The sequence below is a fragment of the Heptranchias perlo genome, unplaced genomic scaffold, assembly GCF_035084215.1.
Source record: "Heptranchias perlo isolate sHepPer1 unplaced genomic scaffold, sHepPer1.hap1 HAP1_SCAFFOLD_50, whole genome shotgun sequence".
Taxonomy (NCBI): domain Eukaryota; kingdom Metazoa; phylum Chordata; class Chondrichthyes; order Hexanchiformes; family Hexanchidae; genus Heptranchias; species Heptranchias perlo.
In genome coordinates, this window is record NW_027139516.1 from 62,213 (window position 1) to 134,301 (window position 72,089).

Genomic DNA, 72,089 nt, shown 5'->3' on the forward strand with positions numbered 1-72,089 from the left:
TATTGTACAGAATGTAATATAAGATATGGACTGAGTCCAACCCACTGTGCATTGTACAGAATGTAATATAAGATATGGGCTGAGTCCACCCCACTGTGCATTGTACAGAATGTAATATAAGATATGGACTGAGTCCACCCCACTGTGTATTGTACAGAATGTAATATAAGATATGGACTGAGTCCACCCCACTGTGTATTGTACAGAATGTAATATAAGATATGGACTGAGTCCACGCCACTGTGTATTGTACAGAATGTAATATAAGATATGGGCTGAGTCCAACCCACTGTGTATTGGACAGAATGTAATATAAGATATGGACTGAGTCCAACCCACTGTGTATTGTGCAGAATGTAATATAAGATATGGACTGAGTCCAACCCACTGTGTATTGTACAGAATGTAATACAAGACATGGACTGAGTCCAACCCACTGTGCATTGTACAGAATATGACAGAAGATATGGACTGAGTCCAACCCACTGTGTATTGTACAGAATGTAAGATAAGATATGGACTGAGTCCACCCCACTGTGTATTGTACAGAATGTAATATAAGATATGGGCTGAGTCCACCCCACTGTGTGTTGTACAGAATATGACATAAGATATGGACTGAGTCCACCCCACTGTGTATTGTACAGAATGTAATATAAGATATGGACTGAGTTCACCCCACTGTGTATTGTACAGAATGTAATATAAGATATGGGCTGAGTCCACCCCACTGTGTGTTGTACAGAATATGACATAAGATATGGACTGAGTCCAACCAACTGTGTATTGTACAGAATGTAATATAAGATATGGACTGAGTCCAACCCACCGTGTCTTGTACAGAATGTAATACAAGACATGGACTGAGTCCAACCCATTGTGTATTGTACAGAATGTAATATAACATATGGGCTGAGTCCAACCCACTGTGCATTGTACAGAATGTAATATAAGATATGGGCTGAGTCCACCCCACTGTGCATTGTACAGAATGTAATATAAGATATGGACTGAGTCCACCCCACTGTGTATTGTACAGAATGTAATATAAGATATGGACTGAGTCCACGCCACTGTGTATTGTACAGAATGTAATATAAGATATGGGCTGAGTCCAACCCACTGTGTATTGGACAGAATGTAATATAAGATATGGACTGAGTCCAACCCACTGTGTATTGTGCAGAATGTAATATAAGATATGGACTGAGTCCAACCCATTGTGCATTGTACAGAATGTAATACAAGACATGGACTGAGTCCAACCCACTGTGCATTGTACAGAATATGACAGAAGATATGGACTGAGTCCAACCCACTGTGTGTTGTACAGAATGTAATATAAGATATGGACTGAGTCCAACCCACTGTGCATTGTACAGAATGTAATATAAGATATGGGCTGAGTCCACCCCACTGTGTATTGTACAGAATGTAATATAAGATATGGGCTGAGTCCACCCCACTGTGTGTTGTACAGAATGTAAGATAAGATATGGACTGAGTCCACCCCACTGTGTATTGTACAGAATGTAATATAAGATATGGGCTGAGTCCACCCCACTGTGTGTTGTACAGAATATGACATAAGATATGGACTGAGTCCAACCAACTGTGTATTGTACAGAATGTAATATAAGATATGGACTGAGTCCAACCCACCGTGTATTGTACAGAATGTAATATAAGATATGGACTGAGTGCAACCCATTGTGTATTGTACAGAATGTAATATAACATATGGGCTCAGTCCACCCCACTGTGTATTGTACAGAATGTAATATAAGATATGGGCTGAGTCCAACCCACTGTGTATTGTGCAGAATGTAATATAAGATATGGACTGAGTCCAACCCACTGTGTATTGTACAAAATGTAATATAAGACATGGACTGACTCCAACCCACTGTGCATTGTCCAGAATGTAATATAAGATATGGACTGAGTCCAACCCACTGTGTATTGTGCAGAATGTAATATAAGATATGGACTGAGTCCAACCCACTGTGTATTGTACAAAATGTAATATAAGACATGGACTGAGTCCAACCCACTGTGCATTGTACAGAATATGACAGAAGATATGGACTGAGTCCAACCCACTGTGTATTGTACAGAATGTAATATAAGATATGGACTGGGTCCACCCCACTGTGTATTGTACAGAATGTAATATAAGATATGGACTGAGTCCAACCCCCCTTGTAATGTGCAGAATGTAATATAAGATATGGACTGAGTCCAACCCCCCTTGTAATGTGCAGAATGTAATATAAGATATGGAGTGAGTTCAACCCAACTTGTATTGTGTAGACTGTAATATAAGATATGGACTGAGTCCAACCCACTGTGTATTGTACAGAATATGACATAAGATATGGACTGAGTCCAACCCACTGTGTATTGTACAGAATGTAATATAAGATATGGACTGAGTCCAACCCACTGTGCATTGTACAGAATGTAATATAAGATATGGGCTGAGTCCACCCCACTGTGCATTGTACAGAATGTAATATAAGATATGGACTGAGTCCACCCCACTGTGTATTGTACAGAATGTAATATAAGATATGGACTGAGTCCACCCCACTGTGTATTGTACAGAATGTAATATAAGATATGGACTGAGTCCACGCCACTGTGTATTGTACAGAATGTAATATAAGATATGGGCTGAGTCCAACCCACTGTGTATTGGACAGAATGTAATATAAGATATGGACTGAGTCCAACCCACTGTGTATTGTGCAGAATGTAATATAAGATATGGACTGAGTCCAACCCACTGTGTATTGTACAGAATGTAATACAAGACATGGACTGAGTCCAACCCACTGTGCATTGTACAGAATATGACAGAAGATATGGACTGAGTCCAACCCACTGTGTATTGTACAGAATGTAAGATAAGATATGGACTGAGTCCACCCCACTGTGTATTGTACAGAATGTAATATAAGATATGGGCTGAGTCCACCCCACTGTGTGTTGTACAGAATATGACATAAGATATGGACTGAGTCCACCCCACTGTGTATTGTACAGAATGTAATATAAGATATGGACTGAGTTCACCCCACTGTGTATTGTACAGAATGTAATATAAGATATGGGCTGAGTCCACCCCACTGTGTGTTGTACAGAATATGACATAAGATATGGACTGAGTCCAACCAACTGTGTATTGTACAGAATGTAATATAAGATATGGACTGAGTCCAACCCACCGTGTCTTGTACAGAATGTAATACAAGACATGGACTGAGTCCAACCCATTGTGTATTGTACAGAATGTAATATAACATATGGGCTGAGTCCAACCCACTGTGCATTGTACAGAATGTAATATAAGATATGGGCTGAGTCCACCCCACTGTGCATTGTACAGAATGTAATATAAGATATGGACTGAGTCCACCCCACTGTGTATTGTACAGAATGTAATATAAGATATGGACTGAGTCCACGCCGCTGTGTATTGTACAGAATGTAATGTAAGATATGGGCTGAGTCCAACCCACTGTGTATTGGACAGAATGTAATATAAGATATGGACTGAGTCCAACCCACTGTGTATTGTGCAGAATGTAATATAAGATATGGACTGAGTCCAACCCATTGTGTATTGTACAGAATGTAATACAAGACATGGACTGAGTCCAACCCACTGTGCATTGTACAGAATATGACAGAAGATATGGACTGAGTCCAACCCACTGTGTGTTGTACAGAATGTAATATAAGATATGGACTGAGTCCAACCCACTGTGCATTGTACAGAATGTAATATAAGATATGGGCTGAGTCCACCCCACTGTGTATTGTACAGAATGTAATATAAGATATGGGCTGAGTCCACCCCACTGTGTGTTGTACAGAATGTAAGATAAGATATGGACTGAGTCCACCCCACTGTGTATTGTACAGAATGTAATATAAGATATGGGCTGAGTCCACCCCACTGTGTGTTGTACAGAATATGACATAAGATATGGACTGAGTCCAACCAACTGTGTATTGTACAGAATGTAATATAAGATATGGACTGAGTCCAACCCACCGTGTATTGTACAGAATGTAATATAAGATATGGACTGAGTCCAACCCACCGTGTATTGTACAGAATGTAATATAAGATATGGGCTGAGTCCAACCCACTGTGTAATGTACAGAATGTAATATAAGATATGGACAGAGTCCAATCCACTGTATAATGTGCAGAATGCAATATAAGATATGGACTGAGTCCAACCCACTGTGTATTGTACAGAATGTAAAATAAGATATGGGCTGAATCCAACCCATTGTGTATTGTACCAACTGTAATATGAGATATGGACTGGGTCCACCCCACTGTGTATTGTACAGAATGTAATATAAGATATGGACTGAGTCCAACCCACTGTGTAATGTGCAGAATGTAATATAAGATATGGACTGAGTCCAACCCCCCTTGTAATGTGCAGAATGTAATATAAGATATGGGCTGAGTCCACCCCACTGTGTGATGTGCAGAATGTAAAATAAGATATGGACTGAGTCCAACCCCCCTTGTAATGTGCAGAATGTAATATAAGATATGGGCTGAGTCCACCCCACTGTGTGATGTGCAGAATGTAATATAAGATATGGACTGAGTCCACCCCACTGTGTATTGTACAGAATGTAATATAAGATATGGGCTGAGTCCAACCCACTGTGTAATGTACAGAATGTAATATAAGATATGGACTGAGTCCAACCCACTGTGTATTGTACAGAATGTAATATAAGATATGGACTGAGTCCACCCCACTGTGTATTGTACAGAATGTAATATAAGATATGTACTGGGTCCACCCAACCTTGTAATGTGCAGAATGTAATATAAGATATGGAGTGAGTCCAACCCACTGTGTATTGTACAGAATGTAATATAAGATATGGACTGAGTCCAACCCACTGTGTATTGTACAGAATGTAATATAAGATATGGACTGAGTCCAACCCACTGTATATTGTACAGAATGTAATATAAGATATGGGCTGAGTCCAACCCATTGTGTATTGTGCCAACTGTAATATAAGATATGGACTGGGTCCACCCCACTGTGTATTGAACAGAATGTAATATAAGATATGGACTGAGTCCAACCCACTGTGTATTGTCCAGAATGTAAAATAAGATATGGACTGAGTCCAACCCACTGCGTAATGTGCAGAATGTAATATAAGATATGGACTGAGTCCAACCCACTGTGTATTGTCCAGAATGTAATATAAGATATGTAATGAGAACACCAGATATTTAATGAGTAGCCAACAGAGTGTCCCCAGTGATCCCGCAGTCAACCCAGAATGATGCCAGGGTGCAGCCAGGGTTCCCAGCTTGCACCCAGTCATGCCAGAGTGGTGGTCTTTATCATCAGACCACCACAACCACCAACAACAACTTGTGTTTATAATATATATATATATATTACCTGTATATTTATGATGTATTTATATATTTTGAAGTGTATTTGCACAGGGGCAGCACGGCTGCAGGTACGGCAGCCGGGCTTGGATCAAATGGAGGCCAGCGGGGAGTCCGTCCCGGACAAAATGGGGGCGAGCGCGACCACCATTTTAAAAAAAGTCGCCGCTGGCGCGTCTCCCATGCCGTACAAAATGAGGCCCGCGTCGCCACCACCTTGGACAAAATGGAGGCCAGCTTGGCCACCACCTTGGACAAAATGGAAGACAGCCAGGCCAACATTTTGGAAAAATGGCGGCTGCGCCAGCCGCCATCTTGGTCAGATGGCGGCAAGTAGCCAACCGAGTGTCCCCAGTGATCCCGCAGTCAACCCACAATGATGCCAGGGTGCAGCCAGGGTTCCCAGCTTGCAACCATTCATGCCAGAGTGATGCCAGAGTGGCGGTCTTGATGTTCAGACCACCACCACAACAATAAGAACTACCACAACAATGTCCCAGTGACCCCCCCCCCCAGTGTCCTCTGAATGTCCCAGTGACCACCCCAAGTGTCCCCTGAATGTCCCAGTGACCCCCCCAATGTCCCCAGAATATCCCAGTGATTCCAGTGTGCACCCAGTGACCCCAGAGTAACCCAGACATTACTCACGTGCTCCCCATCGGGTCCAGGCTGTGGTGAAGGTCTCAGTCAGTCAGTCCCCAGCGGAGAGAACGATGCTTGGCCCAGGATTTCTCCCACTCCTCCTCCTCCTCACAAAATGTCTCTTTCTGGATCATCTCCTTGCAGCATTTCATCAAAAAGATTCCTGAGGGGAGAGAGAGGGAATTGATTAAAATACAAAAGCAAGGGATTAAAAAGGCACAGCAAGAGGCAAGAACTCCATCCCTCCCACTCCCTCTCTCACTCTCTCTTTTTCTCCCCCCTCTCTCTCCCTCTCCCTCTCTCTCTCTCCCTCCCTCCCACTCTCCCTCTCTCTCTCTCTCCCTCTCCCTCTCTCCCTCCCTCTCGCTCTCCCTCTCGCTCTCCCTCTCTCACACTCCCCCAGTTGCACAGAATCTCTCCCTAATCCAAGTCTGCAGCTTGTTTCTCCCCTGCCTTTCCTCTGAATGCCTCTAACCGGTGCCGCACTGCCTGTCTGAGCTGCTCAGTGTTTGCTGCAGGGTCCAACCCTCCCCCTGGGTGTGTTTTCTCTTCTGTCCCTGGGCCTCGCCCACACCTGCTCTGGACATTGTTGCAACTTTAATTCTGGTAGTTGCTGTCAGCGAAAGGTCAACAGCTTTTCCCTCAACTGTTTTCTCCTGTTTGAATTAGAATCTCGCCCCTCCCCGTTCAATCTCTACCTTGTATTGTCCAGAATGTAATATAAGATATGGACTGAGTCCACCTCACCTTGTAATATACAGAATGTAATATAAGATATTTACTGGGTCCACCCAACCTTGTAATGTGCAGAATGTAATATAAGATATGGACTGAGTACAACCCATCTTGTATTGTCCAGAATGTAATATAAGATATGGGCTGAGTCCAACCCACTGTGTATTGTCCAGAATGTAATATAAGATGTGGACTGAGTCCAACCCACTGTGTAATGTGCAGAATGTAATATAAGATATGGACTGAGTCCACCCCACTGTGTATTGTGCAGAATTCAATATAAGATATGGACTGAGTCCACCTTGTATTATACAGAATGTAATATAAGATATGGACTGAGTCCAACCCACTGTGTAATGTGCAGAATGTAATATAAGATATGGACTGAGTCCAACCCACTGTGTATTGTCCAGAATGTAATATAAGATATGGACTGAGTCCAACCCACTGTGCAATGTGCAGAATGTAATATAAGATATGGACTGAGTCCAACCCACTGTGTAATGTGCAGAATGTAATATAAGATATGGACTGAGTCCAACCCACTGTGTATTGTACAGAATGTAATATAAGATATGGACTGAGTCCAACCCACTGTGTAATGTGCAGAATGTAATATAAGATATGGACTGAGTCCAACCCACTGTGTAATGTGCAGAATGTAATATAAGATATGGACTGAGTCCAACCCACTGTGTATTGTACAGAATGTAATATAAGATATGGACTGAGTCCAACCCACTGTGTAATGTGCAGAATGTAATATGAGATATGGACTGAGTCCAACCCACTGTGTATTGTACAGAATGTAATATAAGATATGGGCTGAGTCCACCGCACTGTGTATTGTACAGAATGTAATATAAGATATGGACTGAGTCCAACCCACTGTGTGATGTGCAGAATGTAATGTAAGATATGGACTGAGTCCAACCCACTGTGTATTGTACAGAATGTAATATAAGATATGGACTGAGTCCAACCCACTGTGTATTGTACAGAATGTAATATAAGATATGGACTGAGTCCACCGCACTGTGTATTGTACAGAATGTAATATAAGATATGGACTGAGTCCAACCCACTGTGTATTGTACAGAATGTAATATAAGATATGGACTGAGTCCACCGCACTGTGTATTGTACAGAATGTAATATAAGATATGGACTGAGTCCACCCCACTGTGTGATGTGCAGAATGTAATATAAGATATGGACTGAGTCCAACCCACTGTGTAATGTGCAGAATGTAAAATAAGATATGCACTGAGTCCACCCCACTGTGTATTGTCCAGAATGTAATATAAGATATGGACTGAGAACACCAGATATTTAATGAGTAGCAAACAGAGTGTCCCCAGTGATCCCGCAGTCAACCCACAATGATGCCAGGGTGCAGCCAGGGTTCCCAGCTTGCAACCATTCATGCCAGAGTGATGCCAGAGTGGCGGTCTTGATGTTCAGACCACCACCACAACAATAAGAACTACCACAACAATGTCCCAGTGACCCCCCCCCCAGTGTCCCCTGAATGTCCCAGTGACCACCCCAAGTGTCCCCTGAATGTCCCAGTGACCCCCCCAGTGTCCCCAGAATATCCCAGTGATTCCAGTGTGCACCCAGTGACCCCAGAGTAACCCAGACATTACTCACGTGCTCCCCATCGGGTCCAGGCTGTGGTGAAGGTCTCAGTCAGTCCGTCCCCAGCGGAGAGAACGATGTTTGGCCCAGGATTTCTCCCACTCCTCCTCCTCCTCACAAAATGTCTCTTTCTGGATCATCTCCTTGCAGCATTTCATCAAAAAGATTCCTGAGGGGAGAGAGAGGGAATTGATTAAAATACAAAAGCAAGGGATTAAAAAGGCACAGCAAGAGGCCAGAACTCCCTCCCTCCCACTCCCTCTCTCACTCTCTCTTTTTCTCCCCCCTCTCTCTCTCTCCCACTCCCTCTCTCACTCTCTCTCACTCTCCCTCCCTCCCACTCTCCCTCTCCCTCCCTCTCCCTCTCATTCTCTCACTCTCTCCCACTCTCCCTCTCTCTCTCCCTCCCTCTCCCTCTCTCTACCCATCTCCCTCTCCCTCTCTCACACTCCCCCAGTTGCACAGAATCTCTCCCTAATCCAAGTCTGCAGCTTGTTTCTCCCCTGCCTTTCCTCTGAATGCCTCTAACCGGTGCCGCACTGCCTGTCTGAGCTGCTCAGTGTTTGCTGCAGGGTCCAACCCTCCCCCTGGGTGTGTTTTCTCTTCTGTCCCTGGGCCTCGCCCACACCTGCTCTGGACATTGTTGCAACTTTAATTCTGGTAGTTGCTGTCAGCGAAAGGTCAACAGCTTTTCCTTCAACTGTTTTCTCCTGTTTGAATTAGAAGCTCGCCCCTCCCTGTTCAATCTCGACCTCTACCTCACCTTGTATTGTCCAGAATGTAATATAAGATATAGACTGAGTCCACCTCACCTTGTAATATAGAGAATGTAATATAACATATTTACTGGGTCCACCCAACCTTGTAATGTGCAGAATGTAATGTAAGATGCACGGTGCTCTCACTGTTTAAAATGCACGGTGCTCTCACAGTTTAAAATGCACGGTGCTCTCACTGTTTAAAATACAAGGTGCTCTCACTGTTTAAAATGCACGGTGCTCTCACTGTTTAAAATGCACGGTGCTCTCACTGTTTAAAATGCACGGTGCTCTCACTGTTTAAAATGCATGGTGCTCTCACTGTTTAAAATACAAGGTGCTCTCACTGTTTAAAATACAAGGTGCTCTCACTGTTTAAAATGCACGGTGCTCTCACAGTTTAAAATGCACGGTGCTCTCACAGTTTAAAATACAAGGTGCTCTCACTGTTTAAAATACAAGGTGCTCTCACTGTTTAAAATACAAGGTGCTCTCACTGTTTAAAATGCACGGTGCTCTCACTGTTTAAAATACAAGGTGCTCTCACAGTTTAAAATACAAGGTGCTCTCACTGTTTAAAATACAAGGTGCTCTCACTGTTTAAAATGCACGGTGCTCTCACAGTTTAAAATGCACGGTGCTCTCACTGTTTAAAATACAAGGTGCTCTCACAGTTTAAAATACAAGGTGCACTCACTGTTAAAAATACAAGGTGCTCTCTCCCCCTATCCCTCCTCTCTCTCTCCCTCCCTCTCACTCTCTCCCTCACACTCCCCCAGTTGCACAGAATCTCGCCCGAATCCAAGTCTGCAGCTTGTTTCTCCCCTGCCTTTCCTCTGAATGCCTCCAACCGGTTCCGCACTGCCTGTCTGAGCTGCTCAGTGTTTGCTGCAGGGTCCAACCCTCCCCCTGGGTGTGTTTTCTCTTCTCTCCCTGGGCTTCACACACACCTGCTCTGGACATTGTTGCAACTTTATAATGCACGGTGCACTCACTGTTTAAAATACAAGGTGCTCTCACTGTTTAAAATACAAGGTGCACTCACTGTTTAAAATACAAGGTGCTCTCACTGTTTAAAATGCACGGTGCACTCAATGTTTATAATGAACGGTGCTCTCACTGTTTAAAATGCACGGTGCACTTACTGAAAAAAATGCACGTTGCTCTCACTGTTTATAATGCACGGTGCTCTCAGTTTAAAATACAAGGTGCTCTCATTGTTTACAATGCATGGTGCTCTCACTGTTTAAAATGCACGGTGCTCTCACTGATCAAAATACAAGGTGCAATTGCTGTTTAAAATACAAGGTGCTCTCATTGTTTAAAATACAAGGTGCTCTCATTGTTTAAAATGCACGGCGCTCTCACTGTTTATAATGCACGGCGCTCTCACTGTTTATAATGCACGGTGCTCTGACAGTTTAAAATGCACGGTGCTCTCACAGTTTAAAACACAAGGCGCACTCACAGTTTAAAATGCACGGTGCACTCACAGTTTAAAATACAAGGTGCTCTCACTGTTTAAAATACAAGGTGCTCTCACTGTTTAAAATGCACGGTGCACTTACTGATAAAAATGCACGTTGCTCTCACTGTTTAAAATGCACGGTGCTCTCACTGTTTAAAATACAAGGTGCACTCACAGTTTAAAATACAAGGTGCACTCACAGTTTAAAATACAAGGTGCTCTCACTGTTTAAAATGCACGGTGCACTCAATGTTTATAATGAACGGTGCTCTCACTGTTTAAAATGCACGGTGCTCTCACTGTTTAAAATGCACGGTGCTCTCATTGTTTAAAATGCACGGTGCTCTCCTTGTTTAAAATGCACGGTGCTCTCACTGTTTAAAATACAAGGTGCTCTCACAGTTTAAAATAGAAGGTGCTCTCACAGTTTAAAATACAAGGTGCTCTCACTGTTTAAAATGCACGGTGCACTCAATGTTTATAATGCACGGTGCTCTCATTGTTTAAAATGCACGGTGCTCTCATTGTTTAAAATGCACGGTGCTCTCACTGTTAAAAATGCACGGTGCTCTCACAGTTTAAAATGCATGGTGCTCTCCAGTTTAAAATACAAGGTGCACTCACTGTTTAAAATGCACGGTGCTCTCACTGTTTAAAATACAAGGTGCTCTCACTGTTTAAAATGCACGGTGCTCTCACAGTTTAAAATACAAGGTGCACTCACGGTTTAAAATACAAGGTGCTCTCACTGTTTAAAATGTACAGTGCACTCAATGTTTATAATGCACGGTGCTCTCACTGTTTAAAATGCACGGTGCTCTCATTGTTTAAAATGCACGGTGCTCTCACTGTTTAAAATGCACGGTGCTCTCACTGTTTAAAATGCACGGTGCTCTCACTGTTCAAAATACAAGGTGCAATTGCTGTTTAAAATGCTCGGTGCTCTCACTGTTTTAAATGCACGGTGCTCTCACTGTTCATAATGCATGGTGCTCTCACTGTTTAAAATGCACGGTGCTCTCACTGTTTAAAATGCACGGTGCACTTACTGATAAAAATGCACGTTGCTCTCACTGTTTAAAATACAAGGTGCTCTCACTGTTTAAAATGCACGGTGCTCTCACTGTTTTAAATGCACGGTGCTCTCACTGTTTATAATGCACGGTGCTCTCACTGTTTAAAATGCATGGTGCTCTCACTGTTTAAAATGCATGGTGCTCTCTCTGCCCATAATGCATGGTGCTCTCTCTGTTTAAAATGCACGGTGCTCTCACTTTTTTAAATGCATGGTGCTCTCACGGTTTATAATGCATGGTGCTCTCACTGCTTATAAAGCATGGTGCTCCCACAGTTTGTCATGCAGTGTGCTCTCATTGTTTAAAATGCATGGTGCTCTCACTGTATATAATGCTTGGTATCTCACTGTTTACAATGCATGGTGCTCTCACTGTTTTTAATGCATGGTGCTCTCACAATTTATAATGCATGGTGCTCTCACAGTTTAAAATACAAGGTGCACTGTTTAAAATGCACGGTGCTCTCAGTTCAAAATACAAGGTGCACTCACAGTTTAAAATACAAGGTGCACTCACAGTTTAAAATACAAGGTGCTCTCACTGTTTAAAATGCACGGTGCTCTCACTGTTTATAATGCACGGTGCTCTCACTGTTTAAAATGCACGGTGCTCTCACTGTTTAAAATGCATGGGGCTCTCACTCTTTATAATGCATGGTGCTCACACTGTTTTAAATGCATGGTGTTCTCACTGCTTACAATGCATGGTGCTCTCAATGTTTATAATGCATGTTGCTCTCACTCTTTATAATGCATGGTGCTCCCACTGTTTCTAATGCAAGGTGCTCTCACTGTTTATAATGCATATTGGTCTCACTGTTCATAATCAATGCTCCTCTCACTGTTTGTAATGCATGGTGCTCTCACTGTTTAAAATGCATGGTGCTCTCACTGCTTATAATGCATGGCGCTCTCACTGTTTATAATGCATGGCGCTCTCACTGTTTATAATGCATGGCGCTCTCACTGTTTATAATGCATGGCGCTCTCACTGTTTATAATGCATGGTGCTCTCACTGGTTGAAATGCATGGTCCTCTCACTGTTTATAATGCATCGTGCTCTCACTGTCTATAATGCTTGGTATCTCACTGTTTATAATGCATGGTGCTCTCACTGTTAAATGTGCATAGTGCTCTCACTGCTTATAAGGCATGGTGCACTCACTGTATATAATGCATGGTGCTCTCACTGTTTATAATGCATGGTGCTCTCACTGTTTATAATGCACGTTGCTCTCACTGTTTATAATGCATGGTGCTCTCACTGTTTATAATACACGTTGCTCTCACTGTTTATCATGCATGTTGCTCTCACTGCATTCAATGCATTGTGCTCTCACTGTTTATCATGCATGTTGATCTCACTGCTTAAAATGCATGGTGCTCTCAATGTTTATAATGCATGGTGCTCTCACTGTTTATAATGCATTGTGCTCCTACTGTTTATAATGCATGGTGTTCTGACAGTTTATAATGCATGGTGCTCTCACTGTTTAATGTGCATAGTGCTCTCACTGCTTGTAATGCATGGTGCACTCACTGTATATAATGCATCGTGCTCTCACTGTTTATAATGCATGGTGCGCTCACTGTTTATCATGCATGGTGCTTTCACTGTTTATAATGCATCGTGCTCTCACTGTATATAATGCTTGGTATCTCTCTGTGTATAATGCATGGTTCTCTCACTGTTTATAATGCATGGTGCTCTTACTGTTTATAAGGCATGGTGCTCTCACTGTTTATAATGCATATTGGTCTCACGGTTCATAATCAATGCTGCTCTCACTGATTATAATGCATGGTGCTCTCACTGGTTATAATGCATGGTGCTCTCACTGTTTATAATGCATGTTGCTCTCACTGTTTATAATGCATGGTGCTCTCACTGTTTATAATGCATGGTGCTCTCACTGTTTATAATGCACGTTGCTCTCATTGTTTATAATGCATGGTGCTCTCACTGTTTATAATACACGTTGCTCTCACTGTTTATCATGCATGTTGCTCTCACTGCATTCAATGCATTGTGCTCTCACTGTTTATAATGCTTTGTGCTCTCACTGCTTATAATGCACAGTGCTCTCACTGTTTATAATGCATGGTGCTCTCACTGTTTATAATGCATTGTGCTCCTACTGTTTATAATGCATGGTGTTCTGACAGTTTATAATGCATGGTGCTCTCACTGTTTAATGTGCATGGTGCTCTCACTGTTTATAATGCACGTTGCTCTCATTGTTTATAATGCATGGTGCTCTCACTGTTTATAATACACGTTGCTCTCACTGTTTATCATGCATGTTGCTCTCACTGCATTCAATGCATTGTGCTCTCACTGTTTATAATGCTTTGTGCTCTCACTGCTTATAATGCACAGTGCTCTCACTGTTTATAATGCATGGTGCTCTCACTGTTTATAATGCATTGTGCTCCTACTGTTTATAATGCATGGTGTTCTGACAGTTTATAATGCATGGTGCTCTCACTGTTTAATGTGCATAGTGCTCTCACTGCTTGTAATGCATGGTGCACTCACTGTATATAATGCATGGTGCTCTCACTGTTTATCGTGCACGGTGCTCTCACTGTTTATCGTGCACGGTGCTCTCACTGTTTATCATGCGTGGTGCTCTCACTGTTTAAAATGCATGGTGCTCTCACTGTTTACAATGCATGGTGCTCTCTCTGCTTATAATGCACGGTGCTCTCACTGTTTTAAATGCATCGTGGTCTCACTGTTCATAATCAATGCTGCTCTCACTGTTTGCAATGCATGGTTCTCTCACTGTTTATAGTGCATGGTGCTCTCACTGTTTATAATGCACGGTGCTCTTACTGTTTATAATGCATGGTGCTCTCACTGTTTATAATGCATATTGGTCTCACTGTTCATAATCAATGCTGCTCTCACTGATTATAATGCATGGTGCTCTCACTGGTTATAATGCATGGTGCTCTCACTGTTTATAATGCATGGTGCTCTCACTGTTTATAATGCATGTTGCTCTCACTGTTTATAATGCACGGTGCTCTCACTGTTTATAATGCACGGTGCTCTAACTGTTTAAAATGCATATTGGTCTCACTGTTCATAATCAATGCTGCTCTCACTGTTTGTCATGCATGGTGCTCTCACTTTTTTAAATGCATGGTGCTCTCACTGATAACAATCCATGGTGCTCTCACTTTTATAATGCATGGTGCTCTCACTGTTTATAATGCATGGTCGTCCAACTCTTTATAATGCATGTTGCTCTCTTAAAATCTATCGATCTCAGCTTTGAATATAACTCAACGACTGAGCATCCACAGCCCTCTGGGGTGCAGAGAATTCCAAAGATTCACAATCCTTTGAGTGAAGAAATGTTTCCTCATGTCGGTCCTAAATGGCCGACCCCTTATCTTGAGACGATGAGCTCGAGTTCTTGACTCTCCAGTCAGGGGAATCAGACTCTCAGCATCTGCCCTGTCAAGCCGTCTAAGAATTTTATACATTTCAATGCGATCTCCTCTCATTCTTCTAAACTCCACCGAATATTGGCCAGTTTTACACAATATTTCCTCATACTACAATTGCAGCAAGTCCTCCTTACTCTTATATTCCAACACCCTGACAATAAAGGCTAACATATCATTTCCTTTCCTCACTCTCATTAGACCCTTGGTATCTCAGTATTTCCAGCATGTTTTTCCTCTTTTCCTTCCAGAGGCAAAACAAATGAAGGTTGAAAATATTTTACTATAATTACACGCGATTACTTTTTGGAAACAATATCCAACTGAACTGCATCAAATTCGGCTGTAAACTTATTAGTTTATTTCCATCAGGAACTCTTAAGAACACTTAACTGCGATGACCGGGAATCGAACCCGGGTCAACTGCTTGGAAGGCAGCTATGCTCACCACTATACCACCATCGCTGAAAATAACCGATAATAAAATAGTTCCCAAACATCAGACCCTGACCAGACACTGCAGGCTGTTGGATTTTGTTCTTCATTTTCACTGGTTTCTGACGGATCCTTTCTCGCTCTGTTGCAGTTCCTGTTTCCGCCCAGTCGATTTCGCCAACCCCCAATCAATGGAAATTCCACACCAGCCAGTAATTCTTCACCTGATATCGGACTGAAGAGACAGTCGATCCCTGCAATACTTGACCAGCTGGAAATACATTTTACCACAGCTCACATCAGACATTGAGTAAAGTTAAATAATTCCATTAAATCATTACAGAGACCTGACTACCAACTGGACAGGAATGGCAGCTTAATATTCAAGTCTATAAGATCTTGAGAAAGGACAGGGAAATAGGGAAAGGAGGAGGAGCAGCAATATTACTAACGGACAATATTACAGCAGTTCAAAGATAGAATATCAGTGAGGGTGAGCGGGCAGTGTAAACACTCTGAGAGAGACCCATCACAACTGCCCCCACTGTACTCCTCCAGAAGGTATAATAAGGGCGAGTGCGGGAGGATTTCTTCATTCTTTGTGAAAGTGTTTGTGAGATTGTGGAAATGTCTGGAAGAGGAAAAACCGGCGGTAAAGCTCTGTCCAAGGCCAAGTCTCGCTCCTCCCGGGGCGGACTGCAGTTCCCTGTTACCCGTGTTCACATGCTCCTGCGAAAGGGGAACTATGCTGAACGTGTGGGTGCCGGAGCCCCGGTCTATCTGGCTGCTGTGCATCGAGTATCTGACGGCTGAAATCCTCGAGCTGCCCGGCAACGCGGCCCTGGACAAACAAGAAGACCCGCATCATCCCCAGACACCTGCAGCTGGCCATCCGCAACGACGAGGAGCTCAACAAGCTGCTGGGACGTGTGACCATCGCTCATGGTGTTGTCTGATATCCAGGCCGTGCTGATGCCGAAGAAAACCAGCATTGTGAGCTCCAAGAGCAAGTAAACCGGCCAAGGCTTAATCTGATAACCCAAAGGACAGGACCAACCTTATTGAAATCTTTGAAGAAGGAACAGAAAGTGCAGACAAGTTTAATGCAGTAGATGTGATATATTTGGATTTTCCGAAGGCCTTCTGTAATGTACCACATTGTAGACTCATGGCTAAGTTCAGAGCAAGTGGAGTCAGGTCAGGTGGCAGAATGGATAGTAAGTTGGCTACAAAACTGAAAGCCGAGAATAGAGGTTAACGGTCGCTACTCAGACTGGCAAAAGGTGGGAAGTGGAGTTCCATTTGATGGGACCACTGTTCTTCACAATTTACATCAACGATTTGGATTCGGGAATCGGAAGGACAATTCCAAAATTTGTGGACGACACCAAATTGGGGGATTAAGTTAATACAAAGGAAGAATGCATCAAAATGCAAGAGGACATTAACAAACTTGCAGAATGAAGAATCAGGAGGTCACACACTGCTTGGATAATAAGAGCCTAAACGGGATAGAGGAGCAAAGGGATCTAGCGGGACAGATACACAAATTACTAAAAGTAGCGACCCACGTTAATCAGGTCATAAAAAGACAAATCAAACACTGGGATTCATTTCTGGAGGGATAGAGTTGAAAAGCAAAGAAGTTATGTTAAACTTGTACAGAACCTTGTTTAGACCAGACTTGGAATACTGCGAACAGGTCTCGTCTCCATATTATAGACACCGGGGCACTGGAGAAGGTGCAAACAAGATTCACAAGGATGATACCAGAAATTAGAGGATATTCTTATCAGGAAAGGCTGCACAGACTGGGTCTCGTTTCACTCGAAAAGAGAAGGCTGAGGGTTGATCTGATCGAGATTTTGAAGATAATGACAGGGTGTGTTCTGATAGATGGAGAGAAAATGTTTCCACTTGTGGGGAGTCCAAAACTTCAGGTAATAAATATAAAATAGTCGCTAATAAATCAAATAGGGAATTCAGGAGAAATTGCTTTACCCAGAGAGTGGTTGGAATGTGGAACTTACAACTACGAGGAGTAGCTGAGGCAAATAACAGAGAGGCATTTAAGGGGAAGATAGATCAGCACATGAGGGAGAAAGGAATAGAAGGATATGCCGATAGGGTGAGATGAAGTAAGGAAGGAGGAGGCTCATGAGCAGCATAAACGCCGGCATAGACTAGTTGGGCCGAATGGCCTGTTTCTGTGCTGTAATTTCAATGTAACTCGATGTAAAGGCTCTTTTCAGAGCCACCCTCTGTATCTGTGAAAGGACTGGTTACTGTGTGAAGGGAGACGCTGATATCATGCTACCAGTGTGGCTTTGAGCTGCTTTTGTCTCGTTGTGGACGAGATGAGGTATTAATGGGACTGGAGTCGGGGCAGTGACCACAGTCCGGTACTTTAAACGGTGACTTATAGACCCCAGCCCACACATCACCAGGTTTCTTGTATTTATTTAAACTACTTGCCATATTGGGCTCGTAAAGAATCACCAGAACTGCTCGACTAACCTTTCTACATCTGTGGAATTCAGCGCTTCGCTCCGTTTCTGTTCTATTTTGTTGGATTATTTACATAACGCATCAAACTCACTGGGGAATCACTGAAATGTAACTCTGTACAGAAACAAAGAACAGTGAATTGCCTGGTCCCAGGAGATCAGGAACATTACTCGCCTTTCGTCCTGTTAACGAGTAAACCGTGTTTAGAGTCTACCGACCCGCTTTGGTTCCATAATGGAGATTAAACAGAGAAATCGGGAGGGGAGGAGACAGTCAGAGTGACAGAGCGGAGAGCGGCCTCTGATCTTCCAGCTCCATTTCCAGTTCTCTCCATCCGACAGTTTCAAACCGTTTATCGATAATAGAACCGAACCTCAGCGCTCCGCACAGACCCTGACAGACCCGGGCTTCATATTCAAGGATTCCCAAAACCCGAAGCTTTCAAATAAGCCCCGTTACAATGAGAAATCGTTAATATTCCTGCCTCAATACAGTCCATTCAATAACAAGTCAACTCGGCTCCTCCATTTCAGTCTGTTTCCTTGTTCTATCTCCCCACACATCCCCTCCCAGACGGGTTCAGCGTTTTACAAACACCTTATTCCAGCTTATTTGGAGAATCTCACGTGTTGGGGTTTGAGTTATGACGCGGAGTTACTCCGCCAGTGTTCCCGTCTCACAGAGACTCTCGCCCTGAATCTGTGAAAAGATTATGACCATGAACTGGGACTGGAGCCGAACACATCTCCAGTTACAGTGAGGCCCGGCCCGGACATCTCATTCTCTCTATTTTATATCAGACAGTATCCCACTTTCATGTCCAGCAATAGAGAGAGAGAGAGAGAGACAGTATCAATCTTACACTTCCTATCTGTGTCCAAATCACGCTCAATAGCAGTATCCACCTTCATATACAGCACCAGAGAGAGAGAGAGGGAGGCAGACACGGTGAGAGAGACAGAGAGAGCGGTGAGACACAGTGACAGACAGACGTTAACAGTATTAGTTCCAGACTGACCGGTAAAGTGCCGTTTTATCCAGAAAGATCGCGTTGGAGAGACAGAAGATGCAATCTCATCTCTCACTGATATTGTACAAGGGTCAGAAACACTATTGATCCCACACTCAGGGACAGTACAGAGAGGGACAGAAACAATGGGCCACATTTAACCCTCTAATGCCTGTTGTACTATCTGCAGTTTTACAGCTCGGGGGTTTTCGATATTACTCTCAGTGACCGACAGTTTCACTCCGGTTAAATTAATCTGCGACTGTTGCTGCCTGATATTAACCCTACACGGTCCCAGCAAATACACCGACTCCCACTTTCCTCCCATGTTTCTCCAGGATTAGTTTGAGAAATCCTCTCTCAGTCACACATAATAGGGGCCATTAATGAAGAGAATCCATTGGCTGATTTCACAGCCGCTCACTTTATCTCTGAAAGGCTCTGTACCATCAAAAGACCCCGAGAGAAACAGCAGGGATGGAAACATCTAGTTTAATAGTTGGAGATTGTAAAGTCAGTCTGGATTCCAGCGTTAGGCACTGGTGGAATCCCATCTGATTCCCATTCTGATGCCTGTTCCTGAACTGCCTGTGGACCCCATTCCCTCTGACCTTTCCCCCAGACCCACTTCCTTTGCTCAGACTCGGAAAAATTCCAATTGGGGAAAGTTTCCATCGATTTTTGGATTGGGAATTGTGGGCGCCATTCCCTCAGTGAGCGGAAGAAGATGGTTTAAAACAGCCGGGAATGGAGAGATCACGGCCCCCCGCGGGAAGGGAGCAAAGAGCAGCCTCGTTACAGCAGATCATCGCTTCGGGACCGTGTCCGCAGATGGGCTCAGACATCGGCATTGAGTCCGGGGGAAGGTCAGGGGGAGTCCGGGGGCTGTTTGTAAGAGGTGGAGTGGATCAGGAACTGGTCCCGGAACACGGAGTGAGAGGGGGGAAGGGAGAGGTCATTCTCGGACTGTGTGTGTACAGGGTGTGTCCAGGGGAAGGGAGAGAGAATGGGAAGAACCTGCTATTAAAATCATTGCTGCTTTCTCTCCCCAAACCAGGAGTGAATGTTCCTGGTTTAGTTCCAGCCTCACCCTGTTTATTGTGATTGGATAGTGAAGAGTGGAAACAGAGCCGGACAGTAAGGATGTGGGGAGTTATACAAAGAGCATCTATTGCAGGCATCAGGTGAGAAGTGTCAAGGACACATTTTAAACAGCGGCTGTTTGGTTTCCGTTGAACGGTTAGTCCCATGGGAGAGGAGATTAGAAACCTGACCTGTACAAAGGTCCCTGCTACATCGGGTCGTCCCATTCATGGATCGGTGCAGGGGTTGGGCCGTGTCTGGATGTTATTAAATTGTTGTAAAACAGCCCAACACACCTGGTATGCAGAAGCGGAGTGCTGCAGTACTGCAGTGGAGTCAGACACTGACACTGTTTGTATCACTGGATTTCATTTGTGGATATTCAAAATGATCATCAACAGAGATATTAAACTGATCACTTCTGTCTTTTCGACCTCACCTGTTCCTGAGTAACAAGAGATCATTTTCTTTCTCCAGGCAAACCCTTGAACGATCCAGAATAAATGTGATGCTTCCTCCACCCGAGGCAGAAGGAACAGTACAGCCAGCTCCTTCTCACACACAGTAAGTATATTATCACTCACAGAGCACAGAGACACAGACAGCTCATCAGTTCCACTGTCTCAGACAGCAGGAGTAGTCAGTCCCACAATGATCACAATTTCCAGAGACACATTTTCAATCCAACAGTCAAGCAGAGTAGGTGAGGCAGACAATGTTCCATTTCCCCCTAACTCAGTCCCGCTGACAGGTAGATACAAAAATCCCAGTCCAAAATCACACTCTCAGAGTGAAAGGCACTGTGTCAATCTCACAATAGAGCAACATTAGCTACGAATTAAATACCAGATAGAAATCACACATGGTACCCGATTCAAAGGTACAGAATGAATCCCAATAATGTACCCCGAGATTCAAATTGAATACTAGCCCAGAACTCTCACACACATGACTTTAATCCATGGAATATCCATTCGAAATGTGTATCATATGATACAAATTGCACACAAGTCCAAAACTCAGGCAGAGTATCAGATTGAGAAATATTGAAAGATAGTAAACCTTAGAGACAAATTAGATACCTGTTCAGAATGAACTCGTAGAATGAGATTTAAAGATAGAGTATCAATTCTATTAGTGCAGACTGAGATACACATTACATACCAGTCCAAAAATCTCATACAATATTAGACTGAAAGATACGGTATCAATTCCATTTCTACAGACTGATCTACACATTACATACCAATTCAAAAATGTCACCTTATCAGTTTTAAAGATACATTATCATCCACAACAGTACTCACAGAGATAGAGATTTAATAGTACTCCAAAAAGCGCACAAATAATCTGGTTAAAACCTCCAGCATCAAATCCGAAAGTATGTCCATATTTACCAATTAAACAAGGAGTAAAACTATTTAAACATTGAGATATAAAAGCTGCAATATTGAACACCATAATTTAATCTGAGAGAATAATTACGTACAGATACAGAATGAATCTCACATTCAGAGACAGTACCAGAGACACAGAGACACAGAATGACTCCAACTCTCACAGATGCAGAACGAATCCCAAACTCACATACAGTACAAGAGACTGACAGACACACAGTTAATCCCACACTCACACACAGTGCCAGAGACTGACAGGTACAGTATGAATCCCACACTAACATGCAGTATGAGTAACTGCATATATAGGATGAATTCAACTCCCACATACAGAACTGGAGACTGTATATACAGAATGAATCCCACAATCACATGCAGTATGAGTAACTGCATATATAGGATGAATTCAACTCCCACATACAGTACTTGAGACTGTATATACAGAATGAGTCCCACAGTCACATGGAGTACCAGAGACTGACAGATACCGAAAGAATCCCACACTAACACACAGTTTTATATAAAGAATTAATCACAAACTCTCACACACACACTGCTGACAAGATACAGAATCAATTCCAAACTCACACACAGTATCAGAGAGTGACAAGATACAGAATGAATCCCACATTCACACACAGTACCAGAGACTGACAGATACAGAATAAATCCCACACTCACACACAGTACCAGAGACTGACAGATACAGAATGAATCCCACACTCACACACAGTACCAGAGACTGACAGATACAGAATGAATCCCACACTCACACACAGTGCCAGAGACTGACAGATACAGAATGAATCCCACACTCACACACAGTACCAGAGACTGACAGATACAGAATGAATCCCACACTCACACACAGTGCCAGAGACTGTCGCAGCATGAAATGGTCCTTATCAAAGTCACAAATGATACCCTAAGTGACTACCACCATGATAAACTATCCCTCCTCATCCTTCTCAAATACAATATCTCAACGTGCTGTTATGCTGTTAGACTAGTTTCCTCTCTCTGCTCTTATTTGGAATGTGTTGCTTTTCTGTCTGACAACACTTGGTATCATCGTATTATGTTAGTCCACAAGAGGAGATCATTCGGCCCATCGTGCCTGTGCTGGGTCAAACACACGTATTCGTTCAAAATTCATTCAGAGATAGATTGAGTGCTTTGTTATCAGAAAATTGCCTGAACCCCCACAGTCTACAGTTTTCCTCCTCGCTATCAACGACACGGTCAATTTTTGTGTCACCGGCAAATTTCTTAATCATGCCCCCGACGTTTAAGTCCAAATTGTTAATGTATACCACAAAAAGCATAGGACCAAGTACGGAGCCCTGCAGCACCCAACTGGAAACAGTCTTCCAGCCACAAAAAACACCCGTCGACCATTACCCTTTGCTTCCTGCCACTGAGCCAATTTTGGCTCCAATAAGCCACATTCCCTTGGATCCTATGGGCCTTTACTTTTTTGACCAATCTGCCATGTGGGAATTTTTCAAAAGCCTTGCGAAAATCCATGTCGACTGCATCAATTGCGCTACCCTCATCGATCCTCCTTGTCACCTCCTCGAAAAATTCAATCACGTTAGTCAGACACGACCTCCACTTAAAAAATCCATGCTGACTGTCCTTGATTCGTCCGTGCCTTTCGGAGTGACAGTTGATCCTGTCACTCAGAATTGATTCCAATAATTTGAAATGGAGTCTTTCTCCTGCTTGCTGCAATAATAGATAAGGCGGTGATGTACCATCAGGCCCGCCTAGCTCAGTCGGTAGAGCATGAGACTCTTAATCTCAGGGTCGTGGGTTCGAGCCCCACGTTGGGCGAGTGTCATTTAAAACTTTTATGTTGCGTTCACTGGCCAACGGTGCAGAATTGATGCATAATGAAACGTTAAATTTGTAGTCAGGATGGCCGAGCGGTCTAAGGCGCTGCGTTCAGGTCGAGTGTGGGTTCGAATCCCTCTTCTGACATTGCTTATTTTTACGAAGTCGTGAAAATATTTTATTTGTGGATTGGGCTGCAGCTGATTTTTAGACCAAGTTGATTTGCTCCTCCCACAAAAGCAACTGGCTTTTTCATGGAAATGTGACTTGAGAAGTTTCAAACGGTGATATGTTTGACATATTAATGACCTGGACAAAGAAATAGAACAGCAGTGGGAAACATTTAAAACGGTGATAAATAGAGTCCAGGAGAAATATATCCCACTAAAAAGCAAGAACAAACTAGCCAGAAATGACACACCAGGGATGAATAAAGAAACAAGGGCAAAATTTAAACTGAAGAAAAGGGCACACACTAGCCAATAAAGGAGAGAGGGGAATGTGATAAGACTGGGAAAGAAGTCTGAAGATCTATTGGAAAGGCAAAAAAGGAATATCAAAAAAGCAAAGTATTCGAGACACATCAACAGCCAAAGAAAATTTAGGATAGGAATATTTGCACGAAGTGATTTTTAGGTAGTCGCCTTTAAATGTTTCAAAGGCGACTGCGAATTTATGATCGTCTGGCCATTTCACCAGCCGTGTTGAAAACAAAACATGTCTCTTAAGGGGAGTCTATAACGAGGGGGCATAGATTTAAGGTGAGAGGGGAGAGATACAAAAGGGTCCAGAGGGGCAATTTTTTCACTCAAAGGGTGGTGAGTGTCTGGAACGAGCTGCCAGAGGCAGTAGTAGAGGCGGGTACAATTTTGTCTTTTAAAAAGCATTTGGACAGTTACATGGGTAAGATGGGTATAGAGGGATATGGGCCAAGTGCAGGCAATTGGGACTAGCTTAGTGGTATAAACTGGGCGACATGGACATGTTGGGCCGAAGAGCCTGTTTCCATGTTGTAACTTCTATGATTCTATGATTCTATGATTCTATGATAATAGGGCCACTAAGGGAGACACACGACAAACTCACAGGCAATGACAGCGAAATGGCAGAAATATTAAATAATCACTTTGCTTCAGTATTTACCAGGGAGACTCGTATTGTTGGGCATGACAGTAGAAGAAGAGATCAAAAAGATATGTAAAGACATTTAAGATCGAAAGGGGGGAGATAATTGATAAACTAATCAATCTTAGAGAGGAAATTTCCTGTTAGGTGCCTAACCAGAGTTTCAAACCGCTCAGCCACGCTAATTTCCGTATTACTGTTCAGGAGCTTATTTCACAGGGACACGATTACTGCGCTCCATTTAGGGAGGCTCAGTGAAAGGCGGAAATTGATCTATTAATAGAATCATAGAATAAGATAGCGCCATTCAGCCCATCGTGCCAGTGCCAGCTCTCTGAAAGAGCTGTCCAGTTCGTCCCACTCGCCTGCTGTTTCCCCATAACCCTGAAAAAGTTTGATCCAAGCGTTTATCCAATTCCCTTTTGAAAACTGTGAGTTGAGAAAAACAATATTGAAAGGGGTGCTGGGGCCTCTGCAGCGTCGATGTAGAGTGTGTGATGATTGAAGTTATCAAGATGGTTGCTTTTCACATGGTATGTTGTGCAATCATCCTGAAATATCTTCAATATCCAATACAAATTGAATTGCAAACCTGACGGACAAACACTGGAAAACAAGTCACGAGTGAACGCAAATCATCTCGGACCCGTTTTTAGCCTCACGGCACTTCAAATAAAGTGAAATAACTTTGCATTGAAAAGATTTGGAACTTGCATCTATGCCTTTATCTGTTCCATTTCTTAAAGTTGCTGGCGTCTGATGATGGACACGCCTCTGCTCCCTCCATTGAACAAGAAAGGAGGTGTTTGACGTTGACGGGACCTGTTGGTTATGAGCTCATCCTTTACATTGAGTGGGTTCGCGTCCTTTAAACGGTGTCAACTTTAGCCCAGCGGTGAACTTCGCAGCAAACAAGTTCATCACCGTCTCACCGCGGGCACTGACTGACACGTTTATCGTTATTTCTTTCAGACCGAAATAAATAGGAACCGTGATTTTAAATTTGCACGAAGTGATTTTTAGGTAGTCGCCTTTAAATGTTTCAAAGGCGACTGCGAATTTATGATCGTCTGGCCATTTCTCCAGCCGTGTTGAAAACAAAACATGTCTCTAACTTTCGCGTCTTTTTTCGAAAGGCAAAAAACATATTTCCCATGACCTCTGAAGGATGGACAAGTACATTTCAGAAAGCAGAAGCAAGTTCACCAGCCTTTTAATCCGGAGTCAGACCTTTGCGCCGCGCACTCTGAAGACAGGCTCCTGGATGTTATTATATTTTTTGAATGTTTCTCAAACACCGTTTCATATATTGGTTGAATGGATGAGGCTTATCAAATCTCCGCCAGATCCCACCGGTAATGAAACAGCATTGGAAGCAGCCTTCACCCCCAATATCACGCTGGCATTCATCGCCTGCTCTCAGCGGACTGCATTAACAGGGCTTGGAGATATGGACTTTGTTCACATTTAATCAGCAATGTGAATCGTTCAATATTTAATCATTTTTAATGGGGACAACGTTTCACAATATTTCCGCCCGGTTTCGAACCGGGGACTTTTCGCGTGTTAGGCGAACGTGATAACCACTACACTACGGAAACCTGACACCTCCAACCTCGTGATAGGGATATAACCCCTCAGCCAAACTAATTTCCGTATTACTGTCCAGGAGCTCATTTCACAGGGATACATTTACTGCGCTGTATTTCGGAAGGCTGCAGAGAAGGATCGGTGACGATGGTCAGGCGGGGAATCCCAGAGCATCGCGCCCACACAAACATTTCACTGTGTTTTTCATGTACCTGATATCCGACCGCAGTGTAAATTATGGCGAATCAGGCATGCTCAGATGACATTGTTCACAGAGTGTTTTCTTGCAGCCAAATCACACATTAGAAAACTTGAAATGAGATGAAGAGATCGGAGCCATTTAAAGTGCTCCCAGTTGCTGCTGATCAGGAATTGAAACATGGCATCGGCTTCAGGTCGATCAGAATGAGGCAATGAATCCAAAAGTGGGACGAAAAAGGTGCAATTTTCGTCCCTGGGTGGGGTCGAACCACCAACCTTTCGGTTAACAGCTGAACGCGCTAACCGATTGCGCCACAGAGACCGCCTGGTCCTTTTTCTTGCAAGATACACTAAAGCAGCGTGTCACCGAGCCAAAGTTACATGTTGCAGCCACAGAAATGCAATTGTCCACTATCAGTGTTACTTTTCCAGAAATAAAGGATGGGACATTGCTTGTGGAAACATGGAAACGGTCTGGTCTCGCTCAAAGCATCGATATCACCGACAACCAGCTCTCCTGCAACCGGCGTGCCCACCGGTGCTTTGTCTGTTAGTTAGTTGCACTGTGGGAGATCCTTCGCCACACTGACTGCAGCGGTTTAAAAAGCCGGCTCACCACCACCTTCTCAAGGGCTTTTTGGGATGGGCAATAAATGCCGGCCTCGCCAGCGACGCCCACATCCCATGAACGAATAAAAAGAAAATATTCTGAGCGTCCTGATGCTTATGTCAGGTTTTGATCCCTGATCTGCAGTAACTGGGAGCTGAAATATTAATTGTACCGAATGCAAACACTCCCTGATATATTTAACACTCTTACATGCCTTCCCTGCTGGCCTCGTCGTTCGGCTTCGGTGTTTTCATCACGGCGGCCTGGGTTGGGAATATGCTGTTACAAAAAAGAATTGCCAATTTTGTCGAATCACAGCAAACTTACGGCACAAAAGCAAGCCATTCGGCCCATCCTGTCCGCACCGGCCGGAAATGAGCTACCCAGCCGAATGCCACTTTCCAGCACTCGGTCTTTAACCTTGTAGGTTACGCCACTTCAAGTGCATATCCAAGTATTTTTTTAAATGTCACGAGGGATTCTGCCTCGACCACCCAGTCAGGCAGTGAGTTCCAGACCCCTACCACCCTCTGGGTGAAAAAAATTCTCCTCAGCTCCCCTTAAATCCTTCCACCAATCATTTAAAATCTATGCCTCCAAGTTATTAACCTCCCTGCTAAGGTAAATAGGTCCTTCGCCTCCACTCTGTCTGGGCCCTTCATAATTTTGTACACCTCAATTAAATCACCACTCAGCCTCCTCTGTTCCAAAGAAAACAACCCCTGACTATCCAATCTTTCCTCACAGCCAAAATTCTCCAGCCATGGCAACCTCCTCGTAAATCTCCTCTGTACCCTCTCTAGTGCAATCGCAGCTTTTTTGACCAGTCTGTCATTTGGGACCTTGTAAAAGCCTTGCTAAAATCCATGTAGACGACATCAAAGTACTCCAGGTGTGTTCTCACCAAAGCTCTATTTAATTGCAGCAAGACTTCCTTACTCTTATACTCCAACCTCCTTTCAAAAAGGCCAACATACCATTTTTCTTCCTAATTGATTGCTGTTCCTGCATGTTAACTTTCTGTGATTTGTTTACAAGTTCACCAAACTCCCTCTGAATACCGACATTTATTGAACTCTCACCTTTTAAAAAATATTCTGCTTTTCTATTCTTCCTACCAAAGTGGACAATTTCACATTTTCCCACTTTATCCTCCAACTGCCACCTTCTTACCCAATCACTTAACCTGTCCACCTCCCTTTGCGTCCTCCTCACGGCTTACTTTCCAACCGACCTTTGTATCATCAGCAAACTTAGATACATTGCACTCGGTCCCCTCATCTCAGTCATTAATATAGATTGTAAACAGCAATTGCAACTTAAATTGTCCGCCCAGGATCGAAAGCAGGGCCGTTCGCGTGTAAAGCGAACTGGTAACCGCTGCTGACTTATACTGGGCAGAGGGGAACTGACCAGTCACCTCTCTCTGCTCTGATTGGGACATTTTTACTTCTCTTTAAACAACATCTCTCCTGTCCCACACTAAAATCATGGACCAGAATCATAGACTATTACAGCACAGAAGGAGGCCATTCGGCCGTGTTGCCGTGCCTACTCTTTGAAAGAGCTGTCCAATTTAGTCCAAAAAACCCAGCCTTTTCCCCGTAACCTTGCAAATCAGTTCTCTTCAAGTACCTGTCCAATTGCCTTTTGAAAGTTCCTACGAAAGCTGCTTCCACCACCCTTTCAGGGAGTGGCTACCAGATCGGAACAACCCTCTGTGTGAAAAAAAAAATCTCCTCATTTCCCCTCTAGTCCTAAAAGCTCACAATCCTTCTCCACGGATGCCTTTTTACAAACATTTCATTCATCAAAACCAAACAAGATACTCTGGAAAATGTCTTCATTTTCAAGTAATTAATGTTCCGAAGGAGCTCCCTAATTTCCCTCCCCTTTATGAATCAGATCATTCTCATCCGGATCTTTTTTCCACTTGAACCGGCCTCCCCTCCCAGGGGCTGAGTTCAGAATCTTCGAAGGATACAGCTCAGAAGCAGGCCATTCGGGCCATCGCGCCCGTGCCTTATCCAACAAACCATGTACCAGATTCTCCTGAATTCCAGGGTGTGGAACGAAAGCGAACAACAAAAGCCCTGACATTCGACCGTGGAGGTACAGGCAATTCTGTGACAAACCGGTTTGTCTTTTTCCCGGTTTTTCCCTGTCTATCTGACTGCGTTTATCTCTGTGCGTGTGGAGCTGCAGGCTGATTTTGAATTCATAAGTGTGTTTGTGTATGTTTCGTGCAATAAATAAATGAGTGAATCAGACGCTTCTCTCCCTGACACTGGGGAACTAGTGAGGCAGAATTCAGAGCAGGGTTCTGTTTATTGTGAAAAAGGGAATGCAATATGAATTCCGGAATTATTCAGAATTCTACCAGCGCTAAAACCAAATGCGACCCCCGCCGTGATTTAAATACGCAGCTTTCTGATTTAGATTCAGACGCGCTAACGTTGCGCTACGAGGTCTGATGGTAGCGATCGGGTTATTTACCTTTATGAAAGTTTCTCATGCACCATTTCATTTATTTCAGATTTCCAAATCCCCGCCCACTCCCACCGGGTATCAGGCAGCCACAGAAGCAGCCTTCACCTGTCCGCGGCAGCATGACTGCAGCAAATCCAATGACACACACCCGGAACCCAGAATCATCACATCACAGGAAAGGAACTGCTCAAAATACATAACAGGACGGGCAGCATCTGAAAAAACGCTGAGACTTTCGGTGTTTGGACTTTGTTCAGGACTGCTAACAGGACGGTGTGAAAATTTAAACTATGGATGTGTATAAATGGATGTCATGCTTCTTTATAAATTGAGTGTTTAAGTTATGTGTGCCATTTATAAATTTATTTTGATTATTTTTACAATATGATATATCTTGTTATAAATATATATGATTGCACCTGTGACACTTATAAATACATTTGGGTGTAACTGCTTGGTGGTTATCATTATATCTCTGTGTATCTGTGTTATGTATTTGTGTGTAATGAAAAGTAAGACATAGAGAAATAAATATCCAGAAAATACATTTACATTATATACCCCACAAAAAAGGAATAACTAAAAGATATATCTAAATAGATTTGTAAGCAGCAGTCATGAAATGCATTTACATCTTACAAATCAGAAATATATTTTCAATCTAACACGGCTGCAGCCCAATATATTTATAACCATCTGTTGACAATGTATAAGTCGGGTTTATGGTTATCGAGTGGTTAGAATTCGGCGCTTTCAGCACTATGGCCCGGGTTTGATTCCCGGTCAGCGCATTTGTTTTTACAAAACAGTTCACTTAATTACGCAAAATTATACAAGTCTCTTAGATGATTCTTTCAATTACCATTAATAAACCCACAACTTTCTGGTTCACACTGAACGAAATGCTAACAAGTTTGCCGAGTAAATGTCGAAACGACGCGAACTTCTCTGACTTTCATCCCTTCTCATTTTACGCACTTTATTTTTGGAGTCTGCTTCAAAGTGTTCAGTGGTGATGAGACGAGGAATCTGGTGCAGCCGTTGTTGAATGTGAAAGGATTGCAGCCCAATTTACACGAGAGAAAGCTCGTGCCTGGAGGTTTGTGAGGAGCAAGTTCCAGCAAATTGTTTCTGTCCCGGGATTAAACCGGGAGTTTTTCGCGTGTGACGCCAACATGATAACCATTACACCACGAAAACAACTATTTAGTCCAGCCCAGGTCAGATGGAAGTGTTAAGGGAGAAAGTGAACTGCTGACTCCCACTTCTGGGGGATGTCCCAAAGCGCTTCATAGAGGTGTAATCAAAAACATGGAATCATGGAATCGCAGGAGTCCATTCGGCCCATCGTGCGTTGGCCAGCTCTTTAAAATAAATGGTGCAATTTTAAAGGGGGTGCAGGAACAGAGAGACCTGAGGGTATACGTACACAAATCTTTGAAGGTGGCAGGACAAGTTGAAGAGATTGTAAACGAAAACGTATTCGGAATCGTTGACTTTATTAATAGAGGCATAGAGTACAAAAGCAAGGAACTTATGCTGAACCTTTATAAATCACTGGTTAGACCCCAGCTGGCCATCACACAATTCTGCCCACCACACTTTAGGAAGGATGTCAAGGCCTTGGAGAGGGTGCAGAGGTGATTTACTAGAATGGTGCCAGGGATGAGGGATTTCAGTGAGGTGGAGAGACTGGAGAAGCTGGGGTTGTTCTCCTTAGAGCAGAGACGGTTAAGGGGAGATTTAACAGGGGTCTTCAAAATCATGAACGGTTTTGATAGAATAAATAAGGAGAAACTATTTCCAGTTCCAGAAAGGATGGTAACCAGAGGACATAGATTTAAGGTAATTGGTAACAGGGGTGAGATGAGGAGAATGTTATTACGCAGCGAATTGTCATGATCTGGAATGCACTGCCTGAAAGGTTGGTGGAAACAGATTCAATAATAACATTCAAAGGGGAACTGGATAAATACTTGAAGGGGAAAATTTTGCAGGGCTATGGGGAAAGGGAAGGGGAGCGGGTCTAATTGGATAGCTCTTTCAAAGAGTTGGCACATGCACGATGGGCCGAATGGCCTCCTTCTATGATGTTTCCATGCTGTGATTCTATGTTATGGAGGATTTTCTGATGCAGTGGATATTCGGGGCAGAGGACCAAGTGGGGATTGAGCTCGACGGCAAGTGTATACAGTTCGTTCAAAGGACTGAAGCCGATGGTTTCATTCTTCCCATCGTTTAGCAGCAGGAAATTACTCGGCCATGCAGGCGACTTTTTTTGTCTTCATTCATGGGATGTGGGTGTCAATGGCAAGATCAGCATTTATTGCCCATCCCTAATTGCTCTTGAGAAGGTGCTGGTGAGTCGCCTTCGTGAACTGCACCTTTCATTGACTGTGTCATTGACATTTTCTGGATAGAGAGAAACTATTTCCGCTGGTTGGGGATTCTAGGACTTGGGGGCACAGTCCAAAAATTAGAGCTACATCTTTCAGGAGTGAGATTTGAAAACATTTCCACACACAAAGGATGGGACAAGTTTGGAACTCTCTTTCCCTAACGGCAATTGATGTTTGCTTAATTGCAAATTTTAAATCTGAGATCGATAGCTTTTTGCCAAAAGAACGTATGAAGGGATAAGGGCCAAAGGCAGGTATATGGAGTTCGATCACAGTTCAGCCATGATCTTATCAAATGGCGGAGCGGACTCGAGGGGCTGAATGGCCTACTCTAATTCCGATGGTACATTTCCCCAAGTGTCTGCTCTCTCCATAGTTGCGACCTTGTGTTTAAAGCATATTTTCGTTTAAAGGTTGGTTTAGGGATGAGCCGGTGGGCGTCAAAACGTGCCGTGGATCGAGACCGGGTTGGTTATTGCGGGAAGAGCAAATCAACTGGGCCGAAAAATCAACTGCAGCTCAAGCAAGAAATAAAATAGGAGTCAAAGTAACCAATGTCGGAAGTGGGAAGGAGACTGCGACCTGAAAGCAGTGCCTTAGACCGCTCGGCCATCCTGACGGATAAATAGCACTTTGCCTCGCCACCCTTTCCACATTGAGACCCCCCCGGAGAAAGGTTCATTCACTCGAGTGCTTGGTGATATAAATGATGCTGGAAAGGCTCGGTGAGCGGGATGCCACCTCCCCGGGTTTTCCTGAGCCTATTGTACTTTATTCCTATTTAATGACGGGAATATTCGCAATCAGTAGCCAAAAAGGATTAAAAGCTGAATCACAGAGAAATGGAAATCCTCGTTAAATCTGATAATGCTGTAAGTAAAACTCGCTGGTGGTCCAGTGGTTAAGATTCGCCGCTTTTACCACTGTGGCCGGGGTGCGATTTCCAGCCAGAAGAGCAACTTTTGAACACTTGTTATATTAATCGCATGGAAGAAAAAAAAAACAATATTTTTGTTATTCACCATTAATTAACCGATAACGTTATTTTGCAGAATGAAAGGCCACTGAGGGATGTTGGAAATGTTTAATAATATCTTTTGTGCGATGAACTTTTTATTCCTTCTCATTTTACACACTGTATTTTGAAGGGCTCCGTTTAAAATGTTCAGTGCTCGTGAGACCACGAATTTGTGTCGAACTGAACAAAACAGGCTCTTTCACAGAGGACAGAAAAATCTGCCCCAAAATAATGTTCCCGCCCGGGATTGAACCGGGAACCTTTCGCGTGTGAGGCGAACGTGATAACCACTACACTACGGAAACCTCTGATCTGGTTACCAGCCAGAAGTTAGAATGACTGTATTGATTCTCATTCATAACTATTCACTTGATCGAAGTTGCACAAGTCACAAAAGAAAAATGTTCATTTCAAAGTTATTAAACTCCCAAATGTGGCCTGTCTTGTTTGGACAGGGGTTGACCCTGACGTCACAGCCTCAACAAAGCATTTTCTCAACATTTCCATTGGGAACAGGAGGAGGCCATTCAGCCCATTGAACCTGTTCCGTCCTTCAATTAGATCAGAGATGATCTGAACCTCAAATCAATTTATCCGCCTTTGCTCGCTATCCCTCGATACCCTTACCCAACAAAAATCTATCGATCTCAGTCTTGAAAGCTTCAATTGACCCCCAGCATTCACAGCCTTTTGGGGGACAGAGTTCCAGACTTCTACTGCCCTTTGTGTAAAAAAGTGCTTCCTGATTTCGAACCTGAATAGCATGGTTCTAATTTTAAGATTATATCCCCCTCGTTCTTGATTCCCCAGAGGAAATTGATTCTCTCTCTCTATTCTATCGAATAATTTGAACATGTTAAACACCTCGCTCAGACCGCCCCTCAATCTTCGATACTCGAGGGAAGACGAGCCCAATCTAAGCAGCCTGTCCTCATAATTCAACCTTTTTAGCCCCGGTAACATTCTGGTGAATCTGCTCTGCAACCCCTCCAAGGTCAATCTATCCTTCCTGAGGTGCAGTGTCCAAAACTGAACGCAGTTACTCCAGACGCAGTCCAACCAGAGCTTTATATAACTGGAACATAACTTCCACTTCTTGATATTCCAGCCCCCTGAGATAAAGGCTAACGCTCCGTTAGCCTTTTAAATTATTTTTGGACCCGTCCGTTAGCTTTTACTGATTTATGTAAATGAACCGTTAATTCTCTCTGCTTCTCCACAGTTCCGAGCTTCTTACCATTTGGTAAATACCCTGACCATCGGTCCAAAGTGGATGACCCCACATTGAACTTCATCTGCCATAGTTTCTCCCACTCACTTAATCTATCAATGTCCCTTTGCAACTTTTCACTCGCATCCACACTACTTACTGTACCACCCAACTTAGTGTCATCAGCAAACTTGGATATACGACTCTCTGTTCCTTCATCTAAGTCATTGATAAATATGGTGACAAGCTGAGACCCCAGTTACAGATCCCTGGGGGGACACCACTAGTCGCATCCTGCCAATTGGAGTATTTACCCATTATCCCTACTCTCTGTCTCCCATCTCCGAACCAATTCTCTACCCATGTCAATACATTGCCTCAAGTTCCATGTGTTTTCATTTTTGCCAATAGTCTCATGTGTGGAACCTTATCAAATGCCTGCCGGAATTCCATATAAATAATATCATAGGAACATGGGGACAGGAGTAGGCCATTCAGCTCCTCGTTCCTGCTCCGCCGTTTGATAAGATCATGGCTGATCTGTGATCTAACTCCATATACCCGCCTTTGGCCCATATCCCTTAGTACCTTTCATTGCCAAAAAGCTAACTATCTCAGATCTAAATTTAGCAATTGAGCTGGTATCAATTGCCGTTTGTAGAAGAGAGTTTCAAACTTCTACGACCCTTTGTGTGTAGAAATGTTTTCTAATCTTGCTCCTGAAAGGTCCGGCTCTAATTTTTAGACAAAATGGTGGTAAGTTCGCGGGACATCTTGGACAAAATGGCGGCAAGTCCTTCACGGCTGCTGCACAGGGAAAGGAGGAGGCCATACAGCCCATCAAGCCCGTTTCATCGTTACTGAAGGCCGATCATCCCCTCAAGCCTGTTACATAGAATCAAGAAGAGGCCATTCAGCCCATCGAGCCTGTTATACAGGAACTGAAGGCCATTCAGCCCTTCGAGCCTGTTATACAAGAACTAGACACCAATCAACCGTTCAACCCTGTCAGGTAGCAAAAGGAGGAGGCCATTCAGCCCCTGGAGCACCTTGCACCAGATCTGGTGGCCAATCAGCCCCTCAATCCTGTTACATAGGAACAGGAGGAGGCCACTCTGCCCCTCGAGCGTGTTAACGGGAACTGAAGGCCATCCAGCCCCTCGAGCCCATTACAACGGAACTGGAGGCCAGACAGACCCTCAAGCCTATGACCTAGGAACAGGAGGAGGCTATTCAGCCCTTCGAGCCTGTTATACAGGAACTAGACGCCAACCAACCATTCAGGCCTGTCAGATATCAACAGGAGGAGGCCATTCAGCCCCGAGCCCATTACACCAGACCTGGAGGCCAATCAGCCCCTCAAGCCTGTTGCATAGGAACAGCAGCAGGCCATTCAGCCCCTCGAGCATGTTATACGGGAACTGAAGGCCATTCAGCACCTCGAGCCTATTACACTGGAATAGGACTCGGCCATTAAGCCCCTCGAGCTTGTTGCACTGGAACAGAAGGAGGCCATTCAGTCCTTCGATACTGTTATACAGGATCTGGAAGCCTTTCAGCCCCTCACGCATGTTACATAGGAACAAGATGAGTCCATTCAACCGCTCGAGCATGTTACATAGGAACAAGAGGAGTCCATTCAGCCACACGAGCCTGTTACACAGGAACAATTCAGCTCCTCAACCTGTTCTGCCATTCAATTAGATCATGGCTGATCTGTATCTTAACTCCAACTACCCGCCTTGGTTCCTTGATCCTCAATACCCTTGCCGAACAAAAGTCTATCAATCTCCGTTTTGAAATTTCGGATTGACCCCCAGCCTCAACAGACTTTTGTGGGAGAGAATTCCAGATTTCCACTACCCTTTTGTGAAGAAGAACTTCCTACCATCACCCCTGGGCGGCCGAGCTCTAATTTTAAGGTTATGCCCCTTTGTTCTGGACTCCCCCAACAGAGGAAGTAGTTTCTCTCTATCTACCCTATCAACTCCTTTCATCATCTTAAACACCTCAATTCAATCACACCTTAATCTTCTATATTCAGGGGAATACTAGCCTTGATAATTCAACCTGTCCTCATAATTTAACGCTTTTAGACCCATTATCATTCTGTTGCATCTGTGCTGCAGCCCTTCCAAGGCCAATGTATCCTTCCTGAGGGTCAGTGCCCAGAACTGAATGCAGCCCTCCAGATGGGGTCTAACCAGAGCTCTGTTCAGCTGGAACATAACTTCCACCCCTTTATATTCCAGCCCTCGAGAAATAAAGGCCGACATTCTATTAGCCTTGTTAATTATTTTTGCAAATGTCCACTAGCTTTTAATCATCTCTGCACTTGGACCCCTAAATCTCTCTGCTCCCCCACAGTTTCGAGCTCCTCACTATTTAGAAAACTCTCTGATCTATCTTTCTTAGATCCGAAGTGGATGACCTCACATTGCCCGACATTGAACTCCATTTGCCACAGTTTTGCCCACTCATATAATCTCTCATTGTCCTGGGAATGCTTGGTGCTTTTGTTTGGTTGGAGAATGCTTTAAATCAGTTCATTATTTTAAAAAGATCACAATTGATTTTTATTTTGTACAGTTTGAACAAGACCATTATTACCCGATCAGTAAAATATCCGTGTTTTTCAGATAATGGAGACAGTTCAGATATATTTGCCTTTTTGTCTACTTTAATGAAGTGAAATTTTGCTGATTTAAAATCAGCAGTATTTCTTAGCTTGAAAAAGCATCTCCTCTGTGAGGTGAGGCTTCACTCTCAATGTCTCAGTGTTTCCGCTTGTCCTGATATCAATGTAACACTTGAAGGGCTCCAGGTAATGAACAGTGAAACCCCTTCAGATTATCTCAGCCCACTCGTTCTATCCAGTGCCGAATAGTGCCTGCTCTTCAGATGGTGACAGATTCACACTACACTGGAGCTTGTTTTAGACTTTAACTGCCAAACAAATTGATGAAACAGTAAGAGAATAAACAGAATAGCAGCAGTAAGACAACAGTTTTACTGTAAAGCTCAACCAGATCATTATTGGAAAATAAAAAATAATAAATAATTCAAAATACTATACGAAACTGTGCCCGAACTTTCGAACATCCTGGTTCTTTGTTGTCTTTTTCGCACAAACTATGGAAGCTGTCGACTTGATTAACATTCTCAGAGATTCCAAACAGACTCACCAGTTTGAAAAAGACAGGCTGATAAATGGCTTCAGAACAGTGACTGGGAGCCAGTCATTTTAATCAATGGTCTGTTTAATTCAAAAGAAGCTGCCAATCAAAACTGTACGAGGAGAAATGACCCCGGAGGTTTGTATCTGAATCAAATGTTTGACTTTGTGAATTCAGGCTGCCGTTGAGAGGTGCAGCCTGCCTTTCAGAGGTGCAAACCACTCACGCAATATCGGGGGTCCCCCTGCTGGTGAGAAGCCGCTGAACAGCGCAGTCAGGTCTGACTGCTCGCAGGAATCCGATAAATCACCAGGCAGCACCAATCTCACGGACTGTCTGCATCTCAACGACCGGGTGCAGGTTAATCACGTGGAGGTTTATCGACCATCGCGCCCGGATTCGGGGGTTATCGAATTTAACCCCGTACATATCTTTATATATATATATATTACATAGAATACAGCACGGCACAGAAACAGGCCATTCGGCCCAACTGGGTAAATAAGTATCCCATCGAGTCCCCACAGTGTGACTAAGTGATTCCACACTGCACCCAGTGATAGTGTCCCATTGATCCACAGTGTCCCAGCGATCTAGTGCACCCAGTGATCCCAAAGTGAACACAGAGTGACCCGGTGATCCAGCTGCACACCCACTGATAATGCCACAATGCTCCCTAATTGATCCCAGTGATCCCACAGTGCACCCAGAGGTCCCAGTATCCCAGTTCACTGCATTTGTGTAAACGTTTGAGACTGTCTTTATATACAACAACTTGCGTGTATGAAATAACATGTCTATATATATATATATAATATTTCTACATGTCTATATATATATATATATATATATATGTACATATATAATATTTCTATATTACTTCGAATGGGTAAAGTAGTTTCTCCTGTGACCCCATGAAGCTGAAACAAAATGGTGGCCATTAAGGCGGCCATCTTAAACAACATGGCCGCCAGTTTCCCAGTGATGCCACAGGAAGCCAATGATCGCACAATGTCCCACTGATCCCACAATGTCCCACTGATCCCACAATGTCCCACTGATCCCACAATGTCCCACTGATCCCACAGTGTCGCATTCATCCCACAATGTCCCAGTGAACCTGCAGTATCCCAGTGATCCCATAGCAACCCATGATCCCACAGTGCTCCCAGTGATCCCACAGTGACCCAGACACAATTCACGTGAGCCTGTGGTGAAGGCCTCGATCAGTCCCCTGTGGAGAGAAAGCTTCTTGTCCAAGGAATCCTCCTCCTCCCAAAAATTCTCTTTCCACAACTTCATGTTACAGCATTTCCACAAAAAAATCTTTTAATTGATTTTTAAAAATGGATTAAAAACAAAGCAAGCGAATAAAAAAGCACAGCAAGAGCCCAGAGCTCCCTCACACTCACTCACACACACACATTCACACTCAGTCACTCACTCATTCCATTACACAGGCAGGCAATCTCTCAGCAAACACCACTGACAAAAAAAAATCCCAAGTTACAAAGCAGAGAATCTGAAGAAGAGTGAAAAGCTGGGACAGAGAGAAACAGAAAGACACTCGGGCAGACTGAAGAGCACATGTTGCTTCTCTCTCTCTCTAATACAAGTTTGCAGGGTTTTCTCTCCTGCTTTGCCACTCACTCCCTCACCCAACCCCTCCCCTAAAAGGTGCTGGTCTGTCTGCCTGTCCTTGGTTAATGTTCGCTGCAAGATTCAAATTGCCCCTGTGCTCATTTTCACTTCTGTTCCTGGAGCAGGGGACAAAAACCCTGGGCATTTTTTGCTACTTCGCCCTTTATGTTGCAGTTTGCAAAGGTGAACGAACTTTACCTTTGCTCTTTTCTCTTGTTTTAATTTGCAGTGGACAAAATGCCAGCAGTTTGTGATCAACTTACAGTTTGTGGCTTTTTCCAATCAGCCAAAGATTTCAAATAAATTCATGACATATAAAAGAGCCAAAGCAATTTTTTAAAAACCCAATATACAGCAAGATCCCTCACTCAGTTACAGGGACAATCGCTCAGCAACATTCATTTACACAGAAACAAAGCCCAATTTATAAAGGAGAAGAATCTAAAGTGTAAAAGGTTGAGAAACAGCTTTATCCACAACAACAACTTATATATATATATATATATATACATATATATATATATATATATATATATATATATAAGAACATAAGAAATAGAAGCAGGAGTAGGCCAATCGGCCCCTCGAGCCTGCTCCACCATTCGATAAGATCATGACTGATCTGATCCTAACCTCAAATCTAAATTCATGTCCAATTTCCTGCCCGCTCCCCGTAAGCCCTAATTCCCTTTACTTCGAGGAAACTGTCTATTTCTGTTTTAAATTTATTTAATGATGTAGCTTCCACAGCTTCCTGGGGCAGCAAATTCCACAGACCTACTACCCTCTGAGTGAAGAAGTTTCTCCTCATCTCAGTTTTGAAAGAGCAGCCCCTTATTCTAAGATTATGCCCCCTCGTTCTAGTTTCACCCATCCTTGGGAACATCCTTACTGCATCCACCCGATCAAGACCCTTCACAATCTTATATGTTTCAATAAGATCGCCTCTCATTCTTCTGAACTCCAATGAGTAGAGTCCCAATCGACTCAACCTCTCCTCATATGTCCACCCCCTACAACAGCAAATTGTATACATATGTATATATATATATATATATATATATATGTGTGTGTATTATCAAAACTACTATTACAAGCATCCATGAGGGCTGTGGGGGGAAAGCAGAAAGGGAAATGGGAATAATTGGATCATGCTTTCAAGGAGCTGGCACAGGCAGGGTGGGCTGAATGGACTCCTCTTGCACCGTGCCTGCTATCAAAATATGAATCGATGAACAACAACTTCAACGCCATGAACCTGAAACAAAATAGCACCCGAAAGGCGGACATCTTCCTGAGGGGCAAGGTGAAGCTTGTGATGAGAGACACAGAGAGGGATAATTTGCTTTTCCTGTAAAATCACTGTTGCACTCTAGTTAAAAATACAAACTGAGTGAGACTAACACTAGCTGGTGTTCAACATAAAGACAGCGGTGCAGTGAGGGAATTAAACATCAAAATGTGAACTTCTGCAAAAAAAATGGATTAAGATTTGGTTATTTGGACCTAATGGTTACAGAAAAGGAGAGACCAGACATTCGGAGGAAAGGTCCAATTAGCCATTTTTTGTAGAGAATGTAATTCTAGCTTCTATTCAACAAATCAGAGTAAAATTGGACTCAATCTGAATGTAGTTCTGATCTGGGATTTAATTCATTTCTCCATTATTCATATTTTTTCTTTAATCTGAAAGAATAACATGTGTAACAGTAACAGAGCAAGAGAGTGCTGCGGGAGCCTGTCCAGTTTATTAACACTGCAGAAGGGGTAAAATACATATTATTTGTCACAGAATTCAGCAGCTCACTGGGAAAGTTACACATGGTACAGATGGAGGAGCAAAAAGATGGAAAGTGATTTTACACTTTAATTTGGAGCAATGCCTTTTTATCTCCACAAGGTTTAGTTTTACATTTAACTTAATGAGCTCTTTGTCCTAAACAAACTTCAGGCACAAACCATGGCTTTACAGAGAAAACAAGTATTTATTATTCATTCAATAGAAAAAAATGACATTAGAATTTAAACTTCATCTTGGTTTTATGCCCGATTTAGAATTGCTTTCGCAAAAATTAAACAACACATTCTCAATTCTCAAAATGCATAACCGTTTGGAAATCAAATGTTTATCTTAGACTAAGCCCATAACGAAAGTTTTAGACTTGCCGGGAAGATTCCAGGTATTTTGATGGATACCGTTGTAATGTAGCGTGACTTTCTCTAGTAGACAGGTCATCTGCTTCACAGGCAATCTGTAAACCTGCATCGAGGCATCAAGCTGGGAGATAGCGAGCAGTCAGGAAGATTCCAGGTGAGGTGGTGCTGTCAGGAAGCGAAAGGTGAGCTTGGAGCAGTTATGGTGGATCTGCGTCTCTCCCCACTCAACAACTGCCCAGCTTTTTAAGACAGTTTTTACAGAGAATCACACCTCTGGGACAATGGCTTCTCAACAATAGGTTCCTCCAAATACAACCCACGATTGATTGACAGTTCGCTTGTTTTCTCTCAGTGTCCACAACGTAACCAAGTTAATTCGGCAGTAGTTCAAACGACCTCTCGCCCCCCTGGAATCGTTCTTGTTGCTGTGGTGATCTATCCTCTGCTGTGTGGTTTTTTACAATGTGTCATTAACAATCTTTCAACAGTCCTTCCACCTTTTAATCGTCCCTTTCCTTCAGACATACTGAAGCGGATTTAATCTCAGGTTTTCGTTCATCAGATGAATGTTTACTGCACAGAGCAGCTGGGAAACTCCTGCAGTAAGTAATGGTCAGGGTCAGGTACACAAGACTGAGTGATTTTATTGTGCAGCCTCCAGGCATCACCTTTAGAAATGTCAAAATTAAATCCACTCGAGTGTTACCCCAGAACAAACATGAACTGTCTGGCCTGCTACATCTGCTGCTGTTCTGCTGGTCAGCACTCTCACACACTCCAGGCTGATGACACAGTTTGTTTTTGTCCGTCTTTCAATATGTCTGTTATCTGTTTATGTCGTTTGTCTCTATTTATTTTCTGTGTGCTATTCTATCTTGTTATTTCCACTTCTACTTCCATCAATTTGTAATTCGTTGTCAGTCTCTCTCTCTCGTTCCATCCATGTCTGCTTGCTCTCTCTCATTATATACATATATATATATATATGCTTTCTTTCACTTTCTTTCTCTCTTTATTTTTTCTCTCCTGTCAAACAAACTCACTTTATTTATCTCCAGCTCTGTGTACCTCTGTCTCTACCCCTCTTTGTTTCCATCTCTCTCTCTTTGTCACAGACCCTTTCGCCTTTATGTGAACCTGTTGTAATTTTCTGCGCTATTTAATCATATTTATTTTGCCCTGTGTTCTCTGACTCTGTCCACTCCTCTCTCCATCTCTCTCTCCTTCTGTCTTTCTCTGTCTCCCTCCTTGTCTTTCTGCCTTTCTTACTCTCTCTGTCCCAATATCTCCCTGTCTTTCTCTCTGATCTCTCTCACGCTCTCCCTGTGTCACTCTTTGCCTCTCTCTCTCTCTTTCTCGCTCTCACTTTCTGTCTCTCCCTCGCTCTTTATATCACTATCTCGCTCTCTCACACTCTTTATCGCTGTAAGTTCCTCTCTGTCTCTATGTCAGTCACTCTCCCCTCTCTCTCTCCCTCTCTGTATTTCGGCCTCTCTCAATCTCTCTCCCTCTTTCTCAAGCTCTATGAATTTCTCTCTCTCGCTCCTTCACTCCCTCCCCCTCTCCCCCTCTCTCTCCCTCTCTCCCCCTGCACCCATTCTGATCTGGCCCAAAGCAGCTACTTTGAATCCCAGCTTTGCACATTTTGCTGGATCACCATTTAGTTGAAGTCCAGCTGGGCTCTTTAGGACTGCAATTTCGAGCAAAATGCATGTGTCGTCTGCAGAATAAATCCTGCCTTAATCGGTCAGATTTTCAATAAAATATAACATCAGAACCATATTTCAGATCATTTAATGGCTCTGAGCTGCAAATATATAATGTACTTTCCGTCCCCTGGGAAGTGTAGGGATGGAGTATGAAATGGGATTCAGTTCTAGTGCTTGAAACCCTTCAGCTCTTTCAATGATTTCACTAATTTAACAATTAGATTGAATGGGTATTTCACCGCGTTCTTCAGCTCCTCTCTGAATTTAGTCTGGGTCAGGACATAAATACACGTGTTTGTGCAGGAACTGAGAAGCTGCAGCATTCCTGCTGTCTGTTGTGTGATATAACCAGGGTCAGCGGTGGAGTAATAAGACCAAATGTCTGCAATTCGCAGATAAATGTAAAATACAACCCGTGTCAGCCACTACAGTATAAAACTGCCCGATATACTGAAGAGTAAAATGATGGATTTCTTTCGGTTCTCCATCTCTGGATCACTCTGATTCTCTCCATTGCTGCGGCCCCGGAGTCCCCTGCGGACTCGACTGGACATTAAAATACGCCTGACCGTCAGTACATTGAGCAGCAAAATCAGACAGAACGGGACACAAGGGGTTATAATGAGGTGAAACATGTCAAATGCGGCCCATGCGGGGGAAGTACTGAACCTCGGTTTCGTCACACAAAACCAGGGAATATTATCAATTATATAGTCAGGTTCATATGTAAAGTACCAGGGGACACTCTCCAAACAGCGCAGCACACTCACTGTTCCCAGAACCACAGCCGCCGTTCTCTCGGTGCAATATTTAGTTTTCAGCTTCTCACAACAAATGGCCACAAATCGATCAAAGGTGAAAGCGACTGTGAACCAGACAGAAACCCCCGTGGCTGCTTCACTCAAGGAGGAAATAAAACTACACACGGGAGTAATGAACAGGAATGAACCTGGGAAATAAATCGCACCAATCCAATTCAATATCACACCAATGATAACGACCAGGAGATCGGCCACTGCCATTCCCACCAGGTAGCGACTGATACATTTGGAGAGACCGCACTTTCCTCGGGACAGGATCTCAATCGCCACCAAGTTAACTGTAAGAGAAAAGGAAGCTGAGAAATTACTGCTCAAAGCTGGCGCCAAAGCAGCAGATTGAGAGGATCTGAGGTGAAATTTCCAGCTTTGTTGCTGCATCGAAGGGTGGAAAGTGATTGATTGACCTGGGCAGCGCTTTCGGGCAGAGAGATATTTTTAAACACAATGATCAATAATGAATTGGGAGATGGAGACAGAAAGTGAATAAAGTGAGCGCTGGATCCACTGGAAGGGCTGAGTGAGGGCGCAGTGCCGGTGGGGAAGGGAGAAGGGGTTTTACACACCGGGAATCCAGCGGATTAAAGCCGGATTTGGGCTCCAGACTGACGGGAAAGAGAGGGAAGGGTCAGGAAGGTGAGGGGACAAAGAGAGGTACATTTAGTTTGTTGCTCTGGTTTAAGAGAGCTGACAGGGGCTGGCACTAAACGGGAAAGGCGGCTGAGGACCGTCCCAGTGAGACAGATTGGGAGGTAGACAAGGAAAAGGACATGTCAGAGCTGGAGCGGAGTCAGGAGCAGATAATTTCGGAACTTGCACGAACTGAAGTAAGGGAAGAAGAGACAGAGGATTCAAAGCAGTGAGAGGAGAGGCTGTGAATTACAGGGCGAGAAAGCAGCAGAGTGTGAGAGGAAATCTAATCTATAGGTCCCAAGAACACAATCCAACTAATGCATTCAACAGTGAATTTCTGTGGTTATTGATGTCAGGCAACCTTTGTTGGGTATTAATTATATCAAACTTGTTGTTTATTGAATTCAGCCGAGCTTCTAAAACACAGAATCCTCATAATTCATCACGATAAATAAATTGCTAATTCTACTCTTCAAGTAAATTGTAATTATATTTAGTCATTCCGATCAAGACATTTCTGATTATATTTTTTTCAGCAAATTTTAATTATGTTTAGTGTTAAGTTGGAAAACAAAGAACATTCACAAAAACAGACTGAAGACCTGACAGGGATATAAACATGAGGAGCGAGTCCCACAATAAAAACTCACCCAATATGACCACATCATAATAACAGCTTCAAATCACATTTTCTATATTTAATTGTACTGGAAGTTTCAGCAGTTCATTCTGATGAATTATTCACACCACAGCCTCTCGCTTTCCCTCTCAGTCGCCCTCTCTATCACGCACTCTACTCTCTTTCTCAAGTCCATTTTCATATCCGATTAAATCCTATCATCCTTTGCCTGCATTCTGTTCACCAGCCCCGTGTTCCACCGATCCTATTCTCAGTCTCATTTTGTTAAATAGTGAAGCCTCTGTGGAATAGTTTAATGTTTCTACAGATCACCCAATTCTCCACCTGTTCACCGACACTGTTCACTTCATCTTCAAATCATGGAATAAACAGAATCGAATGCCTCTCCCAGGCAGATCTCACAATAATTGAGATTCCTTCTCCTGTAATTATAAAGTAAAGTGATAGATGGCGGGATTGTTCAATTAACAAAACGCCAAAATCACACGGATAATCGACAGATACATAGAAGGGCTCCTGATTCCAACAGATACGGTGCAAATTGAGATAACATAACAACCACACTTTTCATTTAAAAGTGAAGTCCAGTGACAGTCAGTGAATTCATCCACAGTGAAGCAGAGAAGGAGATGTGAAAGAGTCAGCAGTAAATTCAGATCAGTAACCAAACATCTGAAGCGGCGTCAGATACACACATAATGAAATAATATTTCATAACAGTGATCACCAATAAATACATTGAAATCTCAGTTGAATTGAAGCATGTTATTGGGGAGGGAGGACACTGCACTGCCTCCTTGTAACACTGAGACCGTGAGCTGTCTCATTATTAATCACTGAAAACACATTGATGAAAACATATTCCAGGACAAGTTAGTTCCACAAGAAACTGTTAACAGCTCCTGATGGTCTGATGCCAACTCTTAGCCCAAACACCTGATTCCAATACATTCAGTACAGAGAATAATCCAGTAACAATGTCAGCTTTGTAAATATAAAGCTATTACAGATATAATGTAACTCCTACAAGATCGAACATTTGGAAGCTAAGGACATACCATTATTCAACACAACATTCAGTACAGAGAATAATCCAGTAACAATGACGGGGTTGGATATAAAAGGGTCATTATGGATATAATGCAGCTCTGACAAGACCGAAAGAGCAGAGACTTAACATATTCCATCATTCAACCGATAGAACAGGTGACTGTGTTGAACATGGTAGGAGAAAAAAATCATGTACCAAGTACAGCAGCGGAGTCAACTCTGATTTACGTCATTAACAGCTGAGATAACGGCTTACCTGGAACTCCAACCGCTGCAAGAACAGGAAAATAAATATCTTGTACCAGAAATATTACTGGATATCCCATTTCTGTGAGAAGCACTGACTTCTGTTGGCCTGGAAACCACAGCTTCGGCAGACACTCTGAGCTGATCCAATCCAACAAGCCCTGATTTATACAGGGGATAAGTCTCCACTGACACGGTTATACTCCTGATCATTGCTATTAGTTACAGTCAGTTTAACAAACACATTACATCAGCAGCTTTGACTCCGCTGTAAATAATGTGGTGAATAAAACACAAAAATCTCTAAGTCCACGATATTACTTAATCAGACCTCTCTCAGGAATAAAGCTTCAATCTGTTCTCATACAGGACTGATCCAATAATAATAAACGGCTTCATTTACAGCTTTTATATAACTATATTGACCATGTTCACTCCTGGTGTTTCATTTATAATTTAGACAGATGTCTCCGCAGTGTGCACTGAACCCAGGGACAGAAGCAGACCCGTTTCACTCTGTTCCTGCAGTTTCCCAGTTAAAATATGAATTGTGAGTCTCTGACACGGGGACAGTTAAAGGGCAGGTTGAGAATTGCAGCCGAGAAAAGACTGTGGGTGATATTAGGGGACGGACACTGAACGTGTCCCATTGACATTTCTCTCTCCGCTATTTTACTGCAGATGTTTACCCGTTTATTCTACATTGGTTAACGGCTCCAGTAAAATTGGTCCCGTGTAACACCGAGCTGAGCTCATGACCCTTTTTGACCTCCATCACAAAGGCCCGGTGATTCCCTCACCGCCTCCATTCCTTCCTCAGCCCATTGCCATTGAAACCCTCATCAATGTCTCTGTCCCCTCCAGGCTCCATTCCTCCAATGCACTCCTGACCGGCCACCCAACCTCCACCTTCCATAAACGTGAGCTCGTCCAAAACTCTTGTCCGTGTCCAACCAGCACCAGGTCCTGCTCGGCCTCACTGACCCTCACTGGCTCCCAGTTCCATATCACTTAAATTTAAAATTCTCATCCTTGGGTTTAAAACCCTCCCCATTTCCATACCTACAGACAACCCACCCGTCACCATCTCATTCATCGGAAACTGGCCTCTTTTGCTGGGAGTCCCCTCACTTGGTTCCACTCACCTATCTGATCAGAGCCAGAAGAAGCTTCTCTTCCCACCCCATCACCTTTATCTCTGATGTTTCTAAAGGTTCAATCCTTGGCTCCCTCCTCTTCCTCATCTGCATGCTGCCCTTTGGTGACACAGTCCACAGACATGGACCAGCTTTCAGATGGACGCTGACGAAACCACCGCCTCTCTTGACCCTTCCAATATCTTTGTGTTGTCAGACCCACATTCTGTTTTCGATGAGCCGCCAGTTCTTCCAGTTAAAAATTTGGAAGTCATGATCTTTGGCCCCACAATCTCCACATCCTTGCCAGGGATTCCATCCTCACCCCTGGTTTTTAGATTGGTGAGTCACTCACCAATCACTCAAGCCCTTACTGACTTGCTTTGGATTCCAATCTCCTCAGCCTATAGTTTATTTTTATTCTTTCTCACACTTGAATCCATCAGGGCCTCACCCCTCCCTATCTCTATAAACTACCAGTTCCGACAGCCCCTCCCAAACATTCTGCTCCTCCACCTCTGGCCGCTTGTGCATCTGCAGTCCATTTGTCCCACTTCTGACAGTCGTGCCTTCAGCCATATCCACGCTCCTGAATGCCCTCCCTAAGCCCCTCCATCTCCATTCCTCCTTTCACGTATCAGACGTGGCTCAGTGGTAGCAGTCTCACCTGTGAGATAGAAGTCTGTGCATTGAAGTCTAATTCCAGAGACTTGAACATATAATCCCGGCTGACACTGCAGTGCAGTCCTGAGGGAGCACTCGACTATCGGAGGGTCACTACTGAGGGAGCACATTACTCTCGGAGGGTCAGTACTGAGGGAGCACAGTACTCTCGGAGGGTCAGTACTGAGGGAGTGCTATATTGTCGGAGGGTCAATATTGAGGCAGCACAGTACTGTCTGAGGATCAGCAGTGAGGGAGTGCTGCACTGTCGGAGGGTCGGTACTGAGGGACTGGCGCACTGCTGGATGGTCAGTGCTAAAAGAGCGCGGTACTGTCGGACGGGCAGTACTCTGGGAGCGCTGTACTGTTGAAGGTGCCGACGGTAGGATACTTTCAGCCGAGGGCCCATCTGCCCTCTCAGGCAGATGTAAATGATCCTACAGCAATATTCGAAAAAGAGCAGGGGAGTTCCTTCCAGTGTCCTGGCCAATATTTACCCCTCAACCAATGTTTATAAAACCGACTTACTGGCCATTTATCTCATTGCAGTGTGTGGGAGCTTCATGTGCGCAAATTGGCTGCCACGTTTCCTACATTAACACAGCGACTACTCTTAACAATGTTCTTCATTGACTGTTTAGGGACGTCCCGAGGTCAAGAACGGCGCTATATAAAAGCAAGTACTTTCCTTCTTTCAGACCTTCCAAGAAACCCATCTCTTGCTCCAAGCTTTTGCCGTCCTTCCTACTATTTCCTTCCTTGGTCAGGGGTCGTCGAAATTCTACTCTTGAAAACCAATCATATCCCCTCCGATTCTCCATTTACTTCTCCTCCTTTTACACCCTCCTGAAACACACTTTTTGACCAAGGTTTTCGCCAGTCCTCCTGATATCTTCTTATTCCGTTTACTCCTCCGTGAATCCGCTTGGGAATGTTTATTCCATTAAAGTCGGTCTGGGAATGCAAGTTGTTGTTAACTTTCATTGGAATGTGTTCATTAGTTGTCCACTGTATGAGGAAAAGTAGTTTCTGGGATCATATTCTTGTACCAGAAAGATATTTATATCAGAGACGGACATGCTCACATAAATAAACATTGGAAACTGCTCGTGGACACCGTTTTGTTCGAACAACATAACTTGGTTTATGTTCAGGCATCGCCTTGAAATCGGTTTGTACAACCGTGAGGGATCCTTTAGGGGATCCTTGATCTCATAGGAGACCAGCAACACTGACAAGGATGAAGATTTATTCGTTATTTGTCTTTTTACTCTTTGATTATAACCCGTTTTACTGCTCCCTGGGACTGATGATTATGATGAAGATTTATTCGTTATTCTATTCGGTTAAACCACATAGTTCCAGAGCAGTTTCGGTGTCCCATTATAGAAACAACATTAAAGCCATAGGGAGAGCACAATGTAGATTCACTCGAATGAGGCCAGGGAAGGGAAACTTATTTGGAAAGACTTGAAAAAACAGGATTATTTCCATGGGAATAGAAAAGACGAGACTTAAATCTTAAACAAAAACAGGCCATTCGGCCCAACTGTTACATTCCGGTGGATATGCTCCACACGAGCCTCCTCCTGACTTCATCTAACTCTTTCAGAATATCCTTCTGTTCCTCTCTCCCTCGTGTACTTATCCAGCTTCCCCTTAAATACATCTCTACTATCCGCCTCAACTACTCCAGGTAGGAGCAAGTTCCAAAATTCCATCCACTCTCATGGTTAAAAAGTTTCTCCTGAATTCCTTATTGGGTTTGTTAGTGACTATTTTATATTGATGACCCCAAGTTTTGGACGCCCCACAAGTGGAAACATCTTCCCGACCTCTAACATATCAAACCCCTTCCTAATTGGAAAGACCTCTATTAGGGCAATCCTCAGCCTTCTCTTCTCTAGAATAAAAATATCCAGCCTGTTCAGTCTTTCCTGATATTTATAACCTCTCAGTTCTGGTATCATTCTAGTGAATCATTTTTTGCACCTTCTCCAGTGACCGTGTATCGTTTTTATAATATGGAGACCAGAACTGTTCACAGACCTGAAATGTTAACACTGTTTCTCTCTCCACAGATGCTGCCTGACCTGTTGTGTGTGTCCAGCATTATCTGATTTAATTACAGTTTACTGATCTAACCATGCTCTTGTACAAGTTCAACATAATATCTCTGCTTTTCAATTCTATTCCTCGAGAAATGTTTGCATTTTTATGGCCTTCGCCCCTCTGCAAAATAGCCAGCTTGTCCCTCAGTTTGATGGCCGCCTTGCCCCTCAGTATGATTGCCAGCTTGCCCCACAGTATGATGGCCGCCTTGCCCCACAGTATGATGGCCGCCTTGCCCCACAGTATGATGGCCGCCTTGCCCCTCAGTAAGGTGGCCGTGTTGCCCCTCAGCAAGATAGCCAGCTTGCCCCACAGTAAGATGGCTGCCTTGCCCCTCAGTATGATGGCCGCCTTGCCCCTCAGTAAGATGGCCGCCTTGCCCCTCAGTAAGCCTTGCTGGCAGACATTTTGTTTTCAGTTCAGGGCGGGAGTGAATGGTTCCCTTTTACCCACTGTGTGCTGTACATGTCCAGGAGCTGTCACTGTTCCATACATGGGCCGTAAAGTACAGAGAAGGAGAGACACACTGAGAGAGGTATTTTGTTCAAATGTGAAGGCACTGATTTTTTTACAGGTATATGTCTCAATTTTGTGTTTATTCAGGGCCACCATTTGTTGTCAACACAGCACTGGGACATTTATTACAGAGTACCACTCGTCACTGGGAAAGAAACACACTGTACAGAGGACAGGAAATATAAAGTGAAACACAGATAAAGGTCTGAATGGAGATCAGAAATTGCACAGATAAAACACAGGTGCATATCTCGTTGTTATGTTTCATAACTGTTTTTTTTATTCGTTCATAGGATGTGGGTGTCGTTGGCAAGGCCGGCATTCATTGCCCATCCCTAATTGCCCTTTAGAAGTTGGTGCTGACCTGGCTTGTTGAACCGCTGCAATCCGTGTGGTGAAGGTTCTCCCACAGTGCTGTTAGGAAGGGAGTTCCAGGATTTTGACCCAGCGACGATGAAGGAACGGCGATATATTTCCAAGTCAGGATGGTGTGTGACTTGAAGGGGAACGTGCAGGTGGTGTTTTCTCCAAGTGCCTGCTGCTCTTGTCCTTCCAGGTGGTCGAGGTCGTGGGTTTGGGAGGTGCTGTCGAAGAAGCCTTGGCGAGTTGCTGCGGTGCATCCTGTGGATTGAACACACTGCAGCCACGGTGTGCCGATGGTGAAGGGAATGAATGTTTCGGGTGATGGATGTGGTGCCAATCAAGCGGGCTGCTTTGTCCTGGATGGTGTCGAGCTTCTTGAGTGTTGTTGGAGCTGCACTCATCCAGGCAAGTGGAGAGTATTCCATCACACTCCTGCCTTGTGCCTTGTAGTTGGTGGAAAGGCTTTGGAGAGTCAGTAGGTGAGTCACTCGCCGCAGAATACACAGCCTTTGACCTGCTCTTGTTGCCACAGTATCTATGCGGCTGGTTCAGTTAAGTTTGTGATCAATGGTGATCCCCAGTATGTTGATGGTGGTGGATTGGGCGATGGTAATGCAGTTGAATTTCAAGCGGAGGTGTTTATCCTCTCTCTTGTTGGAGATGGTCTTTGCCTGGCACTTGTCCGTTACTTGCCACTTGTCACTTATCAGCCCAAACCTTGATGTTATCCAGGTCTTGCTGCGTTCGGGCACGGACTGCTTCATTTTCTGAGGGGTTGCGAATGGAACTGAACACTTTGCAATCATCAGCGAACATCCCCATTTGTGACGTCATGATGGAGGGAAAGTCATTGATGAAGCAGCTGAAGATGGTTGGGCCTCGGACACTGCCCTGAGGAACTCCTGCAGCAATGCCCTGGGGCTGAGTTGATTGGCATCCAACAACCACTACCATCTCCCTTTGTGCTAGGTACGACTCCAGCCACTGGAGAGTTTTCCCCATGATTCCCATTGACTTCAATTTTACGAGGGCTCCTTGTGCCACACTCGCTCAAATGCTGCCTTGATGTCAACGGTATTCACTCTCACCTCACCTCTGGAATTCAGCTCTTTTGTTCATGTTTGGACCAAGGCTGTAATGAGGTCTGGAGCCAAGTGGTCCTGGCGGAACCCAAACTGAGCTGCAGTGAGCAGGTTATTGGTGAGTAAGTGCCGCTTGATAGCACTGTCGACGACACCTTCCATCACTTTGCTGATGATTGAGAGTGGATTGATGGGGCGGTAATTGGCCGGATTGGATTTGTCCTGCTTTTTGTGGTCAGGACATATCTGGGCAATTTTCCACATTGTCGGGTAGATCTCAGTGTTGTTGCTGTACTGGAACAGTTTGACGAGAGGTGCGGCTAGTTCTGTAGCACATGTCTTCAGCACTACAGCCGGAATGTTGTCGCCTTTGTTGTATCCATTGCATTCAGCCGTTTCTTGATCTCACGTGGAGTGAATCAAATTGTCTGAAGACTGGCTTCTCGGATGGTGGGGATATTGTAGGGAGGCCGAGATGGATCATCCACTCGGTACTTCTGGCTGAAGATGGCTGCAAATGCTTCAGTCTTGTCTTTTGCACTTTTATTTTATCTATTGAATAAAGGTTTCTCAAAACTAACGGGCAGATCCTCCAATCTGCATATCAGGCCCGATCAATCTGCCGGCCTGAGTTTGTACCAGTCATTTTTTCTCTTTCTGAAACGGTACTGGAACAGTACTAAAACGCACCTTATCAAATTCACACATGACATCTTTTGTGACTGTGACCGTGGTAAACTATCCCTCCTCATCCTTCTCGACCTGTCAGCAGCCTTTTACACTATTGACCACACAACCTACCTCCAACGCCTCTCCTCTGTCGTCCAGCTGGGTGGGACTGCGCTCGCCTGGTTCCATTCTTATCTATCCAGTCATAGACAGAGAATCACCTGCAATGGCTTCTCTTCGCACACCCGCACCGTTACCTCTGGAGTCGCCCAAGGGTCTATCCTTGGCCCCCTCCTATTTCTCATCTACATGCTGCCGCTCGGCGACATCATTCGAAAACACAACGTTAGATTCCACATGTACACTGACAACACCCAGCTCTTGGAGCATGATGGGAGGATCCAGTTGACGAGGTCCACATGGGAACCAACGACATAGGTAGGTCAACGAATGAGGTTCTGCTGAGGGAATTTGAGGAGCTCGGTTCCAAATTAATAAGCAGAACCTCAAAGCTAATCAGCTCTGGATTGCTACCTGAGCCACAAGCAAATTGGCATCGGGTCAAACAGATCAGAGAGTTAAAAGCGTGGCTCAAAGAGTGGTGTGGGAGACAGGGGCTTCTATTCATGGCGAAAAGTCAAGGCCATAGAGCAATGTCATGATTTGGGTAAAGATAGAGTGTGTGAGGGAGGGACAGAGAGTTTAATGGTAATAGTGCATCAGTGAATAAGGTCAAATCAGGGAAAAAGAGTAAAAAGTTAAAATTAAAGGTGGTTCATCGAAATGCATGAAGTATTTGTAACAAGATAGACAAATTAATGGCACAAATAGCGACAAATGGGTTTGATTTAGTCATCATTACTTCGACGTGGTTGCAAGGTGGCCAAGGGTGGGAACAAAGTATTCCAGGGTAGGAGATTTTTGGAAGAGAGACAAAATGTAAAAGGATCGGGGGTAGCCCTGAAAATAAAGGCTGGGATAAAGACAGTAGTGAGGAACGATCTTGTCTTGGAAGATCAGAAAGCAGAATCAGTATGGGTGTAAATAAAAAGTAACAAGGGTCAGAAAACACAGTGAGGGTAGTTTATAGGCCCCCTCCTAGTGGTTATACTGTTGGAAAGATTTTAATGAAAAAATAAGAGGGGCTTGTAACAATGGGACGGCAATAATTGTGGGAGACTTTAATCTTCATAGAGACTGGGCAAATCAAATTGGCAAAAATAGTTTAGAGGACGAGTTCGTGGAATGCATTCGAGAGAGTTTCCGAGAACGATGCTCGATGGAACCAACCATGGAACAGGCTATTTAAGATCTTGTCTTGTGTAATGACACAGGGTTAATTAATAATCGCACAGTAAGGGGTCCTCTGGGGAAGAGTGATCATAACATCATAGAATTTCACATTGAGTTCGGGAGTGACTTGAGTCCAAAACTAGAGTCTTAAACCTAATCAAAGCCAATCACATAGTTATGATGGGCGAATTGGATTAAAAGATGTGATGGTAGATAAGCAATGGCGATCATTTAAAGAAATGTTCAGGAAGGGTGCAGTTGGAGTATAATGTGGGGAAATGTGAGATTATTCACTTTGATTGGAAGAATAGAAAAATTGAATATTCTTTAAATGGTGAGAAAAAATAAATGTTGGTGCTCAGAGGGATTTTTGTTTCCTGGTACAAGAAACATGGTTCATAAGGTTGGGGGTAATTACATTAGCATGCAGGCACAACAAGCAATTCGAAAGGCGATTGGCATTCTATCCTGTATGACAAGGGGGTTAAAGTACAAGAGCAAGGAAATCTTACTAGAATTCTACAGTGCTTTCATGACACCTCGCCTGGAGTACTGTGTCCAGTTTTGTTCTCCTTATATAAGAAAGGATACACTTGCCTTAGAGGCAGTGCAACGGAAGTTCATTATCTTGATTCCTGGGATAACAGGGCTGTCCTGCGAGGAGAAATTGAGTAGAATGGGTCTATACTCTCTGGAGTTCTGACAAAGAGAGGTGATCTCCTTTAAACTTATAAGGTTCTGAGGGGGCTTGACAGGGCAGATGCTGAGAGGTGGCTTCCCTAGCTGAAGACTGCCAGAAGCTGAGGATAAGGGGCTGGCCATTTAATACTGAGATGAGGAGGAATTTCTTCAATCAGAGGTTGGTGAATATTTGGAATTCTCCACCCCATAGGGCTGTGGATGCTGAGTCATTGAATATATTCAAGGCTGAGATCGATTGATTTTGAATTCGAAGGGAATCAATGGATAAGGGGATCGGGCGGGAAATTGGAGTTGAGGTCGAAGATCAGCCCTGATCCAATTGTTTGGTGCAGTAGGCTCGAGGGGTGCATCCAACCCCTGCTCCTATTTCTTATGTTTTTATATATCTGTTACCATGTACAATTTAACAATTAACAGCAATGTTTCCACCGTGTATCAGTTACCATGAGTATACTAATAAACAACTGTAAATTCATTCCCCAGTGTATTGGTTATCATGCCGAAATCAACAAACAACGGGAAATTCATTCCCCAGTGTATTGGTTATCATGACTATATCAACAAACAACTGTAAATTCATTCCCCAGTGTATTGGTTATCATGCCGAAATCAACAAACAACGGGAAATTCATTCTCCAGTGTATTGGTTCTCATTGACTATATGAACAACCAACTATAAATTCATTCCCCAGTGTATTGGTTATCATGACTATATCAACAAACAATTGTAAATTCATTCCCCAGTGTATTGGTTCTCATTGACAATATGAACAAACAACAGGAAATTCATGCCCCAGTGTATTGGTTATCATGCCTATATCAACAAACAACTGTAAATTCATTGTCCAGTGTATTGGCTTTCAGTGACGATATGAACTAACAAACGAAAATTCATTCTCCAGTTAATTGGTTATCCTGACTATATGAACAAACAGCTGTAAATTCTTTATCCAGTGTATTGGTTATCATGACAATATTAACAAACACATTTAAATTCATTCGCCACTATATTGGTTATCATGACTACATCAACAAACAAGAGTAAATTGATTCCCCAGTGTATTGGTTATCATGACTGTATCAACAAACAACTGTAAATTCATTCCCTAGTGTATTGGTTATCAGTGACTATATGAACAAACAAACGAAAATTCATTCCCAGCGTATTAGTTATCATAACTACATTAACAAACAACTGTAAATTCATTCCCTGGTGTATTTGTTATCATGACTATAATAACAAACAGCTGTAAATTCATTCCACAGTGCATTGGTTATCATGATTACATTAACAAACAACTGTAAATTCAATCCCCAGTGTAATGGTTGCACATCCAATTTAACAATCACGTGTAAATTCATTCCCCAGTGTATTGCTTATCACGTCTAATTTAACAATCAACCGTAAATTCATTCCCAGTGTATTAGTTATCATGAATATATTAACAAACAGCTGTAAATTCATTCCACAGTGCATTGGTTATCATGACTTCAATAACAAACTACTTTAAATTCATTCGCCAGTGTATTGGTTCTCATGAATAAATTAATAAAAAACTGGAAATGCATTCTCCAGTTTTTGGTTATCATGATTATATAAAGAAACAACTGTAAATTCATTCCCCAGTGCATTGGCTATCATGACTGTCTCAATAAACAGCTGTAAATTCATTGCCCAGTGTGATTATTGTGACTATAACAACGAACAACTCTAAATGCATTCTCCAGTGTATTGGTTATCATGATTATATTAACAAACATAAGTAAATTCATTCCCCTGTGTATTGGTTATCATGCCAAGATCAACAAACAACAGTAAATTCATTCCCCGGTGTATTGGTTATCAGTGACTATATTAACAAACAGCTGTGAATACTTTATCCAGTGTATTTGTTATCATGACAACATTAACAATCAAATTTAAATTCATTCCCAGTGTATTAGTTATCATAACTATATCAACAAACAACTGTAAATTCATTCCCCGGTGTATTGGTTATCATGACTACATTAACAAACAGCTGTAAATTCATCCCACAGTGCATTGGTTATCATGATTACATGAACAAACAACTTTAAATTCAATTCCCAGTGTAATAGTTATCATGACTATATTAACAAATAAATGTAAATTCATTCACCAGTGTATTGGTTATCATGACTATGCTAACAAACAAATGTAAATTAATTCCAAAATGTGATGGTTACACATCCAATTTAACAAACAAGTGTAAATTCATTCCCCAGTGTATTGGTTATCATGTCCAATTTAACAATCAACAGTAAATTCATTCACCCATGTATTGGTTATCATGAATATATTAACGATAAAATGTAAATTCATTCCCCAGTGTATTGGTTATCATGACTATATTTCCGATCAACTGTAAATTATTTCCACCATTGTATTAGATATCATGACTAAATTAACAAACAACTGTAAATTCATTTCCCAGTGTAATGGTTATCATGATTATATTAACACACAGCTGTAAATTAATTCCCCAGTGTAATGGTTATAATGACTATATTAAGAAACAGCTGTAAATTCATTCCACAGTGCATTGGTTATCATGACTTCAATAACAAACTACTTTAAATTCATTCTCCAGTAAATTGGTTATCATGACCATATTAACAAAGAGCTGAAAATTCATTCTCCAGTGTATTGGTTATCATGACTATTTTAACAAACAGCTGTAAATTCATTCCCCAGTATATTGGTTCACATTGACGATATTAACAAACAACCAGTAAATTCCTTCCCCGGTGTATTGGTTATCATTAATATATGAACAAACAACTGTACATCGACCCCCCAGTGTATTGGTCATCATGAGTATATCAACAAACAGCTGTAAATTCATTCCCCAGTGAATTGGTTATCATGACTACATTAACAAACAGCTGTAAATTCTTTCCCCAGTGTATTGGTTGTCATGACCATATTAACAAAAAGCTGTAAATTCATTCCACGGTGCTTTGGTTATCATGACTACAATAACAAACAACTTTAAATTCATTCCCCAGTGTGTTTGTTATCATGACTATATCAACAAACAACTGTAAATTCAATCCCCAGTGTATTAGTTATCATGTCCACTTTAACACTCAACTGTAAATTCATTCCCCCATTGTATCAGTTATCATGTCCACATTAACAATCAACTGTAAGTTCAATCCACAGTGTATCGGTTATCATGACTATGCAAAAAAGAACTTTAATTCCATTCCCAGTGTATTGGTTATCATTGTCTATAAGAACAAAAAAATGAAATTTCATTCTCCAGTTAATTGGTTATCATGACTATATTAACAAACAACTGTAAATCTATTCACCAGTGTATTTGCTACAATGACAATATTAACAAACAACTGCAAATTTATTCCCCAGTGCATTGGTTATCATGACTATATTAACAAACTGCTGTAAATTCATTCCCCAGTGTATTGGTTATAATGACGATATAAACAAACAACAGTAAATTCATTCCCCATTGTTGTGGTGAACATATCCAATTTAACAATCTAGTGTAAATCCATTCCCCAGTGTATTGCTTATCATGTCCAACTTAACAAACAACTGTAAATTCATTCCCCAGTCTAATGGTTATCATGACTGTATAAACAACCAACGGTAAATTCTTTCCCCAGTGTAATGGTTATCAAGTCCAATTTAACAATCAACTGTAAATGGATTCACCCGTGTAATGTTCATTATGACTATATTTACGATCAAATGTAAATTCACTCCCCATTGTATTGGTAATCAGGTCCAATTTAACAAACAACTGTAAATTCATTCCCCGGTGTATTGGTTATCATGACTATATTAACAAAGAGCTGTAAATTCATTCCCCAGTGTATTGGTTATCATGACTATGCTAACAAACAACTTGAAATTCATTCGCCAGTGTATTGGTTATCATGACAACATTAACAAACAACTGTAAATGCATTCTCCCGTGTATTGGTTATCATGACGATATTAACAAACAACTGTAAATTCATTCCCAGTGTATTGGTTATCATGACTCTGTTAACAAATAAATGTAAATTCATTCCCCAGTGCAATAATTATCATGACTATATTCACAATCAAATGTAAATTAATTCCCAGTGTATTCGTTATCATGTCCACTTTAACTGTAAATTCATTACCCAGTGTACGGCTTTTGATGACTATATCAACAAACAACTGTAATTTCATTCCCCAGTGTGTTGGTTAACATGTCCAATTTAACAAACAACTGTAAATTCATTCCTCAGCTGATTGGTAATCAGGAATTTTTAACAAACAACAGAAGATTCATTCCCCAGTGTATTGGTTATCAAGACTATATTAACAAACAGCTGTAAATTCGTTCCCCAGTCAAATGGTTATCATGTCCAAATGAACAATTAACTATGAAATCATTACTAGCGTATTGGTTATCATGACTATTTTAACAAACAACTGTAAATTCATTCCCCACTGTGTTTGTTATCAAGACTATATCAACAAACAACTGTAAATTTTTACCCAGTGTATTGGTTATGATGAATATATTAACAAACAAAGGTAAATTCATTCCCCACTCTATTGGTTTTCATGACTATATTAACAAACAACTGTAAATTTATTCCCCAGTGTAATGGATATAATGACGATATCAACAAACAACTGTGAATTCATTACCCAGTGTATTGGTTAGCATGACTACATTGACAAAAAAATGTAAATTCATTCAGCAGCGTGTCTCTTATCTTGACTATATTAACAATCAACTGTAAATTCATTCCCCAGTGTATGGGCTATCAGGACTATGTTACAACACAACTGTAAATTCAGTCCCCAGTGTGTTGGTTATCATGACTATATTAACAAACAACTGTAAATTTATTCCCCAGTGTTTTGGTTAGAATGTCCAATTTAACAATCAGCTGTAAATTCATTGCCCAGTTTATTAGTTATCATGTCCAATTTAACAAACTACAGTAAATTCATTCCTCAGTGCAATGGTTATCATGTCCAATTTAACAATCATCTGTAAATTCATTTTCCAGTGTATTAGATACCATGACGATATGAACAAACAACTGTAAATTCATTCCCCAGTGTATTGGTTATTATGACCATATTAACAAATAGCTGTTAATTCATTCTCCAGTTTTTTGGTTATCATGACGATATTACCAAACAACTTTAAATTCATTCCCCAGTGTAATAGTTATCATGCTCAATTTAACAATCAACTCGAAATTCATTCAACCGTGTATTGGTTATCTTGACTATGTGAATGATCCAGTGTAAATTAATTCCCCAGTGTGTTTGTCTTCATGACTATGTCAACAAACAACGGTAAATCCATTCCCTAGTGTATTGATTATCATGACTATGTTAACAAACAACTGTAAATTCATTCACAGTGTATTGGTTATCATGACGATATAAACAAACAAATGTAAATTCATTCCCCAGTGTATTGGTGATCATGACTTCATCAACAAACAAGGGTAAATTCATTCCCCAGTGTATTGGTTTTGATGACTATATTAACAAACAACTGTAAATTCATTCCCCATTTTAATGGTTATCATGTCCAATTTAACAAAGAACTTTATAATTATTCCCCAGTGTGTTGGTTATCATGACTATATGAACAAACAAATGTAAATTCATTCCCCAGTGTAATGGTTATCATGTCCAATTTAAAAATCAACAGTAAATTCATTCGCCCGTGTATTGGTTATCATGACTATATTAATGATAAAATGTAAATTCATTCCCCAGTGTATTGGTTATCATGACTATATTAACGATCAACTGTAAATTATCTCCATCATTGTATTAGATATCATGACTAAAATAACAAACAGTTGTGAATTCATTCCCCAGTGTAATGGTTATCATGATTGTATTAACAAACAGCTGTAAATTCATTCCCCAGTGTATTGGTTATCATGACTATAATAACAAACAACTGTAAATTCATTACCCAGTGTATTGGTTATCATGACTATATTTACAAACAACTGTAAATTCATTCCCCAGTGTATTGGTTATCTTGACTATATTTACAATCAACTGTAAATTCATTCCCCATTGTAGCGGTTAGCATGTCCAATTTAACAATCAAGTGTAATTTCATTCCCATTGTATTGGTTATCATGTCCACTTTATAGAAGTTACAACATGGAAACAGGCCCTTCGGCCCAACATGTCCATGTCGCCCAGTTTCTACCAATAAGCTAGTCCCAATTGCCTGCACTTGGCCCATATCCCTCGATACCCATCTTACCCATGTAACTGTCCAAATGCTTTTTAAAAGACAAAATTGTACCCGCCTCTACTACTGCCTCTGGCAGCTCGTTCCAGACACTCACCACCCTTTGAGTGAAAAAATTGCCCCTCTGGACCCTTTTGTATCTCTCCCCTCTCACCTTAAATCTGTGCCCCCTCGTTATAGACTCCCCTACCTTTGGGAAAAGATTTTGACTATCGACCTTATCTATGCCCCTCATTATTTTATAGACTTCTATAAGATCTCCCCTTAACCTCCTACTCTCCAGGGAAAAAAGTCCCAGTCTGTCGAACCTCTCCCTGTAAGTCAAACCATCAAGTCCCGGTAGCATCCTCGTAAATCTTTTCTGCACTCTTTCTAGTTTAATAATATCCTTTCTATAATAGGGTGACCAGAACGGTACACAGTACTCCAAGTGTGGCCTCACCAATGCCCTGTACAACTTCAACAAGACATCCCAACTCCTGCATTCAATGTTCTGACCAATGAAACCAAGCATGCTGAATGCCTTCTTCACCACCCTATCCACCTGTGACTCCACTTTCAAGGAGCTATGAATCTGTACTCCCAGATCTCTTTGTTCTATAACTCTCCCCAACGCCCTACCATTAACGGAGTAGGTCCTGGCCCGATTCGATCTACCAAAATGCAGCACCTCACATTTATCTAAATTAAACTCCATCTGCCATTCATCGGCCCACTGGCCCAATTTATCAAGATCCCGTTGCAATCCTAGATAACCTTCTTCACTGTCCACAATGCCACCAATCTTAGTGTCATCTGCAAACTTGCTAACCATGCCTCCTAAATTCTCATCCAAATCATTAATATAAATAACAAATAACAGCGGACCCAGCACCGATCCCTGAGGCACACCGCTGGACACAGGCATCCAGTTTGAAAAACAACCCTCTACAACCACCCTCTGTCTTCTGTCGTCAATCCAATTTTGTATCCAATTGGCTACCTCACCTTGGATCCCATGAGATTTAACCTTATGTAACAACCTACCTTGCGGTACCTTGTCAAATGCTTTGCTGAAGTCCATGTAGACCACGTCTACTGCACAGCCCTCATCTATCTTCTTGGTTACCCCTTCAAAAAACTCAATCAAATTCGTGAGACATGATTTTCCTCTCACAAAACCATGCTGACTGTTCCTAATTAGTCCCTGCCTCTCCAAATGCCTGTAGATCCTGTCCCTCAGAATACCCTCTAACAACTTACCCACTACAGATGTCAGGCTCACTGGTCTGTAGTTCCCAGGCTTTTCCCTGCCGCCCTTCTTAAACAAAGGCACAACATTTGCTACCCTCCAATCTTCAGGCACCTCACCTGTCGCGGTGGATGATTCAAATATCTCTGCTAGGGGACCCGCAATTTCCTCCCTAACCTCCCATAACGTCCTGGGATACATTTCATCAGGTCCCGGAGATTTATCTACCTTGATGCGCGTTAAGACTTCCAGCACCTCCCTCTCTGTAATATGTACACTCCTCAAGACATCACTATTTATTTCCCCAAGTTCCCTAACATCCATGCCTTTCTCAACCGTAAATACCGATGTGAAATATTCATTCAGGATCTCACCCATCTCTTGTGGTTCCGCACATAGATGACCTTGTTGATCCTTCAGAGGCCCTACTCTCTCCCTAGTTACTCTTTTGCCCTTCATGTATTTGTAGAAGCTCTTTGGATTCACCTTTGCCTGATCTGCCAAAGCAATCTCATATCCCCTTTTTGCCCTCCTGATTTCTCTCTTAACTCTACTCCGGCAATCTCTATACTCTTCAAGGGATCCACTTGATCCCAGCTGCCTATGCATGTCATATGCCTCCTTCTTCTTTTTGACTAGTGCCTCAATCTCCCGAGTCATCCAAGGTTCCCTACTTCTACCAGCCTTGCCCTTCACTTTATAAGGAATGTGCTTACCCTGAACCCTGGTTAACACACTTTTGAAAGCCTCCCACTTACCAGACGTCCCTTTGCCTGCCAACAGACTCTCCCAATCAACTTCTGAAAGTTCCTGTCTAATACCATCAAAATTGGCCTTTCCCCAATTTAGAATTTTAACTTTTGGGCCAGACCTATCCTTCTCCATAGCTATCTTGAAACTAATGGAATTATGATCACTGGTCCCAAAGTGATCCCTCACTAACACTTCTGTCACCTGCCCTTCCTTATTTCCCAAGAGGAGGTCAAGTTTTGCCCCCTCTCTAGTCGGGCCATCCACATACTGAATGAGAAATTCCTCCTGAATACACTCAACAAATTTCTCTCCATCCAAGCCCCTAATGCTATGGCTGTCCCAGTCAATGTTGGGAAAGTTAAAGTCCCCTACTATTACCACCCTATTTTTCTTGCAGCTGTCTGTAATCTCCTTACATATTTGCTCCTCAATTTCCCGTTGACTATTTGGGGGTCTGTAGTACAATCCGATCAAAGTGATCTCTCCCTTCTTATTTTTCAGTTCTACCCATATAGACTCAGTGGGCGAACCCTCGGATATATCCCCTCTCACTACTGCCGTGATGTTCTCCCTAATCAAGAACGCAACTCCCCCTCCTCTCTTACCTCCTGCTCTATCTTTCCTATAGCATCTGTACCCTGGAACATTGAGCTGCCAGTCCTGCCCCTCCCTTATCCATGTTTCAGTAATAGCTATAACATCCCAGTCCCATGTACCCATCCATGCCCTGAGTTCATCTGCCTTGCCCATCAGACTTCTTGCATTGAAATAAATGCAGTTTAATCTAGACTTCCCTTGGTCTTTGCCCTGCTTTCTCAGACCATCTGTCCGGTCATGTTCTGTGCACTCTCCCTTACTGCCTTTTGTTTCTGTCACCACTTTATTTCCCACTGACTTCCTGCATCGGTTCCCATCCCCCTGCCACATTAGTTTAAACCCTCCCCAACAGCACTGGCAAACACTCCCCCTAGGACATTGGTTCCAGTCCTGCCCAGATGCAGACCGTCCAATTTGTACTGGTCCCACCTCCCCCAGAACCGGTTCCAATGGCCCAGGAATTTGAATCCCTCCCTCTTGCACCATCTCTCAAGCCACGTATTCATCTTAGCTATCCTGTCATTCCTACTCTGACTAACCCGTGGCACTGGTAGCAATCCTGAGATTACTACCTTTGAGGTCCGACTCTTTAGTTTAACTCCTAACTCCCTAAATTCAGCTTGTAGGACCTCATCCTGTTTTTTACCTATATCATTGGTGCCTATATGCACCACGACAACTGGCTGTTCACCCTCCCCCTCCAGAATGTCCTGCAGCCGCTCCGAGACATCCTTGACCCTTGCACCAGGGAGGCAACATACCATCCTGGAGTCTCGGTTGCGTCCGCAGAAACGCCTGTCTATTCCCCTTACAATCGAGTCCCCTATCACTATAGCTCTGCCACACTTTTTCCTGCCCTCCTGTGCAGCAGAGCCAGCCACGGTGCCATGAACCTGGCCACTGCCACCTTCCCCTGGTGAGCCATCTCCCCCAACAGTATCCAAAACGGTATACCTGTTTTGGAGGGAGATGACCGCAGGGGACCCCTGCACTGCCTTCCTACTCTTCCTCTGTCTGTTGGTCACCCATTCACTATCTCCCTCAGTAATTTTTATCTGCGGTGTGACCAACTCACTGAACGTGCTATCCACGACTTTCTCAGCATCGCGGATGCTCCAAACAATCAACTGTGAATTCATTCCACAGTGTATTCATTATCATGACTACATTAAAACCCAACTTTAATCCATTCCCCAGTGCATTGGTTGTCATGATTATATCAACAAACAACTGTAAATACATTCCCCAGTGTATTGGTTCTCATTGACTATATGAACAAACAACTGTAAATTAATTCCCCAGTATATTGGTTATCAGAACTATATTAACAATCAAAAGTAAATTCATTCCCCAATGTATCAGTTATCATGTCCACTTTAACAATCAACTGTGAATTCATTCCACAGTGTATTCGTTATCATGACTGCATTAAAACCCAACTGTAAATTCATTCCCAATGTATTGGTTAGCATGACTACATTAACAAACAAATGAAAATTCATTCCCCAGTGTATTAGTTATCATCACTATCTTAACAAAGAGCTGTATATACATTCTCAGTGGATTGGTTATCATATCCAATTCTACAATCAACTATGAATGCATCACCAAATCTATTGGCTATCATGAATACATCAATAAACAACTGTACATTCATTCGCCAGTGTGTTTGTTATCATGACTATCTAAAGAAACAGCGGTATATACATTCCCCAGTGAATTGGTTGTCATAACAAACAAACGTAAATTCTTTCCCCAGTGAATTAGTTATCATGTCCAATTGAACAAACAACTGTACATTCATTCCCCAGTGTATTGGTTATCATGTCCACTTTAACAATCAACTGTAAATTCATTCCCCAGTGTATTGGTTATCATGACAAACAAACGTAAATTCTTTCCCCAGTGAATTAGTTATCATGTCCAATTGAACAAACAACTGTAAATTCATTCCCCAGTGTATTGGTTATCATGTCCACTTTAACAATCAACTGTGAATTCATTCCACAGTGTATTCGTTATCATGACTACATTAAAACACAACTGTAAATTCTTTACCCAGTGTATTGGTTATCATGACTATATTGACAAATCACTGTAAATTCATTCAGCAGCGTGTCTCTTATCTTGACTATATTAACAATCAACTGTAAATTCATTCCCCAGTGTATTGGTTATCAGGACTATGTTAAAACATAACTGTAAATTAATTCCCCCGTGTGTTGGTTATCATGACTATATTAACAAACAACTGTAAATGCATTCTCCAGTATTATAGTTATAATGATTATCTTAACACACAACTGTAAATTCATTCCCCAGTGTATTGGTTAGCATGACTACATTAACAAACAAATGTAAATTCATTCCCCAGTGTATTAGTTATCATCACTATCTTAACAAAGAGCTGTAAATACATTCTCAGTGTATATGTTATCATGTCCAATTCAACAATCAACTATGAATTCATTACCCAGTCTTTTGGCTATCATGAATATGTCAATAAACAACTGTACATACATTCCCCAGTGTGTTTGTTATCATGACTATCTAAAGAAACAGCAGTAAATGCACTCCCCAGTGAATTGGTTATCATGACTACATTTACAAACAACCGTAAATTCATTCCTCAGTGTATTAGTTATCATGTGCAATTCAACAAACAACAGTAAATTCATTCCCCCGGTGTATTTGGTATCATGTCCAATTTAACAATCATTTTTTATGTCTTTACCAGTGTATTGGTTATCATGACAAGATTGAGAAACACCTGTCAATTCATTCCCCAGTGCAACAGTTTTCATGTCCACTTTAACAATCAACTGTAAATTCATTCCGCAGTGTATTGGTTATCAGGACTATGTTAAAACATAACTGTAAATTAATTCCCCAGTGTGTTGGTTATCATGACTATATTAACAAACAACTGTAAATGCATTCTCCAGCATTATAGTTATAATGATTATCTTAACACACAACTGTAAATTCATTCCCCAGTGTATTGGTTAGCATGACTACATTAACAAACAAATGTAAATTCATTCCCCAGTGTATTAGTTATCATCACTATCTTAACAAAGAGCTGTAAATACATTCTCAGTGTATATGTTATCATGTCCAATTCAACAATCAACTATGAATTCATTACCCAGTCTTTTGGCTATCATGAATATGTCAATAAACAACTGTACATTCATTCCCCAGTGTGTTTGTTATCATGATTATCTAAAGAAACAGCAGTAAATGCACTCCCCAGTGAATTGGTTATCATGACTATATTAGCAAACAACCGTAAATTCATTCCCCAGTGTATTAGTTATCATGTCCAATTTAACAAACATCAGTAAATTCATTCCCCCGGTGTATTTGGTATCATGTCCAATTTAACAATCATTTTTGATGTCTTTACCAGTGTATTGGTTATCATGACAAGATTGAGAAACACCTCTCAATTCATTCCCCAGTGCAACAGTTTTCAGTCCACTTTAAAAATCAACTGTAAATTCATTCGCCAGTGTATTGGTTATCACGACTCTATTGACAAAAAAATGCAAATTCATTCCCCAGTGTAAGAATATCATGTCCAATTCAACAATCAATTTTGAATTCATTACCAGTGGATTGGTTATCATGACAAGGTTGACAAACAACTGTGAATTCATTCCCCAGTGTATTGGTTATCATTACTATGTTTACAAACAACTGTAAATTCATTCCCCATTGTAATGGTTAGCATGTCCAATTTAACAATCAAGTGTAATTTCATTCCCATTGTAATTGTTATCATGTCCACTTTAACAATCAACTGTGAATTCATTCCACAGTGTATTCGTTATCATGACTACATTAAAACCCAACTTTAATCCATTCCCCAGTGTATTGGTTGTCATGACTATATCAACAAACAACTGCAAATTCATTCCTCAGTGCATTGGTTCTCATTGACTATATGAACAAACAACTGTAAATTCATTCCCCAGTGTATTGGTTATCATCACTATCTTAACAAAGAGCTGTAATTACATTCTCAGTGGATTGGTTATCATATCCATTTCCACAATCAACTATGAATGCATCACCCAGTCTATTGGCTGTCATGAATACATCAATAAACAACTGTACATTCATTCGCCAGTGTGTTTGTTATCATGACTATCTAAAGAAACAGCGGTTGATGCAGTCCCCAGTGAATTGGTTATCATGACAAACGAACGTAAATTCATTCCCCAGTGTATTGGTTATCATGTCCAATTTAACACACAATTGTAAATTCATTCCCCAGTGTATTGGTTATGAGGACAATATTGACAATCAAAAGTAAATTCATTCCCCAGTGCATCAGTTATCATGTCCACTTCAACAATCAAATGTGAATTCATTCCACAGTGTATTCGTTATCATGACTACATTTAAACCCAATCAAAAATTAATTTCCCAGTGTATTGGTTGTCATGACTATATTGAAAAACAACTGTAAATCCATTCCCCATTGTATTGGTTATCATGACTTTATTGACAAACAACTGCAAATTCATTCCCCAGTGTATTAGTTATCATGTCCAATTCAACAAACAACTGTAAATTCAATCCCCTCTGTATTGATAATCATGAAAATATCAACAAACAACTGTGAATTCTTTTCCCAGTGTAATTGAAATCACGCTCAAATTAACAATCAACTGTAAATTCATTCACCCGTTCATTGGTTAACATGACTATATGAACAAACAACTGCAACTTCATTGCCCAGTGCTTTGGTTATCATGACTATATCAACAAACAACTGTAAATGCATTCCCCAGTGCATTGGTTATCATGTCCAATTTAACAATCAATGAGGAATTCATTACCAGTGTATCGGTTATCATGACTGCATTGACAAATAACTGCAAATTCATTCCGGAGTGTTTTTGTTATCATGACTAAATCAACAAACAACTCTAAGTTCATTCCCCAGTGTATTGGTAATAATGACTATATTAACAAACAACTTTAAATTCATTCCCCATTGTATAGGTTATCATGACTACATTAACAAACAAATATAAATTCATTGCCCAGTGTATTGGTTATCATGACTATTTTAACAAACAGCTGTAAATTCATCCCCCAGTGTATTGGTTATCATGACTATTTTAACAAACAACTGTAAATTCATTCCCCAGTGTATTGGTTATCATTGACGATTGGAACTAACAACTGCAAATTCATTACCCAGTTTATTGGTTTTCATGACTATATCAACAACCAACGGTAAATTCATTCCCCAGTGTATTGGTTATCAGGACTTCATCAACATGCTAGTGTAAATTAATTCCGCAGTGTATTAGTTCTAATGACTATATTAACAAACAATTTTAAATTAATTCACCAGTGTATTGGTTATCATGTCCAATTTAACAAACAACTTCAAATTCATTCCCCAGTGTATTGGTTATCATGACTATATGAACAAACAACTGTAAATTCATTCCCCTTTGTAATGGTTATCACGTCCAATTTAACAAACAACTTTAAATTCATTCCCCAGTGTATTGGTTATCATGACTATATTAATAACAAACTGTAAATTCTTTCCCCAGTGTCATGGTTATCACGTCCAATTTAACAATCAACTGGAAATTCATTCCCAGTGTATTAGTTATCATGACTATCTTAACAAACAGCTGCAAATTAAATTCCCAATGTATTGGTTATCATGACTATATCAACAAACTACTGTTAATTCATTCCCCAGTGTTTTGTTAATCATGTCCAATGTAACAATCAACTATGAATTCATTACCCAGTGTATTGGTTGTCATGACTATTTGAACAAACTAATGTAAATTCATTCCAAGTGTATTGGTTATCATGATTATATTAATAAACAACTGTAAATTCATTCCCCAGTGTATTGGTTGTCATGACCATTTTAACAAACTAATGTAAATTCATTCCAAGTGTATTGGTTATCATGACTATATTAATAAACAACTGTAAATTCATTCCACATTGCATTGGTTATCATGTCCAACTTAACAATCAATTGAAAATTCATTCCCAGTATATTAGTTATCATTACTATATTAAAAAGCAAACGTAAATTCATTTCCTAGTGTATTGGTTATCATGACAACATGAACAAACAATATAAAATTCATTCCCCAGTGTATTGGTTATCATGAGTACATCAACAAACAAGTGTAAATTCATTCCGCAGTATATTCGTTATAATGACTACATTAACAAACAGTTTTAAATTCATTCCCAAATGTATTGGTTATCATGTCCAATTTAACAATCAACTATGAATTCATTACCCAGTTTTGTGGTTATCATGACTATGTTCACAGAGAAATGTAAATTCATTCCCCAGTGTATTGGTTATCATGACCATATCAACAAACAACTGTAAATTCATTCCCCAGTGTAATGTATGTCATGACTATATCTACAAACAACTGTAAATTTATTCCCCACTGTATCGTTTATCATGACTATCTCAACAAACAGCTGTAAATTCATTCCGCAGTGTATTGGTTATCATGACTATATTAAAAAACAATATAAAATTCGTTCACCAGTGTTTTGTTTATCATGAGTACAGCAACAAACAACGGTAAATTCATTCCCCAGTGCTTTCGTTATCATGACAATATTAACAAACAAATGTAAATTCATTCCCTGGTGTAATAGTAATCATGCTCAATTTAGCAATCAACTCGGAATTCATTCACCCGTGTATTGGTTATCTTGACCATATTAATGATCAAGTGTAAATTCATTCCCAAGTGTGTTTGTTGTCATGACTCTGTCAACAATCAACGGTAAATACATTCCCCAGTGTATTGGTTATCATGACGATATGAACAAACAGCTGTAAATTCATTCGGCAGTGTATTGGTTATCATGTCCAATTTAACAATTAACTGAAAATTCATTCCCCAGTGTATTGGTTAACATCAGTGCAAAAATAAACAAATGTAAATTGATTCCCCAGTGTATTAGTTATCATGACTATATTAACAAACAACTGTAAATTCATTCACCGTGCATTGGTTACATGCAATATCAACAAACGATTGTAAATTCATTCCCAGTGTATTGGTTAGCATGACTTCATCAACAAAAAATTGTGAATTCATTCCACAGTGTATTAGTTATCATGACAATATTAACAAACAACTGTAAATTCATATTCCATTGTATTGGTTATCATGACTAAATTAACAAACAACTGTGAATTCATTCCCCAGTGTATTCTTTATCATGACTATGTTAACAACAAACTGTAAATTCTTTCCACAGTGCAATGGTTATCACGTGCACTTTAACAATCAACTGTAAATTCATTCCCAGTGTATTAGTTATCACGACTATATTAACAAACAACTGTAAATTCATTCCGTTGTGTATTTGTTATCATGACTATATTAACAAACAGCTGCAAATTCATTCCCCTGTCTATTGGTTATCATGATTATATCAACAAACAACGTTAAATTCATTCGCCAGTGCAATGGTTATCACGACTGCATCAACAAACCACTGTAAATACATTCACCACTGTATTGCTTATCATGGCGATATCAACAAACAACTGCAAATTCATTCCGCAGTGTGTTGGTTATCATGACAAAATGAACAAACAATTGTAAATTCATTCCCCAGTGTGTTGGTTTTCATGACGATATTAACAAAGAACTGTAAATTCATTCCCCAGTGTATTGGTTCTCATGACTATATTAATAAACAACTGTAAATTCATTCCCCAGTGTTTTGGTTAGAATGTCCAATTTAACAATCAGCTGTAAATTCATTGCCCAGTTTATTCGTTATCATGTCCAATTTAACAAACTACAGTAAATTTATTCCGCAGTGCAATGGTTATCATGTCCAATTTAACAATCATCTGTAATATCATTTTCCAGTGTATTAGATACCATGACGATATGAACAAACAACTGTAAATTCATTCCCCAGTGTATTGGTTATTATGACTATATTAACAAATTGATGTATATTCATTCCCCAGTGTATTGGTTATCATGACTATATTAAAAAAAACAACGTTAAATTCATTCCCCAGTGCATTCGTTATCATGACGATATTACCAAACAATTTAAATTCATTCCCCAGTGTAATAGTTATCATGCTCAATTTAACAAGCAACTCGAAATTCATTCAACCTTGTATTGGTTATCGTGACTATGTGATTGATCCAGTGTAAATTCATTCCCCAGTGTGTTTGTCTTCATGACTATATTAACAAACAACTGTAAATCCATTCCCCAGTGTTTTAGTTATCATGACTATGTTAACAAACAACTGTAAATTCATTCACAGTGTATTGGTTATCATGACTGGATGAACAAACAGCTGTAAATTCATTCCCCAGTGTATTAGCTATCATGTCCAATTTAACAATGAACTCTGAATTTATTACCCAGTGCATTTGTTATCATGACTATGTTAACAAACAAATCTAAATTCATTCCAAGT

At 41.8% G+C, this 72,089-nt stretch overlaps 5 non-coding genes across 5 annotated transcripts; 1 reads left to right on the top strand and 4 right to left on the bottom strand.

Annotated features, from left to right (window-relative positions):
- Positions 1-15,630: 15,630 nt before the first annotated feature.
- trnag-ucc (transfer RNA glycine (anticodon UCC)) lies at positions 15,631-15,702 on the bottom strand. Its single transcript has one exon. It is a non-coding gene; the product is annotated as a tRNA-Gly (tRNA).
- A 7,730-nt stretch (positions 15,703-23,432) lies between these two features.
- trnak-cuu (transfer RNA lysine (anticodon CUU)) lies at positions 23,433-23,505 on the top strand. The gene has a single exon. It is a non-coding gene; the product is annotated as a tRNA-Lys (tRNA).
- A 2,653-nt stretch (positions 23,506-26,158) lies between these two features.
- On the bottom strand, positions 26,159-26,231 carry trnav-aac (transfer RNA valine (anticodon AAC)). The gene has a single exon. It is a non-coding gene; the product is annotated as a tRNA-Val (tRNA).
- A 438-nt stretch (positions 26,232-26,669) lies between these two features.
- On the bottom strand, positions 26,670-26,743 carry trnan-guu (transfer RNA asparagine (anticodon GUU)). The gene has a single exon. It is a non-coding gene; the product is annotated as a tRNA-Asn (tRNA).
- A 6,427-nt stretch (positions 26,744-33,170) lies between these two features.
- Positions 33,171-33,243, bottom strand: trnav-cac (transfer RNA valine (anticodon CAC)). Its single transcript has one exon. It is a non-coding gene; the product is annotated as a tRNA-Val (tRNA).
- Between the last annotated feature and the right edge of the window lie 38,846 nt (positions 33,244-72,089).